Source organism: Panthera tigris, chromosome X (genome assembly GCF_018350195.1).
Source record: "Panthera tigris isolate Pti1 chromosome X, P.tigris_Pti1_mat1.1, whole genome shotgun sequence".
Taxonomy (NCBI): Eukaryota; Metazoa; Chordata; class Mammalia; order Carnivora; family Felidae; genus Panthera; species Panthera tigris.
This window is the reverse complement of record NC_056677.1, coordinates 82,374,833-82,435,780: the sequence shown is the minus strand read 5'-3', so window position 1 is coordinate 82,435,780 and position 60,948 is coordinate 82,374,833. Positions and strand designations below refer to the sequence as shown.

Here is a 60,948-nt window from a genome sequence, read left to right as displayed (position 1 = left end):
TATGTGTAAAAATTATATATATATATATGTATATATATGTGTGTGTGTATATATATATATATATGTATATATAAGTGGGTTCGGGGCTGACAGCAGAGAGCCTGATGTGGGGCTTGAACCCACGAACCCAAGATAATGGCCTGAGCCGAAATCAGTTGCTTAACCTACTGAGCCACCCAGGGGCCCCCAGGTTCTTTCCTCTTAAGTGTGTTGCCTCTCACCTTCCCTAGAGCAGGCGGGATTGAGGTTAATTACGCTCTTACACCTCCAGTCAGTTGGAGCCTTGGTATAAAAGTCAATCTTGTTCCCCTCTCATCTCCAACCCCAACTCGCCCCCAGTATTGAGCTTAGCCATCCGGACCATTTGAAAGACAGCAAAGAAAGAGTGCCAACTAGGTGAGAGGATGGGTGTGGTAATGTAAATTATAGATCCCATTAGTCCCCATCCCTGACTTTTTAAAGAAAACGCCACGGGTGTTCAGGAATTGTCACTTCACCATTTCCTCTCTCTGGTCTCCCCTAAAGCCAACTCCCTCCGTGAGTCCACCTCCCTTTCCGGACACATAGTAATGGAGTCACACACAGCTGGGCTGGGCGGGGAGCCTGGGAGTGGGGGAGGGGTGTTCAGAAGGTGAGAGAAGCAGAGACCCAGGATGGTCCTAGGGACTTCCCGCACCGGACCTATTCTCAGCCACCATGTCCCATGGATGCCATTCCCAGCCTCGCACCCACCTCCTCCAACAGCAACCACTGCTTCTCTCCACATTTGCCTCCTGCAGGATGACTTCCTGCCTCTTGAGCTCCTGGGCAAAAGACTGATTCCGGCTCAGACGCTGGCTGAGGGATTGTGCCCTCTAAAAACAAATGCTGTAATTCCAGTCGCCTGAGACATCCGTTTTCAGGATGGAGAGACACTTACCCACCCAGCCCAACATTCTACCACTCCTCCCGTGGCCATCTGTCAGTTGTCAGGTGTATGTCCTTCCAGTCCCCTTTCAGTGCGACACACCTCTGTGCTTCTGCAAGTGAGAGTGTGGTCACGTGACCCACCACCAGCTTTACGTGACCATGTAGTCAACCTGTCTGCCGCAGCCCTGCAGCATGGATGGTAGAATATTCTGCCCCTGAGGTTGAGATGCTTGCTAGAAGAATTTGAAGCTCCTGACCCTGGTGAAGATAGCTGAAGGAAGGCTGGATTTAGAGCTGGAACTTCCAGTGCTAGTGCTAGGCCTGGGCCTTGCTCTTTAGGAGCACAGGGCTGGCAAGGAATACTTGATGAGGAAGGGGTTTGGGAAGGAAGTTATTTTTATTAATCTGTATGATACTCTGGAGACATATTAACACACACACACACACACAGTATGTCTTGAAAAATATTGATAAGCAAAACAAACACTGTGAGGGCAGGCAAAACTACCACTTTGCTCTATGCCCATAAACCTTGCATACCAGAATCAGGTAGGAAAAAATACCACTTTCCATCCTGACAAATAAAAAAATGACAGGGTCACCATGTTTGGTTGTTTTCCTGAAAATAATAAAACTTTGCAGATTTACTCTTAACCTGGACTGCCCAAAATCCCCTATCCCAAACCAAAACAACTGTATGCCTGACTTTTGCTTCTGTCTGAATATGTATTACATTTTTGAATGTGAAAAACATGTAGCGTGAATTCAGGAACTTTGAAAATTTTAAAGTTTATTCCCTTTAATTTATTATGTATTTTTACTTGGCAAGCCAGTCATTTTGAAGTTGTAGTCTCTCACATTTGTTTACTCCTTTGTTATGTTTTACAGTCAAAACTGCATACATTTGGTCTATTTACATTTATTTTTACGATGGAATTATACTTTCTATGTATAATACCAGTCTTTTCTATTCCACCAAATAAAGCATTTTGCTTTATTATTTTCTTATTCAATTGAAAAATCTATACCTCATCACTTTTAGAGGCTGTATGGTATTACCACCATAACATTTTCCATGGGCACCACTATGAAGAAATGGTTTTCCTGTCTCAGTTAATTTTCTGTACTTTCTTAATTATTTTAACTTTTAAGCAGTATCAATGAAACACCCATATTTTGAGATGCAAACTTCAACTTCTTATTTCTTCAAAACTTATCTCATCCTCTCTCTCCCTTAATACACCCCTCCCAGCCACTCCAGGCTGACTGGGTAACTCACTCACATAGAACAACTTTTCCCAACTCCATGTTTTTATTCACACCACCCAGTCTTTCATACATTCCAGAGCCCAGCTTAATTGAGTTCTTTTTCTCCTGAGGTATGCCCTGAGTAGCAGCCCATGGTAACCTTTGCATTTAATGTCATCAGAATATACTTTTTCAATGAACATATTATTTATAGATTAATTATCTGTGTGTGTTCCTGTGTTATCTTTGCATCTATATTTTAAGTTCAAGGAGAAGGGTGACTTCTGACAACTTTAAAACAGAACTTTATTGAAAACACAAGACTCAAATAGACATCAACACACTAGAACAACAATCAGAAGGGTAGCTGGCTTACTTATGATGGCTCAGTTCACTCTAGCTGAAATACTAAGTGTCACAATTTAGACAAAAACACAAATATCAACAAATGTTCTGTCAGTTCTAATATTCATTTGGCATCAGAAGAATGATTCAGCTCATACAGAGTTGGGCAAAGTCTGTGCTAGCAATAAAGATGTACACTACAACACAACCGACTATGTAAATCAAAACATTATTCAAGGAATTGGTAACTCAGGAACATTAGGACAAAGGCAAGTGATTAATCATACTAATTTTACTGGCCTGCTTCAGGGTCATATTGATCATTTGTTTTGCTTTGCAGTTCCCTAGCAAACTCCTCAATTTCATGGAATGCGGAAATAAGTGGCTCAAGACTGAAATCATCATCAGTGAACAACACCATCTCCTTTTTGATATTGTTACCAATATTCTCAAACATTGCTAGAACAACTTGAATATTGTCATTTGTCTCTTTCCTGTTAAAAAGGCCCATAAATTCTGACATTGCTTCATCACTGAGTAGTTCTTTTGTCATGGCAGGATTTTCAGACAAATTCAGTAGTATTTTCAGAACATGAAACCTTGTTCTGCTATTGCCCATGGCTAGTAAGGAGAGAAATTCTGACATATACTTGGCAACCAGTGTGTGATAGTCAGTAGTTGTGGTGAGGTGTCTAATCATCCTTATTCCAGAAATTTGCTCAGGGGAATCTAAGCTATAAGAAAGGGTTTCTTCACACATTTGACATACATATGTCTGAATCATGTTTAGATTTGGATATGGTGGAGCCAAGCGAATCATGTTTTCCAAAAAACTTGTCCTAACTCGGGAGGAGGAATAATTGAGCAAGGTTTCAATAAGTGAGACAACACCTGAATCCCGAATGAAATCTTGGGTAAATTGAGAAGCACTTCTCATACCCATTGCGATTTTAGATATTTCATGAATAAAAGGATCTCGGATTTTGTCCATTAATAAAAGGAGTTCTTCAAACTCTTCAGAACCAATATTAAGCTCACACTGTATGCAGCTGCAGGACCAACTCTCAGGTTCTGCACTCTCTCTGGCCCTAAGATGTTCCCGAATTTCCCTGACTGACCTGTGGGATGGATCATATTGAAATGGGAACTCAGGATCAGGCTGATCAGGCTGAAGCAAAGATTCCTGCTCTTCCCCTTCTGGGTTAAGTTCCATGTGCTTTGGCTTTCCTCCAAACATTTCAAAGAACATAGATGCTGCTTCTTTTGGAAATCTAAAGGGTATTGGAGATGGGAAGCCAACCCTACCCCATGGACCAGGCTTGAACTGAACAGTGACCTCTTCCCAGCTCTGGGGCCTGTGTGAAGCATCAGGCTCCTGCTCAAATGAACACCTAGACCTGCAAATGGCCCTGAACACAGGGCTAGGGTTTGGTTCAAAATGGGCCTCATCTCCTGCCCAGAACCAGGATCCCACTATGGGATCATCCTCCTCATCTACTGTCCTGGTCTCACAGTTGGTCCCATTGTCAGTCCTGTTATTGGCCTCATCTTTAGCTCCAAACCAGGACCCAAAAACTGCCTTTTCCTCATTGTCTGGCCTGGTCTCACAAGTTACAACAGTTCCAGTCTCATTAATAGCCTTCTCTTCAGACCAGAACCAGGACTCAACAATTATCTCATCATCCTCTGGATTGAATGCACAGAATGTTTCTGCTTCTACACTGACTTCTTTTGCAGCACAGGACCAGGACCCTAAAATGATTTCTTCTTCAGTCCTTGACCTGCTCTCTTCTATTGCCTGAGGCCCAACCTCTATACTGTTGTCTTTTTCAGCCCCAAACCAGGACCCAACAGTGATTTCCTCTTCCTCAGTCACTGGCATGGACTCGAAACTGGCTCCTGCCTCCATACTGGCCTCTTTTTCAGCCCAGAACGAGGACCCAACAATGGCTTCCTCCTCTTTAGCCTCTGGACTGGATTTGTTACAAAAGCCAGCCTCTTTCCTAATTATCTCTTTCCTGGCCCAGAACCAAGACCCAACAATAGCTTCCTCCTCAGCTGCCAGCCTGTCCTCTTCTCTAGCTTCAGCTGCTGTCTTGAGCCTGTCCTCCTCCCCAGCCCAGAACCAAGAACCAATAATGTCCTCCTCCTCAGCATCTGGCCTGGATTCTTCTTTGTCTGTAGCCACTCTAATGGTTTCATCTCCTTTCCAGAACCAGGATGTGATCATGGTCTCCTCCTCGATCAGTGGGTTGGTCTCTTCTCCAGTCCCATCATCTATACTGACCTCTTCTGTAGCCCATAACCAGGGCCCTATAATGGTCTCTGGCTTTGTGTGTTTCCTGGACCAGAACGATGAATTAACAGTGTCCTGTTCCTCCTCTGGCCTAGACTTCCACCTGCTTCCATTGGCAGTATATATGCAGGGGTCTTCTTCATCCCAGAAGTAAGACTCATTATTGATCTCTTCAGCCTCTGCCATAAATTTGCATCTGGCACCAGTTCCATACTTTATACTGACCTCTTCTGTGGTCCCAAACCAAGATGATATAATAACCTCCTCCTTGTCCTTCAGGGTAGACTTGTTGCTGACCTCAGTCCCCACACAAGCTTCTATTCCATTCCAGAACCATGACCCAATAATGGGTTCCTCCTCAGCCCCTGGCATGGTATCACAACTGACTTTAGCCCCAGAATCCATCTTGGCCTGGTTTCCAGCACAAAACCAGGACCCAAATATTGACTCTTCATCTCCTGGCCTGGCTTCTCCAAACTCAGCCTCTGTATCAACCTCTTTTCCATCCCAGAACCAGGGACCAATGACCCCTTCTTCCTCAGACCTTAGCCTGGATGCACAGCTGGCTCTAATATCAACTTCCATATTGGCCCCATCACTGACCCAAAACCAAGACCCAAATATGGTCTCTTCCTCAGCCTCTACGTTGGTCTCTTCACTAATCCAGAAGCAGGAACCAGCAATGACATTTTCTTTATCATCTTCTAGCATAGATTTGGAGGTGGCCTCAGCCCCAGTTTCCATACTGGCCTTTTCCCCAGACCCAAGGATGAAATTGCTAATAGATTCCTCCTCAGTACTTGGTCTGTATTTACTGCTAGCATCAGTCCCTATACTGGCTTCTTCTTCAGTCCAGAACCAACTGCCAAAAATGGAATCATCCTCCACTTGAGAGCTGTACTTGACACTGGCCCCACCTACCATGCTGGATTCTTCTGCAGCCCAGAACCAGGTCCCAGTGAGCAACTCCTCTTTGGACCTGGCTTCTGGCTTGGCCCTGGCTCTGGCCTTAGTTTTGACCTTTTCCTTTGCCATTATTCTGGCCTTGGCCTCTTTCTTGAACTTGGGCCTTGACAAGTTACTAGCCTTTTCTCCAGGCCAGAACCAGGACTCTTTTTGGACTACATCTAAAGATCCAGATACAAAATCAATGGAAGCTTCTTGCTTGGTCCTGTGCCTGGCCCTGACATTGGCCCCTTTCCTGACTCTGGGTTTAGACCTGCATTTGCCTTCCTCTCTAGCCCAGAACCAGGAATTCACATTGTCCTCACATTCAGATCCAGAAATGGACTCAAAGACTTCTTTCTTGGACCTAAACCTGGACCTGTTATTGTTCTCTTCCTTGGGTATGGACCAGATATTAGCCTTTTCTCTGGCCCAGAGCCAGGATGTCTTAATAGATTCATCCTCAGAGCCAGCACTGGACACATAAAACTCCCAGTTGGTATTGGGCCTAGACATGGCCTCTTCTTTGGCCTTGTGCCTGGATCTGGCATTGGCCTTTACCCTGTCTCTAGGATGAAACTTTGTACTGACCTCTTCTCCACTCCAGAACCAGGAATTCAAACAAGATCTGTCCACCCATCTGAAATCACAATTGTGAGAGATCTCTTGTTTGAATGTAGGCGTGGGGCACCACCAGGATCCCACATTGGACTTTTCCTCTGACCCAAACAAAGGCTGTATTCCTAATTGGGACTTGACCTTGGTGACAGGAAAGGAATCAGTGTCCACACTGATCAGTTCCCTATCCATAGATAAGGTCTTCGTTTTAGCAACTGACTCAAACTCAGTACTGACCAGTGGCCAGGCTATGGAATTGGTCTGGGACACTACCTCTCTCTTTAACATCTCCTCACCATCATATTCAGTCATGGTCCATGAAGGGGCTTTATCTGTAGGCCTCACCCCAGGGATTACCTTGGCCTCATTCTTAGTATGCACCACACCTACTGCCATGGTTTCTGCTTTGGGCTTTGCCCCACCTACTACCATGACATCAGATTTAGGCCTTACCCCAGGCATTACCTGTGCCTGGGTTCTAACCTTGGGTCTGACCACCAGTGGGACTTTATTCTTTCTTTCAGCCCCACCCCCAATCTCTTCTTCAGCCTTCTTTTCAGGCTTCTCCTGGGCAGCATGTTCAATCTCAGCCCCAGTCATGGTATAAGTTACAGAGGAGGCCCAGTTAAGTACCCCTACCCGTCTCAGCCTCTACCACAGATCTCTCACAGTTTTATATCTTCACACTATGATCTTCAGTTCAGGTGATATAGTTGAAAACAAGAGTTAGAGTCAATCACCAGTCCATCAATCGATCTCCTTCCAAAGCCTAGCCTCAGTCAATACCACAAAGTGCATAGGTACAAGCAAGCTGCGGGATGATGGATGTTCCCAAGTAGAAGCAGACCTGTTGACGGTGGTGGTCAGCAGCAATCCAACACCACCAGAGCTGCCACTAGAGGTGGATCTAAGGAAAAAGAATGATACGGGGCTTTGAATCTCTTCTAATTGCATCACTCCATGCAGAGATTCACATGGAGAGACTGGACCTTGAATACTTAGTGGAACAGTTGGACCCACATGTTTTACCCCAGATTTTGCCACATTACTTTGCCTGCTATAAAACAGGTGTGAAACTGGTGAGTGTTGGCAATGGGAGAGGCTTAGGAGGCCCCAGATTACCCTAATCACTCTTGGGCCAGTGTTGATTTCCACTTCCCCACCCAAAGTTGTACCTACTTCACACCAACCTGCAAGGATGTGGTGCAATTTTCCCCTCCTTTCCTTGATTCCAGTGTCGTCAAGCCCTAAAGCAGCCTTGGAATAAGTAAAAATAAAGGAAAGAGTGGAGCTTGACTGTGGATAAATAAGAGGGCACGCTGACCCTGATGGAAGTATCTCTTACCACAAGAGTTCAATTTGTTGTTTCCTATCTCAATGTCCATGTTCTCAGGTTTCCTCTTCCCTTTCACAACCAATCCACACATACCCCAATATTCCTAATATCTATTGAAGGAAATGGAAAAGGGATGCTGTGGCAGTTGCAAATATAGCAGCAAGCAGGAGAGATGGAGGAGTTCCCATACCCACTTGGATCAAAGACACTTGCCATGATCTTACTCTATAGTGTTCCCCTGATTTACCCACCTTCATGCCAACCTCCAGAGATTTGAACCAGTCTCCTCCTCTCCTTCCTTATAGAAGTGAGCAGCCTTAAAGGAAGTCTATGGACAGACACAAAGGCAAAACATTCAGGAAATAATGGTAGCAACTGAATGCTTGGTGGACAGACCAACACCAAAAAGTATCCATATTATCTTCTATCTTGTTGAAAACAAGAGTTAGAGGACCTGTTGAGAGAATATTCTCATTTAATTTAGGCCCTCTGTTTCAGGGTTCTGGGTAACAGCTGCTTTTCACATTACACTCTGACCATTACATTACTCCCTTCTCCAGTTATGAGGATTCACCAGTAGGTGTTCACAGTACCTTGTACTGGTACTACAGAAGTGGGGTAAAGTACCCAGCATGTTACAGAAAACAGATTGTGCAGTGGCACTTGTAATTATGACTTCTGTCTCACCCTCACCTCCTAGTCCATCTTTTACTGCTACCAATTTTGAGTGAAGGTGAGGAAGAAAGGCAAGGGAAGGGCTTAGAAAGCTAGTACAAAGGGGAATTTTAGAAGGTATTCCTGGATGCCTGACCTGTTCTGGTCACAGTTAACTCCATTCAGATTTGTGTTTCCATTCAATGGCTGCTGCTCATGCCCTTCCCCCATACACCACCAGAGTCAGGTATCTTGTCCTGCGCTTCAGGACCCTCTCCTCTACAAATGCAACCTGTGGGACGAAACCGCCAGACCTACCACGAAGACTGAAAACTGCGTATCAACCAGGCACCTGTGGGAAGAGGCAGCACCTGTGGGAAGAGGCAGCACCCAGAGCACGAGGTCCAACAGGCCTCTTTCCAGAATTAGGGCCCGGGAGTAGCAGACGCCACCACCCCCTTCCCCCCCCCCCACCCCGCCAGATGGACACACAACTCTGATGCTGCACCCCCTCCCAGCTCCAGCTCCGTCATTTCTGTTATAGCAGGTTCTCCCCCTCCCCCACCCCGACAACTCTTTCGGGCACAGCACTGTCCAGGGCGGGTCATGGGCGCCTGGAAAGCTCGCTGCGGAGTGGCTGGCACAGTTCGCTCCAGAGGATCTGAGGGAGCGTCTCCCGCTAGCCCCCATGCCCTGGGCCCGGCCCGCACCGGTCACTGCCTCTCCTCGCCAGGGATCCCGCGGCGCTGCGCACCTCTGTCACGGACAGGGTACTACCGGGTCGCCTCCCCCTTGCCAGGCTGCCAGAGGCTGGGGTCCGGGCAGGCTGTAAGCCGGGCGACCGTGGGGGTCTCCCCCACCCCTCCCCACGACAACCCACTTGCCTTCACAGGCTTAAGGTGCAGGTCGTTATCCTCCCCCTCTTCTCGGAGCTCCTCACTTGGACTCCCACCACCTAGAGTGCGGTCAGAATCGCAAAAAGGCGTCCCACCCCCCGCGCTGCCGCACCAAATTGAGCAGGGGCTGCGCAGGATGCGGCAAGAACCGCTCTCAGCAAGGGTGTCTGGAAGGGGGCGGAGGGATACAGCACAAATGGGCTAGACGCCCCCTCCATGGCCCACCCTAGTTCCGACGGGGGGGGGGGCGGGGCCAGGAGGTGCGCCAGCCTAAGGGGCGGACCTCTGCAGACCTCTGAGGCGACCACCCCCTCACTGCTGGCACAGCAATAAAAGGGACCTGGGGACAATTGGTGTGTGTGTGGGGGGGCTAGGATCGCGAGGTCAGGGGTGGTGGTGGTGGTGATGGTGGCAGTACTCTGCAGGCAGCAGCAGATGTATATCAACAGCCCCTATGTGTATGAGAACCCCCAGGCTGCTTGGTCTGCCCATGCACTTCCCCATTTGGCCTGCCCTCTTTCCTGGAGGCTGATGAGCTAAGGTGGGAGGGGGTTCCCATGGAGGCCTCACCACTGTGCCTTTTCTAAAGGAAGCAGACCCACACCTCTAGCCCGAGAAAACCAACCATTGCTTTGTGCCCATTATTTCTACCACACAGTTATTTCCCCCCTCTTATTCAGACTGGTCACGTTTTGCCATTTTGCAGTCCCCAGAGTTGCCCAAGGAGGGCCTTCCCTTGTAAGGACCCGCACTAGGTCATAGGATCTTTCAGGTCTGTTGCCCCATGGCCAGGTGTCAGGATAGTCCTGGCTACTTCTTCCACTGTCCTATCAAGTCTTCTCTTGCAGTCACATCCAAGCTCTCATTATCTTTGGCAATGTGGAAATGTGGCAGGGATTAGAACCAGCTTGGATCTCAGCCACTTGCCATGCACACCTATCTAGTTCCCCCAGACACTCTTTGGAGAGGGCCCCATCATGTACCTACTTCTCCAAGACAGAAGCCTGGTGGTTCTTAAATCCTCTGAGTCCCTTACCCCTGCATCCTTCCTCTAGTCTTGAGCTCTTCCTTTCTGTGCTCCATGGGGCAAACAGAGCAACTGAGCTTAAGCACAAATGTGGTTGAGCACAGACCTGTTGGCGCCCATTTTAAACCCTTTAAATTCAATTAAATGGCACTTTCACTGTGGTAGGCTGAATAAAGTTCCCTCAGTGATACCCACATCCTATTCTCCAGAACCTGTAAATATGTGATGTTACAGGGGAAAAAGAATTAAGGTTGCTGATGCAATTAAGATTGCTAATCAGCCGACTTCAAAAATAAGAATATGCTGGGGCTTCCTGGCCATTGTAATTGCAAGGGTACTTCAGATGTGCAAGATGTAGGCAGAAGAGTCTGTGTCATAGTGAAGTAGCCTGATAAAGGTTTGGACAGGGCATTGCTGGCTTTGAAGATGAAACAAAGCCAAGGCCCAAGGAATGCAGGCAGCTCCCAGAAGCCAGAAAAGGGTAAAGAAACAGATTTTCCCAAGGGTTCCTCAGAAAAATGAAGTCCTGCTATCACCTTTAGTTTAGACCAGTGGGATCCTTTTTGTATTCCCAACATCCAGGACTGTAAGATAATGCATTTGTGTTATTTTAAGCTGCCAAGATGGTGGTAATGTGTTACAGCGGCAGTAGGAACCGAATTTATTCACCATCATGATAGTCCATTCTACTCGACTATGTTTATTTGGACCTCAACCCTTGGGAGGATCACTTTGGGGGCTCTTTTCTTACCACTATAACCACCCTCTCCAGCATTCCCCATCTCTATTTACTAAAGAAATATGTTTGCATCGGCTTTGAGGTTCATCTTGGAGAAAGTCCCTATATATTGAAAATCACTGAGGTTCTTGAGAATGAAAAGAGAGCCATATTCTTACCACGAATTTTCATATATTTTCACTTCAGCTTTTACTTGTTTTTAACTATTTATTAAAATTCTGCAATATTTTGGTGATAAAAAAACATCTGTAGATGATTTTATACAGTATCTGGACGACAATGGATGTCAATTATCAGAGTAGCGCTGCTTTTACTGTGCTGTTTAATGGCTTTAGCTGAATTGTGGATCACTTTTTTCTTTGCTCCATAGCATACTGTCTTGGCGGAATGCCAGGTTTGAAGAAGGGAATGAACTCTGCTGGGATCTGTGGGTGTGTGAATCTCTTTGCCTTCCTGAAGAAGTCTTCTTTCACTTTCTTAAAGTCTCTGGTGTCTTCCATTCATTCAGTAAATATATATATATAACTACTTACTTTTCCTAGGCACTAGAGATACAGTAGAAACAAACATGAAAGATATCTCTGTTCTTGTGGAAGCTATATTTACTTGTAGTTTCTTTCTTATTCAATTTTTATCCTAAAATTTTATGGTCATACCAGCATAAAGTTGTCTGGTAATTCTCAAGGTGATTCAATATTGATTCTGAGTGGATATTTATTGACAATAGAGTGGATCTACCACAAGTCGACTGATTATACTGTGAGACTTTGAAAATTTGTTGGACAATTTGTTCTCAATTCATTTACAGAACAGACCCTATTGCTGTTTAATACTTATCAAACTGAGAAAAGTCCTACTTTAAACTCTTTACGTGTTAGCACTTTATGTATATGTATCAGATAAGTTAAGTGTCATCTTTAATATCAGAGAGCCTATAAAAGATTGAAACAGGATGCTGAGCTATGTCCTTCTGGTTGCTAAAGTAATATTCTATTTACTTCCTTTTAAAGTAGATTACAACAGCCAGAGTTTCACTTCCCAGTATCTCCAACTAGCACCTGTGCAACACTGACTAGCCTTGAAATCTAAATGTCTGTAGTGTAAGTGGTTGACATTGAGCTTTAATTGCCAAGGCATCTGGTTCAAAAGACATCCATTATACTATATATAGAAAACTTGAAATATTCCACCAAAACCTGGTTGAACTGATAAACAAATTCAGTAAAGGCTCAGGATACAAGATCAATGTACAGAAATCTTGCATTTCTATACAGCAATAATGAAGCAGCAGACACATTAAGAAAACAGCCCCATTTAAAACTGCACCAAGAATAACAAAATACCTAGGAATAAACCTAACCAACAAAGTAAAGGATGTGTACTCTGAGAACTATAAAACACTGGTGAAAGAAATTGAAGATGACACAAAGAAATTCAAAGACATTTCATGCTCGTGGATTGGAAGAACAAATATTGTTAAAATGTCTGTACCACCCAAAGCAATCTACACATTTAATGCAATCCTTATCAAAATCAACAGCATTTTTCACAGAATTGGAACAAACAATCCCAAGGTTTATATGGGACCACAAAAAACTCCAAATAGCCAAAGCAGCCTTGAACAAGAAAAGCAAAGCTGAAGGAATCACAATTCCAGACTTCAACTTATATTACAAAACTGTAGTGATCAAAACAATAAGGCACTGGGACAAAAACAGACATGTAGAGCAATAGAACAGAAAAGAAAACCCAGAAATGAACCTACAAGTATATGGTCAATTAATCTCTGACAAAGGAGGCAAGAATATCCAGTGGGAAAAAATCTCTTCAACAAATGGTGTTGGGAAAACTGGACAGCAACATGCAAAAGACAGAAACTGGACCACTTTTTTGCATCATATATAAAAATAAATTCAAAATGGATTAAGGAGCTAAATTGGAGCCCTGAAACCATTAAAATTCTAGAGGAAACACATAGTAACTTTTCTGACATTGGGTATAACCACTTTTTTCTAGATACCTCTCCTGAGGCAAGGGAAACAAAAGTAAAAACAAACTATTGGGACTACAGCAACATAAAAGCTTCTGCACAGCAAAGGAAACAATCAACAAAACTAAAAGACAACCTATGGAGTGGGAGAAGACATTTGCAAATGGCATATCCAATAATGGGTTAGTATGCCATATAATATAGAGAACAGATACAACTCAAAATCCAAAACATAAATAATCCAATTAAAAATGGGCAGAATACATGAAGAGACATTTTCCAAAGAAGACATCCAGACGGCCAACACACACATGAAAAATGCTCACCATCACTCATCATCAGGGAAATGCAAATCAAAACTATAATGACATGTCACCTCACACCTGTCAGAATGGCTAAAATCAATAACACAGGAAACAACAAGTGTTGGCGAGAATGTGGAGAAAAAGGAACCCTCTTGTACTATTGGTGGGAATGCAAACTGGTGCAGCCACTGTGAAAAACAGTATGGAGGTTCCTCAAAAAGTTAAAAATAGAACTATGCGGGGCGTCCGACTTCAGCTCAGGTCATGATCTCAAAGTTGATCTGCATCGGGCTCTGTGCTGTCAGCTCAGAGTCTGGAACCTGCTTCAGATTCTGTGTCTCCCTCTCTATCTGCCCTCTTCCCCTCACGCTCTGTCTGTTTCTCTCTCAAAAATAAATAAATATTAAAAAAATTTTAAAAATAAAAATAAAAATAGAACTACCCTATAATTTGGCAATTGCATTACTAGGTATTTACCCAAGTAATACAAAAACACTCATTTGTAGAGATACACACTCCCCTATGTTTATAGAAGCATTATTTACAATAGCCAAATTACAGAAGCATCCCAGTGTCCATCAATTTATGAATGGATCAAGAAGATGTGGTATATATACAATGGAATGTTATTCAGCCATAAAAAGATTGGAATCTTGCCATTTGCAATGACATGGATGGGGCTAAAGAGCACAATACTAAGTGAAATAAGTCAATCAGAGAAAGATAAATACCATATGATTTACTAATATGGGGAATTTAAGAAACAAAACAAATGAGCAAAGGGGAAAAAAAGAGACAGAGAAAGAGAAACCAAGAAACAGATTCTTAATTATAGAAAACAAAGTGATGGCTACCAGGAAGGAGGTAGGTGGGGAGATAAGTTGAATAGGTGATAGGGATTAAGGAGTACACTTGTGATGAGCATTGTGTGATGTATGGAATTCCTGAATCACTAAATTTTACACCTGAAACTAATATTACACTGTATGTTAACTAATTGGAATTAAAAGTTAAAAAAAGACTACACACACACACACACACACACACATATAATTTATTGTCAAGTTGGCTGACATACAGTGTATACAGTGTGCTCTTAGTTTTGGGGGTAGATTCCCATTATTTATTGCTTACATACAACACCCAGTGCTTATCCCAACAAGTGCCCTCCTCAATGCCCATCACCCATTTTTCCCTCTCTCCCACTGCCCCATCAACCCTCAGTTTGTTCTCTGTATTTCACAGTCTCTTATGGTTTGCGTCCCTCTCTGTTTGAAACTATTTTTCCCCTTCCCTTCCCCCCATGGTCTTCTGTTAAGTTTCTCAAGTTCCACATATGAGTGAAAACATATGATATCTGTCTTTCTCTGATTGACTTATTTCACTTAGCTTAATACCCTCCAGTTCTATCCACATTGTTGCAAATGGCAGGATTTCATACTTTCTCATTGCTAAGTAGTATTCCATTGTGTATATAAACCACAATTTCTTTATCCATTCATCAGTTGATGGACATTTGGGCTCTTTCCATAATTTGGCTATTGTTGAAAGCACTGCTATAAACATTGGGGTTTATGTGCCCTTATGAATCAGCACTTCCGTATCCTTTGGATAAATTGCTAGTAGCACTATTGCTGGGTTGTAGGGTAGTTCTATTTTTAATTTTTTGAGGAACCTCCACACTGTTTTCCAGAGCTGTTGCACCAGTTTGCATTCCCACCAACAGTGCACAAGGGTTCCCGTTTCTCTGCATCCTCGCCAACATCTGTTGTTTCCTGAGTTATTAATTTTAGCCACTCTAACTGGTGTGAGGTGGCATCTCAATGTGGTTTTGATTTGTATTTCCCTGATGATAAGTGATGTTGAGCATCTTTTCATGTGCCTGTTGGCTATCTGGATGTCTTCAATGGAAAATTGTCTATTCATGAAAAGACATCCATCTTGAATAAACATATGGCTAGGTGTATGACCTACCTACGAGCAAAACAACCATAAAATGAACTGGGACACCCCATCCATGAAATTACTTTTCAGAACATCCTGGTTAACCTAAGTAACTGAGCTCTTAACTGATCCTCCTTTTTTCTTCCCCTGCCCTAAGTCCCACTTTTTTGCTTTAAGTTAGCCAATAAGTAGTGAACTTGTGGAACCTAGGCTCCCCACCTTCAGAGCCTAATAAAGGAAGAGTCCTAGTTCTGTTCTGTCTCCTATACCCACCATATGCTTGGGACCTATGCCACAACTTAGAACAAAATAATCTCCCAAGCATAAAGCCAGGGATACAGAGGAAGCTGTGCCCCCAGCCCCACCCCTATTTCCCACATACACATGCATGTAAACTTTCAAACTAGCATATCCCTTGATCTTCTCTCTGTCAATCATTAGAGTCATAGAACTGTTTGTTTGTTTGTTTGTTTGTTTTTTGCCTATTAAAGAAAGATCCCAACCAAATAAATGGAGAGATATTCCATGTTCAAAGATAGGAAGACTCATTATCAAGATGTCAGTCCTTCCCAACCTGGTCTATAGATTCAATGCAATCCCAATCAAAACCCCAACAAGTTATTTTGTGGATATTCACAAACTGATACTGAAGTTTATATGAAGAGGCAAAAGACCCAGAATAGACAATTCAATATTGAAGGAGAAGAGAGTCAGAGGACTGATATTATCTGACTTCTAGAGTTACTATGAAGTTACAGTAACCAAAATGGTATGATACTGACAAAATAGTAGACAGGGGCACCTGGGTGGCTCAGTCAGTTATGCATCTGACTCTTGATCTCGGCTCAGGTCATGATCTCACAGTTCATGAGTTCGAGCCCCACGTTGGGCTCTGCACGGACAGTGGCGAGCCTGCTTGGGATTCTCTTTCTCCCTCTCTCTCTCTGCCCCTCCCATGTTCATGCTCTCTCTCTCTCTCTCAAAATAAATAAACATTAAAAAAATTAATAGAATTAAAAAAAAAAGAATAGACAAATACATCAATGGAATAGAGAGTCCAGAAATATACTGACATAAATACAGTCAATTAATCTTTGACAAAGGAGCAAAGGCAATATAATGGAGTAAAGATGGTGTATTCAACAAATGGTGCTGGAAGAAATGAGCATCCAACTGCAAGAAACCTAATTTAAACACAGACCTTACACCTTTCAACAATTAACTCAAAACATCACAGAGCTAAATATTAAAAGCAAAACTATAAAACTCCTAGAAGATAACATAGGAGAAAACTTGATGACCTTAAGTGTAATGATGACTTTTTAAAATAGCTTTATTGAGATATAACTGACCCATTAAAAACTGCATATATTTAACATATACAATTTGGTAAGTTTGAACATACACATACTCTCATGAAACCATCATCACAACATATTTACCACTTCCAAAAGTTTACTTGTGCCCCATTGTTGTTGTTGTTGTTGTTGCTGCTGCTGTAGTTGTAAGAACACATAACACAAGATCTACCTTCTTAACTAAATTTTAAGTGCATAATACTGTATTGTTAAGTATGGGCATTATGATGTACAGATCTCTAGGATGTATTCATTGTGCATAACTGAAGCTTTATACCTGTCCAACAATTCCTCATTTCTTCCTCCCCCCAACCCTTGGCAACCACCACTCAAATAGAGTGGGCAATTTTAGATACCACACATATATGGACTATATCACAATCATGATGTGGAATCATGTAGTATTTGTCCTTCTGTTACTGCCTTATTTAACTTAGCATAATGTCCTACAGGTTCATCCATGCTGTCTCAAATAACAGGATTTCCTTCTTTTTTAAGGCTAAATAATATATTCAATTCTATATATACCACAATTTCTTTGTCCATTTGTCAATGGACACTTGGGTTGTTTCCTTATCTTGGATATTGTGAATAATGCTGAAATAAATATGAGAGAGCAAAAATCCCTTTGAGATCCTGATTTCAATTTTCTTGGATATATGTATACCCAGACATGGAATTGCTGGTGTATTCTATAGTGGCTGCACCATGTTATATACACCATTTTACATTCCCACCAACAATGCATAAGTATTCCAATTCCTTCAAATCCTTGCTAACACTTGTGATTTTCTTTTTTGATAATAGCCATCCTAATAGGTATGAGGTAATATCTCATTTTGGTTTTGATTTGCATTTCTGTACTGGTTAGTGATGTTGGGCACCTATTCATATACCTGCTGGCCATTTGTATGTATTCTTTAGAGAAATGTCTATTCAAGCACTTTGCCTATTTTTCATACTTCATTTATTTGCTAATGAGTTGTGGGAATTCTTTATATATTTTGGGTATTGGCCGCCCATTTTCTCTCATTCTGTAGTTTGCATTTTCATTCTGTTGATTATTTCCTTTAAGGTACATAAGTTTCTTTTAGATGTATGAGTTTTTTTTTTTTTAGTTTGTGTAATCTCATTTGTCTATTCTTGCTTTTGTTGCCTGTGGCTTCAGTGCTATATCCAAGAGAGCACTTCCAAGACCAATATCAAGAAAACTTCCCCCCATGCTTTTGTATAGGACTTTTACAGTTTCAGGTCACATGTTTAAGTCTTTAATCCAACTTGAGTTGATGTTTGTGTATGTTAGGACTCTAACACATCTTTTTTGAGGACACAATTCGACCCATAACAAATGATAAAAACTTTTGAAATAGTGGTAATGGATGTATAACTGTGCATGTAATTAATGCCACTTCATTGTTCACTTAAAAATGTAAAATTTTATGCCACATATATTTTACCTTAATAAAAAAAAAAGATATCACACCTTGTCTTCTCTCCTCAGACCCCAGTTACTTTCCTATCTCAGCTGGTGACCTTGTTTATCCCATTGAACAAATGAAAGCATATTGAAGAGAACTTCCACAAACTCCTACCACCATGCCTACTCACCACTTGCATCTGTGCCCATAAATTCTGCCTCTTCTAATGTTTTGTGAATGAACTGGCCATGCTCCTATCTAAAGCCAGGCTCTAAATGTATCCACTGGATGATGCCCCATCTCTTCTATTCAAGGTCATTGTTCCAAAATTTTCTTCTCTCTCTCCTTTATCATAAACATTTCCCTTTCTAGAAAGTGAAATGTCCCCATCAACAAACATACTGTACTATCTCCTACCTTAAAAGCAAAATTCTTCCTTTACCTCACATCATTCTATAGCCACTACCCCTTTTTTTTTGCTGCAAAATTCTTCAGAATAGTGGTTTGTAGTTAGCATATTGACACTGTCTCCTCATTTTTTTTGATATGACTCCATTCTTTCATTTCCAACATCCAATGAACTTTCATTGCTCCATTGAAACTGCTCATCAAGAATGCTAATGATCTCTATGTTGGTAAATCCAATAATCAATCCTCAATCCTCATCTTGATCTATCATCCAAGTGACCATATAATTTATCATTCAAATAAACACTTCTGAGAGTAAAAAGGGTGTTGTTAACAAATACAAAAGCCATAAACTGGGATTGTCTTGGGAAAATAGGGATATTTGGTCACCTTACCTATCAGCTATGTTGGGCAAGGTTAAAAACTCCCTTTTTGAAATATCTTTACTTAGCTTCCAGGATATTATATTCTCCTGGTTTTTCTCCTACTTTAGTGGCTACTCCTGACTGCATATTTTTAGCTTTCTTTTTTTTGTTGTTGCTTTTGCTAGTTTATTGCCATCCTCTGTATCTCAATATTGTAATGTCCTAGAGCTCAATCCTTGGACCTATTCCCTTACTACATACACTATCTATATTCCTTAGTGATCTCATTAAGTCTCATGGCTTTAAATACCATCTGGGGGCGCCTGGGTGGCTTAGTCGGTTAAGTGTCTGACTCTTGATTTCTGCTCAGCTCATGATTTCATGATTCATGAGATGAAGCCCTACATCGGGCTCTGTGCTGTCAGCGTGGAGCCTGTTTGGGATTTTCTCTCTCTCTCTGATTCTTTCTGCCCCTCCCCTGGTCTTTGACTCTTATCTCTCTCAAAATAAACAAAGTTAAAGAAAAAGAAATAAAGACCATCTGTACCTTGATGACTCTCAAATTTCTCTCTCTAATCTGATCTCTCTCAAAAACTTTTCATCTCCATGTGTATATATAAAAGGCATCTCAAATTCAATGTGTCGTAACCTGAGCTCCTGACCTTCCCCCAAAACCTTCTCCTCTCAGTCTTCACCCATCTCAATAAATGATATCTTTATTCACTCAGTTGTTCAGCTTCAGAATCACCAATTCCTCTTTTTCTCTTACTTTATATTAAATCCATCCACAACATCCATTGGCTCTACCTCCAAAATATATGCCAAAGATGGATATTTATCACCATATCCACAGCTAACAACTTAGTCCAAACCACTTCCATATATTACCTAGACCACTGCAATTGCTTCCTAACTCCAAAATTTTCACCGTTTTCATTCTTATTTCCGTAGGGTCCATTCTCTTCACACTAGCCAGGCTTATCCTTAAAAAACATGTCATATTGGGGCACCTGGGTGGCTCAGTCGGTTGTGCGTCCAACTTTGGCTCAGGTCATTATCTCACGGTTTGAGCCCTGTGTCAGGCTCTGTACTGACAGCTCAGAGCCTGCAGCCTGTTTCAGATTCTGTGTCTCCCTCTCTGTCCCTCCCCGAATCACTCTCTTTTTCTCTTTCAAAAATAAACATTAAAACTTAAAAAAAAAAACAACATAAGTCATATCATGCTGAGCCCCTTGTCAAAATCCTCTAATGGGTCTCCATAACCCTTAGAATAATATCCAACCTTCTTTCCATGGCTTACAATATCTCACAAGATCTGGTCCCTGGCTACCACTCTAAACTCATGTTCAACCATTCTTCCATTGCTTGCTCCATTTGAGCTACACTAGCCTCCTTGCTGTTTCCTGAACAAACCAAGCATATCCCTACCCAAGGGGCTCTGCATTTGTTTCCCAGTGCTTATAATACTTTCCCCTAAGATAAGTTTCATGGTCCATTCTCTCATTTCATTCAGGTAGTTGCTTGGAGAGAATTTCTCTGATTATCTGATCTAAAATAGTATTGCCCCTTCAAATATCCTTTATCCTCATACTTTGTTTTATTTTTATGCATAGCATTTATCACTATTTAATATTATAATGTATATTTTATATATTGACTTTCTTATTATCTGTTTCCTTCCATTCTTATATGTAAGCTCCATGAGTATGGTACTTTATCTTATTCTATGCTATATTCCCTAGAAACAGGGCCTGGCACACAATAGATTGCTCAATAAATATTTGCTGAGTATATAAATGTCTCTGGATCTCTGAGGTGCTTTTTTGTTGGTGATTATGTAAATCAGATCAGTTTACACCATAATTTAAAATCCTGAGGAGAGTTATTATGCTTTATGCTTCTATTATTGACCAAATAGACTAAGAAGCACCCCACTAAAAATCTTTAGACTATTTTGTTGGGAGATAATATTTTGTGTAAGTTAAGGTGAAAGTGTCACACCCAGTGTTTTTTTCCACTATTCTGCCAACTAAAACAGGTGGAAAGCTCATGTGTATACTTCCAAACTGGAAAATAATACTAAAAAAAAGTTGTAGGTTTGCTAAGATTTATACAGTTTAGAATTTTAATAAAGCTTTCACAAAATTCAATACATTTACCATAAGGATGAAGCTTCTTTTTTCTTAAGCTGATGTAAGATATTGAGCCAATAAATAGAAGTTTGAGTATGTATTAGTTTGGTGGGGCTACCATAATAAAATACTACATACTGGGCAGCTTAAATAACAGAAATTTATTTTCTCACAGTTCTGGATGCTAGAAGTCCAAGATCGAGGTGTCAGCACGTTTTAGTTCTCCTGAGGGCTCTTTCTTGGCTTTCAATAAATACCTTATTGCTATGTCCTCACATGGTCTTTCCTCTGTGTGCATGCATGTCTGGTGTCTCTCTGTGTGTTCACATCTACTTTTTATAAGGACACCAGTCAGAATGGGTTAGGCCCCAGTCCAATAGCCTCATTTTAATTTAATCACCTATTTGAATGCCCTGTATCCAAATATAATCACATTCTAAGATACCAGAGTTTAAGGCTTCAACATATGAATTTGGGGACAGCTCATGGGAAAAAGAGTGTTAAAATGAACCCCTATCATATTTTAGGAACTCTATCACAGGACATGTTTCCAAGTTGTCCTATCATTCATGGCGAGGTGAAACTTACAGTGGCCAAATTTCACTTTGTTATGGAAATCTGGGGAGTCTGACACTCATCTATGTTTTACTTATTATAAAATACCCTTTACGAATTCATGGATGGTTACATGGTGATGATTGGTTGGAAGTCTATAAAAGATGTCCATAAAATGCCCCAAACTCAAAGTTTATGAGTAGCCTGCTTTACCACAGCATTTATTTCCCATCTGGAACTTGCTTTACTGTTTCTGTGACTACTGCCTTTACTGTAAGTGGTGTGGCAGGCTGAATAATGCCCCCCCAAATATGTCAATGTCCTGATGCCTGAAACCTATCAGTATGTTATCTTACAGGGCAAAAAGCTACTTTGCTAATGTAATTAAGTTAAGGCTCTTGAGATGGGAAGATTATCCTGGATTATGCAGATAGACCCAATGTAAGTGCAGGATCCTTAAAACAGAGACAAGAAGGTGAAAGACAGAAGACAGAGATAGGGCAATGGCATCAAAGGTTAAAGTGGTGCAAGGAAAGAGCCATGAGTCAAGGAATGCAGGCAGACTATAATGTTCAAAAAAGGCAAGGAAGGGGTGCCTGGGTGGTTCAGCCAGTTAAGCATCTGACTCTTGATTTTGGCTCAGGTCATGATCTCACAGTTCATGGAATCAAGCCCTGTGCCAAGCTCTGCACTGAGAGCACAGAGAATACTTGGGATTCTCTCTCTCTCACTCTCTATGTGTTTCTCTCACCTCACGCTCTCTCTCTCTCTCTCTCTCTCTCTCAAAATAAACATTTTTAAAAAGGCAAGGAAACAGATTCTCCTCTCACAACCTCAGCCCTGTTGATACCTTCACTTTAGCCTAGTAAGACTAATTTTGGAATTTTGACTTACAGAACACTGACATAATAAATTCATGTTGTTTTCAGCAACAATATTTGTAGTAACTTGTTACAGGAGCAATATAAAACTAAGAAACTCAGTCAAAGACTTAGAAGGGACAAAGTACATTTTATATTGAAAATGAAGGGCCAATTCACTAAGAAGATGTGACAATTATGAACATATGCACAAAACATCAGATTTCCAAATATATTAACAAATTACAAAATTGACAGGAGAAATGGACAGTTTAAAAGTAAAGGTTAAAGACATCAGTAACCCCACATTCAGTAATGGATAGAAAACCAGACAGAGGATCAATAAAGAAATAGAGGACTTAAGTAATACTATTGACCAATTGGATCTCATAGAAATATACAAAACATGCCATCCAATAACAGCAGAATACACATTTTTCACAAGTACACATGGAATATTCTCCAGAATAGACCATATGTTATATCACAAAAGAGTCTTAATATTTTTAAAAAGGATGAAATCATACAAAGTACCACTTTTTTTAATTACAAAGCAATTTTTAATGTTTATTCATTTTTGAGAGACCAAGAGAGACAGAGCATGGGCGTGGAGGGGCAGAGGGAGACAGTTGGGGGGAGACACAGAATCCAAAGCAGGCTCCAGACTCTCAGCTGTCAGCACAGAGCCTGATGCAGCGCTTGAACCCACGAACCATGAGATCATGACCTGAGCTGAAGTTGGATGCTTAACTGACTGAGCCACCCAGACACTCCTATAAAGTACCATTTCTGATCACACTGGAATGAAACTAAAGACCAATAATGGAAGGAAAATTGTAAACTTCATAAATATGTGAAAATTAAATAATACACTCTTCAACAACCAACAGGCCAAAGAAGAAATCACAAAGGAAATTAGAAAATAACAGAAAGTGAAAGTTAAAACATACCTATACCTATGGGATGCAGCAAAAGCAGTAATATACTACATTAAAAAAAGATCTCAAACCAACAACTAAACCATATACCTTAAAGGAATTAGAAAAAGAATAGCAAATGAAACCCAGAGTCAAAAGATGGAAGAAAGTAATAAACATAGAGGATAGGAGAATAATAAAGAAAATCAATGAAACCAAAACTTAGTTCTTCAAAAGATCAAAAAACTTGACAAACTTGTGGCTAGATTAACTAAGAAAAAAAGAGAGAAGACTCAAATTACTAAAATCAAAAATGAAAATGGAAACCTTGCCAATTTCACAGAAATAAAAAGCATTATAAAGGGATACAATGAACAATTGTAAACTAAACAAATAGAATAACCTAGGGGAAATTAAAATACTCATACAAACACACAACTTACGAAGACTGAATCATGAAAAAATATAAAATGTTCATAGACCTATTATTGAATTGGGGCACCTAGGTGGTTCAGTTCGTTGAGCGTCTGACTCCTGATTTCAGCTCAGGTTATGATCCCAGGGTCATGGGATCAAGCCCCAAATAGGGTTCCATGCTGAGTATGGAACCTGCTTAAGATTCTCTCTCTCTCTCTCTCTCTCTCTCTCTCTCTTTCTCTCTCTCTCTCTCTCTCCCCCTCCCTCCCTCTGCCCCTCTCCCTGACTCAGGCTTGCTCTCTCTCTTTCTCTATAAATAAATAAATAAATAAATAAATAAATATTGAATAAGTAATCAAATACCTCCTCCCTCCAAAAAAAAAATCACCCTGAACCAGATGGCTTCACTACTACTAATTAACAGTAAAAGAATTACAGCAAATCTTCTCAAATTTTTCCCAAAAAATGGAGAAGGGAACACTTCCTAAAATTCCAATAAGCCAGCATTACCCTGGTACCAAAGTCAGAGAAAGACAATGCAAGAAAAGAAAATTATTGTCAAGTATGTTTTATAATATTGATGCAAATTGATGTTGATTCTCCAACAAAATGCTAAAAAAACAAATTCAGCAGCATAATTTAATGAATTCTATATCATGGCCAATTGGTGTTTACTTCTGGAATTTAAGGGTGATTCAACATAGAAAAATCATTTACTGCAACACACCACATTAACAAAATGAAGGCAAAAAACATATCTCAATTCATGTAGAAATAGCACTTGACAAAATTCAACACCCTTTCATCAAAACACTTGAGAATCCAGGAATAGAAGGAAATATCCTCAAGAGAATAAAGGCCATATATGAAAAGCCCACATCTAAACATCATATTCAATAGTCAAAGACTAAAACCTTTCTCTTTATGAAAGACAAGTCAAGGATGTCCACATTCCACAATTATATTTATTGTAGTATTAGAGGTTTCAGCTGTAACAAGTAAAGACAAAGAAATAAAACGAACCTAAATTGTAATGGAAGACATAAAATGATCTGTGCTCACATAGATGGCATATATGTAGAAAACTCCAGAGATTCTGCAAAAATATCTTAAAGCTAATATACAAATTCAGCAAAGTTGCAAGATTCAATATCAACACACAAAAATTGGTTGCTTTTCTATACAATAACAATGAACAATCTAAAAAATTAAGAGGGGCGCCTGGATGGCTCACTCGTTAAGAGTCTGACTTCTCAGAGAGAGGGAAGATGGCGGCCTAGGAGGACGCTGGGCTCACCGCGCGTCCTGCTGATCACTTAGATTCCACCTACACCTGCCTAAATAACCCAGAAAACCGCCAGAGGATTAGCAGAACGGAGTCTCCGGAGCCAAGCGCAGACAAGAGGCCCACGGAAGAGGGTAGGAAGGCGGCGAGGCGGTGCGCGCTCCACTCACTGGCGGGAGGGAGCCAGGGCGGAGGGGCGGCTCGCCGGCCAAGCAGAGCCCCCGAGTCTGGCTGGCAAAAGCGGAGGGGCCGGACGGACTGTGTTCCGACAGCAAGCGCGACTTAGCGCCTGGGAGCTCATAAGAGCTCTGCTCAGAAAGCGGGAAGGCTGGAGGACAAAGGGAGGGACAGCTGCTGAGCCCCCGGAGGACAGAGCTCAGTTTGGTGGGGAACAAAGGCGCTCGCCAGCGCCATCTCCCTCGCCCATCCCCCAGCCGAAATCCCAAAGGGAAGCAGTTCCTGCCAGGGAACTTGCTCGCTCCACACAAACACCCAACTCTGTGCTCCTGCCGAGCCAAACTTCCGGCAGTGGATCTGACTCCCTCGCTGCCACAGGGCCCCTCCTGAAGTGGATCACCTAAGAAGAAGTGAGCTAAGCCTGCCCCTCCTGCCCCCATGCACCTTGCCTACCCACCCCAGCTAATACGCCAGATCCCCAGCAACACAAGCCTGGCAGTGTGCAAGTAGGCCAGACGGGCCACGCCACCCCACAGTGAATCCCGCCCCTAGGAGAGGGGAAGAGAAGGCACACACCAGTCTGACTGTGGCCCCAGCTGTGGGCTGGGGGCAGACATCAGGTCGGACTGCGGCCCCGCCCACCAACTCCAGTGATACACCACAGCACAAGGGAAGTGCCCTGCAAGTCCTCACCACTCCAGGGACTATCCAAAATGAACAAACGGAAGAATTCCCCTCAGAAGAATCTCCAGGAAATAACAACAACTAATGAACTGATCAAAAAGGATTTAAATAATATAACAGAAAGTGAATTTAGAATAATAGTCATAAAATTAATCGCTGGGCTTGAAAACAGTATAGAGGACAGCAGAGAATCTCTTGCTACGGAGATCAAGGGACTAAGGAACAGTCACGAGGAGCTGAAAAACGCTTTAAACGAAATGCAAAACAAAATGGAAATGACGACAGCTCGGATTGAAGAGGCAGAGGAGAGAATAGGTGAACTAGAAGATAAAGTTATGGAAAAAGAGGAAGCTGAGAGAAAGAGAGATAAAAAAATCCAGGAGTATGAGGGGAAAATTAGAGAACTAAGTGATACACTAAAAAGAAATAATATACGCATAATTGGTATCCAGAGGAGGAAGAGAGAGGGAAAGGTGCTGAAGGGGTACTTGAAGAAATAATAGCTGAGAACTTCCCTGAACTGGGGAAGGAAAAAGGCATTGAAATCCAAGAGGCACAGAGAACTCCCTTCAGACGTAACTTGAATCGATCTTCTGCATGACATATCATAGTGAAACTGGCAAAATACAAGGATAAAGAGAAAATTCTGCAAGCAGCAAGGGATAAACGTGCCCTCCCATATAAAGGGAGACCTATAAGACTCGTGACTGATCTCTCTTTTGAAACTTGGCAGGCCAGAAAGGCTTGGAACGATATCTTCAGTGTGCTAAACAGAAAAAATATGCAGCCGAGAATCCTTTATCCAGCAAGTCTGTCATTTAGAATAGAAGGAGAGATAAAGGTCTTCCCAAACAAACAAAAACTGAAGGAATTTCTCACCACTAAACCAGCCCTACAAGAGATCCTAAGGGGGATCCTGTGAGACAAAGTACCAGAGACATCGCTACAAGCATAAAACATACAGACATCACAATGACTCTAAACCCGTATCTTTCTATAATAACACTGAATGTAAATGGATTAAATGCACCAACCAAAAGACATAGGGTATCAGAATGGATAAAAAAACAAGACCCATCTATTTGCTGTCTACAAGAGACTCATTTTAGATCTGAGGACACCTTTAGATTGAGAGTGAGGGGATGGAGAACTATTTATCATGCTCCTGGAAGCCAAAAGAAAGCTGGAGTAGCCATACTTATATCAGACAAACTAGACTTTAAATTAAAGGCTGTAACAAGAGATGAAGAAGGGCATTATCTAATAATTACAGGGTCTATCCATCAGGAAGAGCTAACAATTATAAATGTCTGTGCACCAAATACCGGAGCCCCCAAATATATAAGACAATTACTCATAAACATAAGCAACCTTATTGATAAGAATGTGGTAATTGCAGGGGACTTTAACAGCCCACTTACAGAAATGGATAGATCATCTAGACACACAGTCAATAAAGAAACAAGGGCCCTGAATGACACATTGGATCAGATGGACTTGACAGATATATTTAGAACTCTGCATCCCAAAGCAACAGAATATACTTTATTCTCGAGTGCACATGGAACATTCTCCAAGATAGATCATATACTGGGTCACAAAACAGCCCTTCATAAGTTTACAAGAATTGAAATTATACCATGCATACTTTCAGACCACAATGCTATGAAGCTTGAAATCAACCACAGGAAAAAGTCTGGAAAACCTCCAAAAGCATGGAGCTTAAAGAACACCCTACTAACGAATGAGTGGGTCAACCAGGCAATTAGAGAAGAAATTAAAAAATATATGGAAACAAACGAAAATGAAAAGACAACAATCCAAACGCTTTGGGACGCAGCGAAGGCAGTCCTGAGAGGAAAATACATTGCAATCCAGGCCTATCTCAAGAAACAAGAAAAATCCCAAATACAAAATCTAACAGCACACCTAAAGGAAATAGAAGCAGAACAGCAAAGGCAGCCTAAACCCAGCAGAAGAAGAGAAATAATAAAGATCAGAGCAGAAATAAACAATATAGAATCTAAAAAAACGGTAGAGCAGATCAACGAAACCAAGAGTTGGTTTTTTGAAAAAATAAACAAAACTGACAAACCTCTAGCCAGGCTTCTCAAAAAGAAAAGGGAGATGACCCAAATAGATAAAATCATGAATGAAAATGGAATTATTACAACCAATCCCTCAGAGATACAATTATCAGGCAATACTATGAAAAATTATATGCCAACAAATTGGACAACCTGGAAGAAATGGACAAATTCCTAAACACCCACACGCTTCCAAAACTCAATCAGGAGGAAATAGAAAGCTTGAACAGACCCATAACCAGCGAAGAAATTGAATCGGTTATCAAAAATCTCCCAACAAATAAGAGTCCAGGACCAGATGGCTTCCCAGGGGAGTTCTACCAGACGTTTAAAGCAGAGATAGTACCTATCCTTCTCAAGCTATTCCAAGAAATAGAAAGGGAAGGAAAACTTCCAGACTCATTCTATGAAGCCAGTATTACTTTGATTCCTAAACCAGACAGAGACCCAGTAAAAAAAGAGAACTACAGGCCAATATCCCTGATGAATATGGATGCAAAAATTCTCAATAAGATACTAGCAAATCGAATTCAATGGCATATAACAAGAATTATTCACCATGATCAAGTGGGATTCATTCCTGGGCTGCAGGGCTGGTTCAACATTCGCAAATCGATCGTGATACATCACATTAACAAAAAAAAAGAGAAGAACCATAAGATCCTGTCAATCGATGCAGAAAAGGCCTTTGACAAAATCCAGCACCCTTTCTTAATAAAAACCCTTGAGAAAGTCGGGATAGAAGGAACATACTTAAAGATCATAAAAGCCATTTATGAAAAGCCCACAGCTAACATCATCCTCAACGGGGAAAAACTGAGAGCTTTTTCCCTGAGATCAGGAACACGACAGGGATGCCCACTCTCACCGCTGTTGTTTAATATAGTGCTGGAAGTTCTAGCATCAGCAATCAGACAACAAAAGGAAATCAAAGGCATCAAAATTGGCAAAATTGAAGTCAAGCTTTCGCTTTTTGCAGATGACATGATATTATACATGGAAAATCCGATAGACTCCACCAAAAGTCTGCTAGAACTGATATATGAATTCAGCAAAGTTGCAGGATACAAAATCAATGTACAGAAATCAGTTGCATTCTTACACACTAACAATGAAGCAACAGAAAGACAAATAAAGAAACTGATCCCATTCACAATTGCACCAAGAAGCATAAAATACCTAGGAATAAATCTAACCAAAGATGTAAAAGATCTGTATGCTGAAAACTAGAGAAAGCTTATGAAGGTAATTGAAGAAGATATAAAGAAATGGAAAGACATTCCCTGCTCATGGATTGGAAGAATAAATATTGTCAAAATGTCAATACTACCCAAAGCTATCTACACATTCAATGCAATCCCAATCAAAATTGCACCAGCATTCTTCTCAAAACTAGAACAAGCAATCCTAAAATTCATATGGAACCACAAAAGGCCCCGAATAGCCAAAGTAATTTTGAAGAAGAAGACCAAAGCAGGAGGCATCACAATCCCAGACTTTAGCCTCTACTACAAAGCTGTAATCATCAAGACAGCATGGTATTGGCATAAAAACAGACACATAGACCAATGGAATAGAATAGAAACCCCAGAACTAGACCCACAAACGTATGGCCAACTCATCTTTGACAAAGCAGGAAAGAACATCCAATGGAAAAAAGACAGTCTCTTTCACAAATGGTGCTGGGAGAACTGGACAGCAACATGCAGAAGGTTGAAACTAGACCACTTTCTCACACTATTCACAAAAATACACTCAAAATGGATAAAGGACCTGAATGTGAGACAGGAAACCATCAAAACCTTAGAGGAGAAAGCAGGAAAAGACCTCTCTGACCTCAGCTGTAGCAATCTCTTACTCGACACATCCCCAAAGGCAAGGGAATTAAAAGCAAAAGTGAATTACTGGGACCTTATGAAGATAAAAAGCTTCTGCACAGCAAAGGAAACAACCAACAAAACTAAAAGGCAACCAACGGAATGGGAAAAGATATTTGCAAATGACATATCGGACAAAGGGCTAGTATCCAAAATCTATAAAGAGCTCATCAAACTCCACACCCGAAAAACAAATAACCCAGTGAAGAAATGGGCAGAAAACATGAATAGACACTTCTCTAAAGAAGACATCCGGATGGCCAACAGGCACATGAAAAGATGTTCAACGTCGCTCCTTATCAGGGAAATACAAATCAAAACCACACTCAGAGATCACCTCACGCCAGTCAGAGTGGCCAAAATGAACAAATCAGGAGACTATAGATGCTGGAGAGGATGTGGAGAAACGGGAACCCTCTTGCACTGTTGGTGAGAATGCAAATTGGTGCAGCCGCTCTGGAAAGCAGTGTGGAGGTTCCTCAGAAAATTAAAAATAGACCTGCTCTATGACCCAGCAATAGCACTGCTAGGAATTTATCCAAGGGATACAGGAGTCCTGATGCATAGGGGCACTTGTACCCCAATGTTTATAGCAGCACTCTCAACAATAGCCAAATTATGGAAAGAGCCTAAATGTCCATCAACTGATGAATGGATAAAGAAATTGTGGTTTATATACACAATGGAATACTACGTGGCAATGAGAAAGAATGAAATATGGCCTTTTGTAGCAACGTGGATGGAACTGGAGAGTGTGATGCTAAGTGAAATAAGCCATACAGAGAAAGACAGATACCATATGGTTTCACTCTTATGTGGATCCTGAGAAACATAACAGAAACCCATGGGGGAGGGGAAGGAAAAAAAAAAAGGAGGTTAGAGTGGGAGAGAGCCAAAGCATAAGAGACTGTTAAAAACTGAGAACAAACTGAGGGCTGATGGGGGGTGGGAGGGAGGGCGGGTGGGTGATGGGTATTGAGGAGGGCACCTTTTGGGATGAGCACTGGGTGTTGTATGGAAACCAATTTGACAATAAATTTCATATATTAAAAAAAAAAAAAAAAGAGTCTGACTTCTGATTTTGAGTTCAAGCCTTGCATCTGGCTCTCTGCTGTCAGCAAGAGCCGCTTGGATCCTCTGCCCATCCCTCCCTCTGCCCCAGCCCCCCCATCCACCTCCATGTGCTCTCTCTCTCTCTCTCTCAAAAATAAACATTAAAAAATAAAATGAAATAAAATAAAAAATAAATTACAAAAGCCATTTCATTTACAATAGCATCAAAAGAACACAATACATAAGAATACAATGAATTAGACCAAAGACCGTACACTGAAAACTACAAAACATTGCTGAAAGAAATTTAAAGATATAAATATGGAAACACATCTCATGATCATCAACTGTAAGATTTAACATTGCTAAGATTTCAATTCTACCCAGAATGATCTATTAGATCCACAGCTATCTCTATCAAAGTCCCAATGACATATTCTGCAAAAATAGAAAAATCTATCCTAAAATTCATATGGAATCTCAAGGGATCCCAAATAAACAAAATAATCTTAAAAAGAAAAGTAAATTGGCACCCATTCCTCCTAATTTCAAAATAAAAGTATTCTGGCAGCAATTCCAATGTGTGTGTGGAGGGAGGGATTCCCACACCAGTAAGAGATGCTTGGACACCAGCAGAGTGCCCTACAATTCACCTCAATTCTGACACTATCTACGTGGAAATAGCATCAGACCCCACAGGTTATGGGCTCAGTCCTACAACTGTACGCCCCTCACCTTTGAATGCCAGTCTCAAGTCCAGATTACCATATCTGCTTCCAACTGACAGGCTATATAGATGGGAGGTTCCAACAACTCCCTCCTTAAATTTGATTAATTTGCTATAGCAACTCACAGAACTCATAGAAACATTTTATTTATTTGATTACCATTTTTTCATAAAAGGATATAACTCATTAACAACCAGATGGAAGTAATGCATAGGGCAAAGTACGGGGAATGGGTGCAGAGCTTCCATGTGCTCTCCCAGTGCTCCAGTATCCAGAATCTTCATGTGTTTGCCAGTGCATAAGCTCTCTGAGCCGTCTTTCTGGATGGTTTATTATGTAGGCATGATTGATTAAATTATTTGTCATTGGGTACTGATTCAACTTCCAGGCCCTCTCCTCTTCCAGGAGGTAGGGGTGGGATGTGAGGGTAGGGGGTTGGACTGAAAGTTCCAACCTTCTACCACAGGGCTGGTTCCCCTGAAACCAGCCACCATCCTTAGGTGCTTTCTAAAAGTCACTTCGTTAACATAAACCCAATTGTGATAAAAAAAAAAGTGCTTGTTATAAATAACATGACATCCATTTCATGTTAATGGCTCTTAAGTGGAGTTCAGGAACTGAGGACAAGAGACCAAGTACTATGACAAAAGATGCCCCCATTGCTCTTATCACTCAGGAAATTCCAAGAGTTTCTGGGAGCTGGGAGCCAGGAATCATGGATAAAGACCAAATATAGGAGCATCTGGGTGGGCTCAGTCGGTTGAGCATCCTGACTCTTGATTTGGGCTCAGGTCATGAAGTCACAGTTGTGAGATCAAGCCCTGCATCAGGCTCCACACTGAGCTGAGTGTGAAGCCTGCTTGGGACTCTGTATCTCCCTCACCCCTGCCCTCCTCATGCATTCATGCACACTCTCTCCCTTTCTGTCTTTCAAAATAAATAAATATTATGGGTACTAGACCCATATCATATATATAATTTGCAAATACTTTCTCCTATGCTGTGAGTCATCTTTTTACTTTATTGATGGTATCATTTCAAACATATCACTACTTTTAAAACCAAATTGAGTAAGCCTAATAGCTTTGCTCTAAAAAGTTCTAAAGGAAAATACATGGTATTCATTATATTAATTGCCAAACCTTGTTATTGATGTAATGGGGCCAATATTTGAATTACTCAAGATATCCATGCCATTGATTTATTGAATCCTTGCAACTCAAGGGTATACTTGTACATTTAGTTTTTGGGACAAAGATGCCAGAACAAAAGTATATATTTCAGAGAAATTTGATCAACCAAAATTGACATTTTGCTTCAATCACAATGGAAGCCTATGTGTATATGCTTCTAGTTATGACTGGTAAACAAAACAGATATTTTATAGTCTGTGTAACAAAAAAGCTGGCTCCACTTTTTGATCTTTGACTACTGTCAGCTTTTAAGTTTCACCTCTCCTTCTATTCTGCCTCACATATAAATAAGTTGATAATTTCCCCTTGTGTCCTTTCTCTTTAGAAAAGTTTAGTAATCTTACTGCTAAATCATCACTTATTACACTACTTTTTGATGACTTATATTAATGACATATAATTATCTGAACATAATCTCCACATAATTGAAACAATTAAAATACTAAAAGATCTTAGAACTCATAATAGTAAACTCTCACATTTATTAGCACTATAAGAATGCTTATTTTTCTTTGCATGTCTTAAGAATCTTAAGTTTGTGAAAAAAAATGTTTTTTTCAGACTTTTCCACAGCCCCCAAAAGCTGCTAAGAAGCATTTAGCTTCTTAAAAAATTAAGTTGCATTTTGTTAAAGAGAAAATTCATTTTCCTCATCTGATTCTTTTCTGTGAGTTAATGGAGTTTTTATATTTTCTTCAATATTAGCAAAATTTAAATTAAAACAAAGTGATACCATTTTTCATCTATCAGATTGGCAGATATGTTTAAATATGTAAACAGTCAGAATTGTTGGTGGATGTGTGGGAACCAAGGACTCTCAAATGATATAATCCCTTTCTAAGGAGATTTCAAATGTCTATTAAAATGAAAAGTACCTATGACCCAGAAGACTACTCAGAATCACCCAGAGAAGCAAAAATGATACTGCAATACTATGAAATATGATACAGCACTAAGAGGAAAGAGATATATACTTACATGGAAAAATCTCTAAGACATACTACTGAAAAAAATGTTTCAGAATAACACATAAACTATGATAAAATTTAATACTTTAAAAATCCTCGGGATACTTGCATATCTTTGTTTGCAGGCAATGCATTGAAAAGTTCTAGGAATTGGCAATTTGTGTTGCCTTTAGGAAGGGGAAAAGGATTGAAGTTGCATTCAAAGAAGTCTTTATGATGTTCATTTTTTTAAACTAGAATGTATTAAGATAATGCACATGTAAGGGTTTGTGGAATGAAACAAATACCTATCCTTTCCCCCTACCCATGCTCTAGATAACATGAGTAAAAATTAATAAAGCAGGGAGTGATGTCAGCAAAAAAGATGCATAGGGCTTCCTAGTGCTCAACCACCTCAGAAATACCAACTTGAATAACTATCCATGCACAAAAATACCTTCAAAGGAGCCAAGGATTCCACTTGAGAGATGACAGCACCTGGGTGAAGCAAAGAAATAAGAAAAGATGTGTTGAGAAGGGTAGGAAAGATAGATTCACATTAATTCCATCACCTCTCCCCCAAGAAGCAGTATCCCAGGATGGAGAGAGAATGTATTCCCACAGGAAATGGAGAATGAAGTGAGTTTCCAACTTCACCACAGACTCCCAAGTCAGACTGTCCCAGCACAAGGTCAACTCTTAAGGCCCCAGGTGTCTCTCTACAGGCTCCCTCAAATCCAGGACCTTAGTTCACTGCAGTGCCTACCAGCTCCACAGCTTTAGGCATCTCCCATGATACCAGGCTTCCCATTAGCTACTGCAAACACAGGCTCCTGGCTCATCCCAGTACCTATTGGCTCCAGCATGCCCAAGTGGCTCCCATGGCCCCAGACAGATCCTAGAGCATCAGGCTCCTGGGGGCTTCCCTAAGCCCAAGCCTCTGACTCATGCTGGTGTTTGCCAACTCCTGTGGCTTCGGGTGGCTTCTGTGGAACCTGGATCCCAGAGGGTTCTCATGAACTCAGACTTCTGGCTCACCCTGGCAATAATCAGCCCCAATGGTCTAGCATGGCATCTGTGGGCCCATACTCATGGAAGGCTACTGCAAACCCAGGTTCTTGGCTTACCACAATGCTGGCTGACTCCTGAGGCCTGGAATGACTTTGTGGCCCAGGCACCCAGCACATCCTTGTGCTTGCCAGCTCCCACAGCCCAGGTAGTTCCTGTCACCTAAGGAAACCAATTAGCTACTATGAATTCAGGCTCTCAGCTGGGCCCAACACCAGGCTGGATACTCCAGACCCAGTCTTTGACCCACCCCAGTTCCAGACCAGCCCCTGCAGACTTAACTCTACGCAAGCTCCTATGGACCCAGGCTCTCAGCCTGCCCTAGCACCAGGCCAGCCTCTGTGGTGCAGCCTTAAGGACAGCTCCCACATACCCAGGTGCCAGGGGCCTAGCCTGCCCCAGCACCAGATAAGCCACAATGGTGCCAGCCTTCAGGCTGGCTCCTATGAAACCAGGCTCACAGCTTTTCCCAGTATAGGACTGGTCCCTGTGTACTGAGACATCAGGCCCACTCCAGTGGTCCCTGGTGCCTATTAGGCCCCAGTGAACCTAGGCTCCAGGCCTGCCTCCTGGGATCCAGGTAACAGGCCAATCCCCATGTACACAAACATGATGCCTGCCCACTTCCTGACCAAGGCACCAGACCTGCCCACATAGAGTCCAGCAGAAAGCCCACCATGAACACCACGAGATGGCCTATCCAGAATCTCTGGATGGGTTGATTGGTGATGGGCTTTGTCTGTAGAAGCAGTCTATAAAGACTAGAAGAGATTCTAATTCCTCAAATGTGCAGGCACTAAATCAAGGCCACAAGGATCATGAATAATCAAGGAAACATGACTTCATCAAAGGAAACTAATAAAACTTCAATGATCCTACAGAAACAGATCTATGAACTGTCTGACAAAGAATTCAGAATAATCCTCTTAAATTCAGTGAGTTATATGAAAACACAGACAAGTAAATGAAATTAGAGAAAAATGCATAAACAAAATGAGAAGTTCAATAAAGATACAGAAACCATTAAAAACCAAATAGAAATTCTAGAGTTGAAGAAAACATTGAATGAACTGAAGAATTCAAAACAGGGCTTCAACAGCAGACTCAACCAAGCAGAATTAGTGAACAAGAAGACATTTGAAGGTCATTTGAAATCTTTCAGTAAAAAGAGCAAAACAAAAGTATAATGAAATAGAGTGAAGAAATACTACATGAATTAGGGGATAGCATTAAAAGAAAAAAAATGTCTGCATTATTGGAATCCCATAAAAAGAGAGGGAGAAAGGAGAAGAAATCTAATTGAAAGAAACAATGGCTTTGGGGTGCCTGGGTGGCTCACTTGGTTAAGCATCTGACTTTGGCTTAGGTCATTACTTCCTGGTTTGTGAGTTCTAGCCTCACTCTGTGTTGTGCTGACAGCTCAGAGCCTGGAGCCTGGTTCGGATTCTGTGTCTCCCTCTCTCTCTGCCCCTCCCCTGCTTGTGCTCTGTCTCTGTCTCTGTCTCTCTCTCTCAAAAGTAAATAAATAAATAAATAAAAATTTGTAAATAAATTTAAAAAATAAAGAAACAATGGCTAAGAAGCTGCCAAATTTGGGAAGAGATTTGGACATACAATTTCATGAAGGTCATAGGTAACCCAATTTTCAACCTAAAACAAGCTTTTCTAAGATACGTTATAATAAAATTGTCTCAAATTCAAGGGCACTTTGTCATTGTCAAAGACAAAAAGAAAATCTTTTTTTTTTTCTTTTAGAAATAGAGCAGGGGAGAGGGGCAGAAGGAGAGAAAATCCCAAACAGGCTCCATGCTCAGCATGCAGCAAAACATGGGGCTCAATCCCATGACTCTGGGATCATGACCTGAGGCAAAATCAAGAGTCAGACACTCAACCAATTGAGCCACCTAGCTGCCCTGACAAAGACAGAATCTTAAAAGCAGCAAAGATAAGATTGTAACTTACAAGGGAACCTCCATAATGCTACCAGTGGATTTCTCAGTGGAAATCTTACAAACCAAGAGAGAGTGGGGTGATATATTCAAAGTGCTGAAAGAAAAAAAAACTGCCAACCAAGAATACATTACCCAGCAAAGTTGTCTTTCATAAATGAGAGATAAATAATTTTCCAAAAAAACAAAAGCTGAGGCAATTCATCACCACTAGACCTTCCTTACAAGAAATGATGAAAGGAGTTCTTTAAGCTGAAGACAACAAGAGGAAACCCTGAAAATTCACAAATAAATGGAAATTAAGCAACATACTCTTGAACAACCAATGGATCAAAGGTAAAATCAAAAGGGAAATTTAAAAATATCTTGAAACAAATGAAAGTGGACACACAATATACCAAAATTTGTAGGATGCAACAAAAGCCTGTCTAAGAGGGAGACTTGTAACAGTAAACCACTGTGCATACGGTGGTAGGGTAAACGTTCAGCCACTATGGAAAACAGTATGGAAGTTCCTCAAAAAATTAAAAATATAGCTACCATATGACCTAGTAATCCCACTTCCAGATATATATCTGAAGGAAATGAAATCACTATGCCAAAAGAGATATCGTTACCTCCATATTCATTGGAGAATTAACAATAGCTAAGACATGGAGACAACCTAAGTGTCCATTGACAGATGAATGGATAATTAAAATGTGGTGTATATACAACAGAATATAATTCATCCATAAAAAATGGAAATCCTGCCTCGGGGTACAATAACAATGGGCCTTGAAAGCTTTATATCATGTGAAATGAGCCAGACAAAGACAAATACTCTATGTTCTCACTTATATGTGGAATATAAGAAAACAACTAATAGAAATAGAAAGTAATATGGTGGTTGCCAGGGGCTGGGAGTGGATGAGATGAGGAGATGTTGGTCAAAGTGTACAAACGTCCAGCTATAAGATGAATAAGTCCTGGTAATCTTGGTAATCTAATGTACAGCATTGTGACTATATTTAATAATACTGTATTGTATACATGAAAGGTATTAAGACAGTAAATCTTAAATGTTATCACCACAGGAAAAAAAAAACTGGTTATGACGTAAGGGACTGGTGGTGTTAACTAACCTTACTGTGATAATCATCTTACAATATATACGTGTATCAAATCATGATGTTGCACAACTTAAATTTACATGTGATATGTCAATAATATCTCTGTAAAGCTGGGGAATAAAAGAATCTTTGCTACTGACAAATCTGATACAGACAAATATGACAATAGTGTTACTAAAAATAAATCCTAGAATTTGTTACAATATCCTACCCAGTTAGAAACTGCAGTCCTATTTCCATCTACACATAAACCCTTTATTATGTAAAACCAAAGTAGGACACAGCACAGGCCTCTGTGAGAAGGTAAAATTTCAAGAGAAAGGGAAGATGCAAAGAAAAGAATGAGTAAGGGCGAGGGCAGAGAAATGTCAGAGTTGTCATTCTAATGAAGTTTCCACCACTTGAAAGATACATAAAAAGTGGAAAAATAGCATTAATCTCTAACAGTATGTTTAAATAAAATATTTTCAAAATTAAATTGTCTGTTTTCTTTTGGGAAGATGAGGGATTTGGTGATTTTGACTGCAGTTTCAATACAGACTAGAGAAAGAAACTAGATTGCAATTGTGTGAGGACTGAGTAGAAGATAAGAAAGTAGAAAAATCATGTAAAAATGTAGAAAAAACTGTTGTGAAAGGGTAGACAAAGATAGGGTGGTAGGTGGAAAAGTGTGTGGAGTTAAGAGTTGAAGAAAAGATAATTTTTCCCAGTGGGGAAAAAAATATTTTCCCATGCAGATACAGAGGAACCTATAGATAGAATGGGATTAAAAATAGAGCAGATGTGTGGATGGTTCATTCAGTTGAGCATCCAACTTCAGTTCAGGTCATGATCTCATGGCTTGTGAGTTTGAGCCCCACATTGGGTTTGCTGCTATCAGTGCAGAGCCCACTTCAGGTCCTCTGTCTTCCTCTCTCTTTGCCCCTCCCCCGCTCAAACACACACACACACACACACACACACACACACACACTCTCTCTCTCTCTCTCTCTCTCTCTCTTTCTCTCAAAAATAAATAAACATTTAAAAAAATGAGCAGAGATCATCAGGAAGGCAAAATCTCTAGGAAGCAAACATTAACAGAATTGAGAGGAGAAATAGACAGTTCTATAGTAATAGTTGGAGAGTTCAAACATCACACTCAATGGATAGAACATTTGGTCAGAACATCAAAAAGAAAACAGGGGATTTCAGCAGTGTCATAAATCAACTATACCTGGGGCACCCGGGTGGCCCAGTCGGTTGGGTGACTTTGGTTCAGGTCATGATCTCATGGTTCATGAGTTCGAGTCCCATGTCAGGGTCTGTGCTGACAACTCAGAGCCTGGAGCCTGCTTCAGATTCTGTGTCTCCCTCTCTCTCTGCTACTCCCCTGCTCACACTCTGTCTCTCTCACTCTCAAAAATAAACTTTTTTTTTAAATAAAAATAAATAAATAAATAAATCAACTAGACCTATGTAGAATAATCCACCAATCAACAGCAGGATACACATTTTTCTCAAATGCACAGGGAGCATTCTCCAGACATGTTAGGACACAAAACACGTCTTAATAAACATACGATGATTGAAATCATATGAAGTATCTTCACTGCCCACAACAGATGAAGCTAAGAACCAATTCCAGTGGAAAATTAGAAAATTAACCAATGTGGAAATTAAACAACAGACTCTTAAACAGCCAATTAGGTCAAAGAAGAAGTCACAAGGGAAATCATAAAATACTTAGAGATGAATGAAAATGAAAAAAGTATTATAGGAAATATTAAGGGATGCAGCAAGACAGTGTTCACAGGGGAATTTATAACTATAAATGTCTGCATTAAAAAAAAAAGACTCTTAAATCAATTACCTAGCTTTACATCTTGAGAAACTAGGAAAAGAAGACAAAACTCAAACCTAGCAGAAGGAAGGAAATAATAAAGATTAGAGTGGAGATAAATGAAATAGAGAATAGAAAAATAGTAGAGACAATCAATAAAAACAAATGTTGGTTCTTTGAAAAGATCAACAAGAATGACAAACCTTTAACTAGACTGACAAAGAAAATAAGAGACAAGACACAAATAACTAAAATCAGAAATGAAAGTGGAGACACTACTACCAACCACACAGAAATTTAACGAAAAATATGAGAACACTATAAATAATTGTACAAAACAAATTATATAACGTAGGTAAAATTGACAAATTCCTAAAAGCACAATTACCTGAACTGACTTAAAAAGAAATAGAAAATTTCAACAGATCCATAAATATTAAAGAGATAGAATCAGTACTTAGAAACCTCCCAAAAAAGAAGTCTAGGACCAGATGATGTCACTGGAACCAAATATTTAAAATGGAATTAACACCAATATTCTACTTTCCAAAACACAGAGTGAATATTTCCTAACTAATTTTATGAAGCCACCATTACCCTGATACCAAAACCAGATAAAGATGTTACAAGGAAAGAACATTAGAGACCTTATGAATATAGATTTGAGATATAGATGCAAAAATTCTCAACAAAATACTAGCACACAGAATCCCATAGCATGTCAAAAGGATTATATACCATGACCAAGTGGGATTTACTCCAAGAATACAAGTATGGTAGGGCACCCAGATGGCTCAGTCAGTTAAGTGACCAACTCTTGATTTCAGCTCAGGTCATGATCTCATGATTCGTGGGTTTGACCCTACGTTGGGCTCTGTGAGGACAGTGCAGAGACTGCTTGGGATTCTCTCTCTCTCCTTCTCTCAGCCCCTCTTCCACTTGTGCACACACCCTCATGTGTGCTTACTCTCTCTCTCAAAATAAATAAATAAAACATAAAGAAAAGAATACAAGAGTGGTAAACATTTGAAAGTCAATGAATGTAATACATCAATGTACTAGAATAGTGTAATACATTACCTTAATAGAACAACAACAATAAAAGCCACATGATAACCTCATTTGATGCAAAAAAAAAAAAGACCTTTGTGTAAATCTGATACTCTTTCATGGTAAAAAACATTCAGAAAATAAAGCAGAGAAGGGAACTTCCTTAACGTGATAAAGAGCATTTATGAAAAACCCACAGTTAACATTATGCTCAACAATAAAAGACTAAAAACTTTCCCCCTAAGTTCAGGAAAAAGACAAGCGTGTCCATTGTCACCAATGTTATTTAACATTGTTCTAGAAGTTCTAGCCAGAATAATTAGACAGAAAAAAGAAATAAAATGTATCCAAATAGGAAGAAAGAAAAGTATTGTTATTTGTAGATGACATAATCCTTTATACAGAAATTCCCAAAGAATGCACAAAAAAGCTACTAAAGTTAACAAATTCAGCAAAGCTACATGTTACAACACACAAAAATCACAAAAGATCAACACACAAAAATCAGTTATGAGTCTATATACCAGCAATGAATAATCTGCAAACGGAATTAAGAAAGCAATTTCACTTACGATAGTATCTAAAAGAATAAACTGGGGGCGCCTGGGTGGCTCAGATGGTTAATCGTCCGACTTCAGTTCCGGTCATGATCTCACAATTTGTGAGTTCTAGCCCTGCGTCGGGCTTTGTGCTGACAGCATGGAGCCTGGAACCTGCTTCAGATTCTGTGTCTCCCTCTCTCTCTGCCCCTCCCCCACTTGCACTCTCTCTCTCTCAAACATAATAAATAAACATTTAAAAAAATAAAAGAATAAATCCTCTAGGAATAATTGTAACCAAGGAGATGAAATCCTTGTACACAAACTACAAAATATTGCTAAAAGGAATTAAAGATTTACATGAATAAAAAGGTATCCCATTATTATATATTGGAAGATAATATTTTTTTAAGTTTATTTATTTTGAAAAACAGAGACAGCACGAGTGGGGGAGGGGCAGAGAGAGGGGGAGAGATAGAATCCCAAGCAGGCACTGTGCTGCCAGCACAGAGCCTGACACAGGGCTTGAAATCATGAAACCACAAGATCATGACCTGAGCCAAAACCGAGAGTGGTACATATAAGCAACTGAGACACACGGGCACCCCAGAAGACTTAACATTGTTGACATGACAATACCCCCAAAGGAATCTACAGATTCAATACAATCTCTGTCAAAATTCCAATGGCTTATTTGATGTAAATGGAAAAGCTGATCCTAAATTTCATATGGAATGGAAAGGGATTCAGATTAAAAAAAAATTTTTTTTTGAAAAAGAAGAAAAGTTGGAGCACTTACACTTACACTTTTTGATTTCTTAACTTACTACAAAGCTACAGTAATCAAAATCTTGCAGTACATGCATAAAGATAGACCTAGAGATGAATGGAACAGAATTAAGAGTCCAGAAATAAACCAATAATGTCTACAGCAAATTAATTTTGAGAAGAGTGCCAAGTACCTTCAATGGAGAAAGACTGGTCTATTCAACAAATGATGCTAAAACAAGTGGATTCCCACATGTAGAAAATGAAGTTGGACCCCTTCCTAATTCCATATGCAAAAATCAACTCAAAACGGATCAATGACTTAAACATAAGTTAAAACTATAAAACTCTTAGAAGAAAACAAGAATAAATCTTCCTAGCTTTTGGATTTGGCAATGGATTCTTAGATATGACATCAAAAGCACAAAAAATAGATAAAATGGATATCATAAAAATTAAAAACTTTTATGCATCAAGGGACATCATTAACATTAAAAAATCTTACAGAATAAAAGAAAATATTTGCAAGTCATATAGCCAATAAGGGACTTGTACCTTGAATATAAAGAAATACTACAATATAACAACAATAAAACTTGGGTAGACATTACTCCAAAGAAGATATGCAAACAACCGATAGGTACATGAAAAAATGCCCAACACCATTAGTCATTAGGGAAATGCAAATGAAAACCACCATGAAATACCACTTCACACCTACTAGGATAACTATTAAAAAATGGAAAATAACAAGTGTTGGTAAGGATGTGGACAAACTGGAACCCCTGTATGTTGCTGTTGGAAAATGTAAAATGATGTAGCTGCTATGGAAAACAGTTTGGCAGTTCGTCAAAAAGCTAAACATAGAATTACCATATGGCTCAGCAATTCTAGTTCTAGGTATATATTTAAAAAATTTCAAAGCAGAGATTCTAATAGATACTTGTTCGCCAATGTTCAATGCAGTATTATTTATAATAGCCAATAGGTGGAAACAACTTAAATGCCCATCAACAAGTGAATGGGTAAGCAAAATGTGGTGCACACACACACACACACACACACACACACACAGTTGAACAATATTTGGCTATTAAAAAGGGATAAAGTTCTGATACATGCTACAACATGGATAAACTTTGAAAACATGTTAAGTGAAATAAACCAGACACAAAAGAACACATATTGTATGAAAAATGTACCCATTTATAAGAAATATTTAGAATAGGCATATTTATGGAGACAGAAAGTAGATTGGGAATTACCAGGGGCTGAAAGGAGTGGGGAATTGAGAGTTATTGCTTAATGGTTACTCAGTTTCTCTTTTGGGAGATGAAAAAGTTTGGAAATAGTATTGATGGCACACTGTGAATGCAATTAATGTCACTAAATTGTGCACTTTCATGTGCACTAAATGGCAACTTTCATGTTACATATATATTTTACCACAAGAAAAAATGTGAAACATGTTGAAAGTGATGGACCTGAAGGCTTAGTTGGGTAAGGAATGAAGGTAAGGCAGGAGGAGGCCTACACAAATGGAAAAAGCAGAATAGATAAGGGACAGGTGTGTCTGACAACAGTCAAATTTAAGTTTAGGATGGGCCATGTACTTTACTAAGGGCTGTGTGGGGTTACAGAGTTACAAAGTAGGTATACATGCTGGCTCCAGATTCAGACTGCAAAGGTTTGAATATCAGCTCTGCTACTAACCAACTCAATGAAGTTGGCCAAATTATTTAACCAATCAGTATCTCCACTTTCTCACAAGTTTTAGGAACTAAATGAGTTAATACAAATAAAGCACATAGTATGGTATCTGGCGCATAGTAAGCACTTAATAAATGTATAAATGTTAATCATTATTATTAGTATACACAACAAAAAGTTCACACTTTGGAGTTGAGACATTCTCAAAGTCCAAGCTTCCCCCCTCTAAGCTGTCTCTAAACACAAGATCCAACTTACTAAGACTCCAGGGTATAGTATAAAGACATAAATGCTAAAATACAGTAGTAAATAAAAAATTTTGGAAATGCAAAAGTAGCTATTAATTCCAACATGGAGAGGGGGGATAAATGTGTCATGAAGACTTCAAAATGACCTGGCATTTGAGACATAAAAGCAGGAAACTGCATAAAATAGTCAGGAAACAATAGCCCAGTGAGGCTTGAATGTAGGTCACATGGTGGGATATAAGGGGAAAAACGGAAAATGCCAAAGGATACAGAGCTTTGAAAGCCTTGCTAGGGAATTTGATGATATTGTATAGATGAATTCCCATTGAAAATTCCTCTTTTAAATTTGACGGTATGCTGTGCTGTAGGAAGATTAGTTAATTACTTTACTTCATGGCAGGAAAGATGAGAAATCCATCCTGATTTTTACCTACAGAGGCAACATTTTAAGAAAAGTAACATCCAGATCAGCCCTGATACAACATGGTGTTGCCTGAATTATTTTTCTAGAAAAGATGAGATGAGCAACAGGGTTTTGACTTCAAGTACATCCCAGGAAAAATTTGGGAAATGACTGTCTCCCATAACTCCCACCTAAGGAGAGGCCATCAGCTTGTTGCCTTGACACAAATACCTGCATACCTCACATTCATTTTTCTCTTTAGCTGATTGGAAATTCCATAGCTATCAATTGATCTTGTGCTCCATAGGCCATTTAAGACCCGGAATATTTCCAAAGGGTCTGGTCCAATTGTATTGTGAAGACCCCAATTCTCAAATTAGTACACATAGCTAGAATTACAAAGGATTAAAAAACAAATTATAAAGAACTTCAAAAATCATCTAAGTTACAGCTGCACATTGCAAAAACCCTACTTTTTTTCACCCTTAATGAACATATGTGGCCAGTTGCCCTTCATTTTAATTCCTAGAGGTATAACAGATAAGTTCAGAACTGACCTTAATAGAAATTAAACTAGGGATAGCTTCTAAAAACAGGAGTACATGACAGACATTCTGTTGAGATTCTTTCAGTTTAGGCCTTCCCCAAAATACATAAATTAGAAGAGAGGAAGTCCAAAAGAAAGACTAGTATTTGTACACTGAACCTAATATCTGTATTTCCCAATTCTGGGCAGTAAAGGAAACAGAACAAGAACAGCAAAAGGAGGCAGAGGTGATCCCTAATCCCAATCTATACTCAGGCATTCTATGCCGGCCAGAACCTAGTTTTCATTAAGTATACTCAGGAGGAGCTGAAGCAGTATAGAGAACATTGCTTCAGCTCTATAAACTGTACAAACAAGATAGGATAATGGAATTAGGGAATTAATTCCTTCCTAACTACACACCCCTAAAGGACTTTGGAATCTTGTAGCTATCTCACTGAGCTCAACATTCTGAGCTCTGACCAAAAGGGATCAGCACAAACACAGTGCTGCCACCAAGGATAGGTGCAAATTACCAAGTTCAAACCATTGGCCAGCAAACAAAAGTAAGGATGAGAGTAAACCATCACCAAGGCAGGGCAAATGAGACTATCCATGAAGCAGTTTCAGTAGTTGGTCTCCAGGAAGAGCCTCCTCTGAGGCCCAGGACTACAGGGGAAGGAACTCTCAGATGAAACAGTAAACCTGGTACCCCTGGATGGGCGTACCTGGAGGTTGAGGGCACAGTGGGACTGGGTCCTTTCAGAAACATACTTCCATGGCTTTTCTAAATGGGGATGAGAACCAGGAATCCTCTTGGGAGCTTAAAAGCTTCAAGATATCCTAATGAGACGTCCTATGTTAAAAGGTGAACAGAAGTTCTGGGATTCAGATTGGAATGAAAGTATCTGTGTTCCCTTTCTCCTAGGTCAGTGTCCTTACCCCTTTCCCCAGATCTGCCCAGATGTCATCTAGTAGTAACACATCTAGTAACACTAGTTACATCTAGTAACAGTCTTGTCTTCTTGTGTAGTGCGATTCTATTCCTTGAACATGTTGAAAGTAAAGGATCTATCAATGTGAGCTTGTTTGGTCTGTACCCTCCTACAAACACTGACAGTGCTCTTTATCATCTTTGTGTTATTTGTGCTTTATCTTTCTGACCAGACTTCAACTAAAGAACTACAACAATGTTTTCACCAGTTTTAGCATGCAACTTTATTAACATGTAAATGAAGCCTCAAACGAATACACTATGTCAATATAAAGCACAGAAATATAGCTTTCTCAGCATGAATAGGTTCATTATCAGGTCATATTGCAGAAAGATTAAAAATATCTCAATTTATATAGCACAGTAAAAATCAACAAACATTCAAGCTCTCAAGATCATTTGGTATGCATAAAATTGCCTCCATCAACCAACACAAATAACAAATATTGAACTTACAATTATTATATGCATAGCTTCATATTATAACACAAAAAAATGTTCATGGCTCTGTGAGAACATACAGCTATTTAGAGTTTAAGTATTAATCGTATAACTTTATCTCTCACCTCAGGATCACTGTGCTCTACTAAGTCTTGGAGTTTCTGACCAAACTCTTTTGCTTCCTGGAATATGGAAATAAGCTCAGATTTAGTGAACTCTTCTTTGGTAAATAGCTTCACCTTCTTTTTGAATTGGAAATTTATATTCTCAAATATTTCAATGATATTAAGAATATTAGCCTTCGACTCATTCTTGTTAAAGGGTGCAACCAATGATGACAGTACTTTGGCACTAATCAGTTCTCTTGTATTGGCTTGATTTTTAGACAAGCGCAAAAACACTTTTAAAACATAAAACTTGGTTTTGACACTTCCTGTGCTTAACAAGGTGAGGAAATCTGGAATGTAATTAATAATTATATGGTGATCCTCAAATTTCACACTCAGGTGCACTAATAATTTTAGTCCAGCCAGTTGCACAGGGGAGTTCAAGGGATAAGAGAATATGTCCTTACAAACTTGATATACGTATGACTCTCCTGGTTTTGGTTCTTCAGAAGACTCAGAGTTGTCATCTACTATATTTAAAGCTCTAGGGTGTTCTATAACATTGGGATTATTGACCAAGTTTTCAATCATAACAGTAATACCTACATCATGAATTATATCTTGGGTAAATGGATAAGCAGGACTAATGCCCATTATCATTGTTGCTATTTCATGAATAAAAGGATCCTTAGTTAACTTAAGTAGGGCAACGAGTTTATCGAACTCTTTAGGCTCTAAACTAAAGTCACGTGATTTACAGCGGCAGGTTCTTGGATTGGGCCCATACTTTTCTCTATACCTAACCTGGCTTTTGATCTCAGCTAAGGTTTGGAAGTAAGGTCCATTATAGGGTGGGATCTTGGTCAGAGGCCGAATCCCCAGAGGAGTTTCAATCAAGGTCTCAACGAGAGTCCAATTCCCTTCTGGAGGCAAGAATGGCTTCCCTCTCTCTATTGGGACTAGGACACTATACCTGGCCCTTGACCATGATGCTGCTTTTTGTTTTATAGTGAGTTCAGGTTTGGGTATGGGCTTGGGCTTTTCCTGGATCTTAGGTGGAGGCTTATAAACTTGAGAAGGAATCTCCTCTTCAGGCCAGAACCAGGATCCTACACTAGGCTCTTCTCCTGCCCAGAACCAGGAGCAGACATTTTCTTCATCCTCATCACTGGACTCGATTACAATACCAGCTCTGTCCCCAGCCCCAGCCCTGAATTTGATGTTGTCCTCTCTCTTTCTCTGGGACCTGGACTCAATATTGACCTTATCATCAGCCTTGGCAAAGGACCTGATATTGGTTTCACTTCCAGCACCAGCCTTGACTTCGTACTTGGTCACAGCACTGACCCTGGCCATAGGCGTCAGCTTTGACTTGACTTGGGGCACTATACCAGGTTCTGCCAGGGATTTTGCCTTAGTCTCAGTCATGACTCTAGTCTTAGCCATAGCTTCCATCTTGCTCACATCCCTGTCATAGCCACGGCCTCAGTGTAGGTCACAGTCTGTGTCCTGGCCACTGCTCCATCCCCAGCCTTGGCCTGGATCTTAGCCTTGGCTCTAGGGTTGGCAGGGCCACTGATTCCAGCTTTTAGGCAAACCTCAGCCCCTCCTCTGCCCCTGCCTTACCCTCAGAGCCAGTCATGATCCAAGTTAAAGACAAGGCCAAGTTATATACCTCCAACCCTGTCTCAGCATTGACTGAAGGTCTGTCCCAGGTTGGTGTTTTCATACAAAGTCCAGTTGTCACTCGGCCCTCTTTCCAACTACAGGCTCTGTCAATGATATAAACAACGTGCAGAGGAAGCTCACTCTGGGAAAGGAAGAATGGCTGTGTGCCTGAGCGCAGCCCTGTGGAGGGTGGGTGTCTTCAGCCACTCCAAGGCCACCAGATCTGCCACTGAAGTTGGACCTAGGGGTGGAGGAAGGAAACGGGGCCTTGAGTCTTTTCCAATTTATTTCTTATGTTGATTAGCACAGAGAGACAGGAGAGTTATGGACATTCAGTGCTAAGTGGGAGAGGTAGATACTTAGCACACTCTGTCCTCATTTCACACTCTCTACAAAACTGAAGGTGCTACTAATCTCGTTTGCAGACACAAAACAGAAGTATGGAGAATGGGTGGGAAAGCTGAATGGGAGTGAGAGAGGCTAAGGAATCCCTAGACTGGCTCTTTATCCCTGCTGGACCCAAGCAGATCTCTACTACTTCATCCTACAGGTCTACTGGGGAAGTCTCCATACTCATACCAAACTTCACTGATCTGGAGTAATTTTCTCCTCCTTTCCTTGCTTCCAATGTTGACAAGACTTACAGCAGACCTACAGGCAGATCGATGGACAAATAAACAAACAAGAGGATATGGAAACTGATCTCTTGCTTAAAAGATCTTGGTCCCTGGTCTCTGTATTTGTAGTTTGTCTAGTATTTGCCTCCTTCTGGTCCCATAATCCCATTGCCCTAATTCAGGATTGATCCTCCTCCTCCCTGTTGCCCACCATTTTCTTGATCAGTGACTGCCCTTGCATTTCTCTCATTCAAAATTGGCCTGGGTGAATCATAAGAATAGGAAAAGAAAGTGGGAAATAAGAAAAACAAGCAACTTCCTATACCCCCAAAGCTTTCAAAGACTCCCAACTACATCAGCAGAGGACCAAACAGTGATTACTAAACTGGAGAACAAAAGAGAATAGAATTATCTAGTCTCAGTCGTCTTCTGTCCCTCTACCCTCACACCAATCGTAACAGACACAGGGCATGTTTCTCTTCATTATTTTCTAGGTTCAAGTTGGGTTGTGACTTGCAAATCTTTACAACTGAGAGTTCCACAGACCTGGTGATGGTTCTGTACACAGAGATTCACAAATGCAGAGATAAATAAAAGGAAACACAGGAGACAATGAAGACTGGGTCCTTGGTAGAGATCAGCACCTGAAATCTGTATCCCTTCTGGATACAGGTACCTATTTGCCAAAATTTTCTGCACCTCTCCTTCTTCTCCCTCCCTCCAAGTTCCTCTGCTCCATTCCAAAAGTCTGACAATTCCCATGCACAGACAACTCAAATATCCCTGCAAGATAGTGGTGGTGATAGTAGAGATGGAAGGCTCAGACAAGCCATGGAAGTTGTTTGGAAGTCAATGAAAAGTATGATTTCCAAATTTCAGGTAAGCTCTTATGTTTCCTTCCTTTTCCTAAAGCCTATCATTTTCTGCAACACAACAGGAGCAAGGGAGGACTGTCTAGAAAGCATGCAGAAAGGAGATCTGGAGTGTCCCCTAGACTCCTACCTATTCTAGTCTTAGCCATCTACCAACTCCAAGCACTGCCCACCCAGGAGAAATCAGGCCAAGTTTCCTTTTCTTATCCCCTTCCTTTGTGGTCCGCGGGCCTCTACAGATCTTTACACAAACATGCTGTACCAAAAACTTAAGAACAGGCCTACACATATAAACACAGGTTACACCCAAAGACCAAATGAAAAGACAGTCGGAGAGACTTGATTATTAATAATCAGACTAGTAACCAGTACATGAAACGATATTCTAATCTAATCCAGGGTCATGATTATCAAACAGTTACAACTTCTTTTCACACTCTCTCCCTCCCAGGGTTCCCCGAACAACCGTTCTCACCGGCAGCAGCCGCCCCTCCTGCTATCATATAAATCGCCATTTCTCTCCTAGAAGCTGCTACTATACTCCTTTACCTTCCCAAACACGGGATTAGTGTTTGAAAATCAAGCTAGCAAGAAGCAGATCATTTTAAATTTATAGTTGTGTGCCACTCAAATTACCCCTGACCCCTCCCCCTCACCGCTGGCGCCCTAGACCAGGTCACGTATCCCACATTCCTCTGATACCCATCTCCACACTCCCAAGTGATTCCCGCCTTCTCACTGACCTGCTTTGCTCGGATCAGAGGGAGTTTTCTTATTTCCTTGCCTCAAGGGGGTGCCGTGATCTACAGAAAGAGGGACGGACAGTCAGATGGACAAGAGGACACGAGACAATGGCGGCGACTATGTTTGGGGACTGGCCCGGCACCTGGGATTTAGGACGCGCGATACCTGCTTCGTCAGAGTAAAAGCTGTAATTGGCAAACGATTGTTACTTTTCGGCATATCCCTTCCTCCCGTCCCCAACCCTCCTCTGGGACGCACGCGTAGAGACTTATTAACAGCTACCTTTTCCTCTGCAGACTTTGGCCACGTCCCCAGTACCAAAAGCGGCAGCGGGAGGAGCTAGAGCGTAGTGTAAGGGGATCCGGCTTTATGTAGGCGGAATGATACCAAGCTTTGCATACCTCCACTTCGCCCTCTGTCGGTGAGCTCCACCCTGGCTATTTCTCCTGGGAAGTGCAGTGGCAGCATCTGGTTATAGAGGAAGCAGCGCTGGACGGAGAGAAGGAAGCCAATATCAAAGGGTCTCGGCATTAGTTCCCTTCTTTCAAGATCTCCCCCACCAGGCCTACATTTTTTTTTTCTTGAACTGAAACGCATGCGACTTTTGGGGGTCACTTTGCTCTGGCCCGATCTTGCGGAAGGATACCAGAGTGTTGTGTTTACACATTTCACCTTTCCAAAGTCCTAGGCCCACCTAAATAGGTGGGTTGGGGGAGGGGACCAAGATAAAAGAGTCTGGAAAGAAGTTCAAGACTGAGAGAAGGGAGTGCATTCTAATCTGCTCTAAAGCTGTTTCCCCTCTATTAGAGAAGTCCCTCCAAACTGCCGTTCCAAGCATTTAATTCTGTGCACGAATTGGGCTACTGTGGGATTGGCTTCTAGAAAACTACTGTGGTCTAACCTGTGATCAATATCAAACACCTTAGGCTTTCATTGCTTCTCTCCCCTAAGTCTCTCATCTTTATTACTTACCATGTTTCTTGCACTGAAATAGTCGAATGTAAGGTGGGGTAAAGATATAGGGAAAACAGTGATGGAGGGAGAGAAGCATATTAATACCAAACTACCCCTGTGTGTATCTGTCCCATTCTCAAGCTCTGCCTCCCCTCCTCATGTTCACGATATTTCCTCCATCTAAATATGCATGGGCCTGAACATGGGCAAGAGGAAAACAACTCTGTTCTCATGAAAGAGGATTAATATTCAAGTAACTTTGTACCCATAAATTACCCGTGCTGGAGGTTCTAGGGTGGCCTTCCTAAGTTTTTTCATTGTTCATGGGGCCATGGAAAGGAAGAAAGTGGGAGGGGGCTCCCACGGAGGCCTCATCACTGTCTTCTAAAGGAAAACAGATCTTGACCTCTAACTCAAAGAAATGAACCACTAGTCTGTGCCCAGAGTCATTCTTTCTACCACACTGTTGTTTTTTTGTTCTCATTCGAAATGGTAGCACACTGTGCCATTTCCAGGTCCCCACAATTGTGCAAGAAAAAAGACTTGTCCCTGTAAGGATCCAGACCGAGTCATGCGCTCCTCCCTATCTGTCATCTCACATTCAGGTGTCAGGCACTAGGTAGAGCCAGTTCTGGATTCTCTTACATGCTCCTCTCTGAGGAAAAGGGACACTACTCATGCACTTCCCAAGGTAGATCCTAGCTGCTTTCATGACTCCTTTTCTTTTACCACTACGTTCTGCCTGATGAATGCATATGCTCTTTCTCCCTGACTATATATATTTCTTTGAATTTCCACTCTGAGCAGTATCAGGAGGGAATTTGAATTAGACTGTAATTCAAATTACATGAATTCAAACCCATGAAGGAAGGGCCACTTTCTCAGTCTTTTTTTCCCCTGTTCTCAGGCTTGTTCACCACTGTATCCTCAGTGCCATACATGGAAGACAAAGTAGTCAGTTAATAGTTGAAGGGGGTGAAGGCCATTGAATCATGAGAATTCCATGGTATCTTCTGTTGGTTGTAGATCAATGGCTGTCTATAAGTGTCTTTGTCTTTGATGTCTGTAACCCCAGGGCTTAGCCCAGAGTTTGCCACACAGGAGATGCTTTATATGTAATTTTTCTATGGAGGAAGAAAGCAAGGGTTTACCAAAATATATTTTAGAAAGAAACCTGGGCATCTTCATATCTTATATTGTAATTACATTTGGAAGATACATATAATTCGGATTTGGTATTAGTGGTTTGTTATTATTTTTTTGTCTTCTATTCATGTTTAGAATTATGCCTTACTAAGCTCCCTAGTATATAGCAAACCCCAATGAATTTATAAAGAAAATATAATGACCAACATCCCGATAGAAAAATAGGCAAATAAATGAACAGACTGTTCATTAAAAAGACAAGTCTATGTTTATTAAGTATATGAGAAAATATTTCATCTCACTGGTAATCTAAGTGCAAATTATAATTATAGTGATATATTGTTTTTCATCTATCATATTGGCAAAGAACAAAAAATTTGGAAACAAACTGTATTGGAGAAGAGGTGAGAAAACTGGCATTCCTATACATTATTAGTTGGAGTATAAATTGTTACACACTCTGTGAAGGTTATTTGGCAATGTTTATCAAAATACTAATGTACATAACAATTGACCAGCAATTATACTTTAATAAACTATCCTAAAGTATTATTTGTACATTGAAAAATGCTATATGTATAAGGATATTCATTGCAGAATTGTCTTTAATAGTAAAAGATTGGAAATTTTTGAAATAATCATAAATAGGGGAAGGTTAAATAAATTTTAGTGTATCTCCATGCAACATGCAGCTGTTAAAAAGAACGAGCAGCTCTATCTACGTATACTGATACAGGAATGATGTCCAAAACACATTTTTAAGTGAAGAAAGCAAGATGCATAACAATGTTTAGTGTGCCATCATTTGTTTAATATTTTATTTTACTATATATATGCATATAATGAATATCTCTGTTAATATCAACAAGTAACTGGTAATAGGGCTTGTTTTTTGTTTTGGTTTTTTTTTTGGTTGGTTTTTTTTTTTTTTTGGTTTTTTGGAGGATAACCTATTGGCAGACAAAGATGTGAAGTACACTTGATGACTTATGTGTATGAACTTCTGTGCTTTTTGAATTTTGAACCTCATGTTTGTATTAACTATTAAAAATTGTAATTTAAATAAAATATTCCTTAGCATCTGAGGATATTTAAAAACTTAAACCACACGTTCTTAGAAATGCTAAACTCCTCAGGCCTACATACCTGGGCTCTAAGCTGGGCCACCATGTCGGTAAAAGACAATAAGAGAGTCCTTTTTGTTTGTTTAGGAATGTTTCCAATTCTGTAATAGCATTAATGAGGGTAGATGGCTTACCCTCTGGATTTGAAGGACAAGCTTGTTCCAAGAATCCTTTATCTACACACTTCTCTGGTGCAATTCACAATCTAGTTTACTAAGTCCATAATAAATGATGTTCTAGTACTAATACTACTACTAAAGATAATGCTTTCCATTTAGAAGATTGTGTTTGAATCCTTACAGAAATGTGATGTGAAACAGCACTCTTGATACTCATAAAACACCCAAGGAGTAGAAAGGGTAGCTATTGAAAATAATGATTATGGGAGCTATGCTTTATATTTCATAGGCATCTTTATTGTTTTGGAGAGGTTCCAGATTTGGGCCCTTTCATTGGAGGAAACAGAGAACAGTGAGATAATAGTTCTCATGATCATACTTTTAATTGAATTCATACGTTGCTTTAGAAATGTCCCATATTCTGAAAATGATTTAGTTTCTTTTCTATTGCATCATTTTCTATTGAAATTGCCAGGAATGTCTGTTTTACACATGCTTTAACTTATTTTTTATTACCTAAGTTATATATGTTCACAGTTGAAAACCTAGTAATTATATGAAAATTAAAAGAAAAAGACATTGCATTTCCTAACACTGATAAATACTCCTAACATTTTGGTATATATCCTTCCGGACTTTTAGAAATGCAAATATGTGTATATATATTTACACACCACCCCCCAACACACACACATCTTAAAAAAAAAAAGATTTCATTATACTTATTTCATTGTAATAAATTATCTTTCCAGCAACATAAAACATTCTGTTATTTCTCCCATTTTAAAAACATACTATCTTGAGACCTCTCTTTCCCCAACGCTTGTGCCTCCACCATTTCTTGCTTCAAAGATTTTTCTACTTGTTTATTTATAGTATTATTTCAATTTTCTTTCTTGAAATTATGTTTAGGAAAATTTTAATGACATAAGGAAAATTCTTCTGAAATGATGCCAAGTGAAAAAAATATATATATTCTCTAAAACAATTTCATCCAGAATATAAATTATAAAAAGAAATAATGTGTGCAAAGAAAAGCAAAAATCAGCAGCAGTGATTGTATTTATGGTTTGGATTATGTGAGATTTCTCACCATAATTTTATATCCTTCTGTATTTCCCACATTTCTACAATAAGTATGTTATATTCATGAAAAAGTCAGTATTATTTTTTAAAGGACCCCACTGTGGATTTTTTTAAATTGTGGAAAAATACAGACAACATAACATTTAACATTTTAAGCATTTTAAAGTATACAATTCAGTGGCATTAAGTACATCCAAAATGTTGTACAACCATCATCATTATCTAGTTTCAGAAATTATTCAGAAACCTCATGCCACTAATCACTCACTACCATTCCTCCCCCACCCAGCTTCTGGCAACCACTAATCTGCTTTCTGTTGCTGTGGCTCACTTATTCTGGATATTTCATTTAAAAAAAAAAAACTGAGAACAAACTGAGGGTTGATGGGGGGTGGGAGGGAGGGGAGGGTGGGTGATGGGTATTGAGGAGGGCACCTTTTGGGATGAGCACTGGGTGTTGTATGGAAACCAATTTGACAATAAATTTCATATATTGAAAAATAAATAAATAAATGACTTTTTTCATTTTCCAAAATGTTTTCAAGGTTAATCCATGTTTTAGCTATTTTTTATTGTGGAAAATGTCCTATAACATAAAATTCACCTTTTTAACAATTTTAAAGTGTACAATTAGTTGCATATAGTACAATAAAGTTTTGTACAATCATCACCACTATCTAGTTCCAGAACGTTTTCATCACTCGAAAAGCAGACCCCATATCTATTAAGCAGTCATGCCCCATTTCCCCCTTTTCCTAGCCCCTGGCAAACACTAAAATATACTTTCTATATCTATGGATTATTCTGGATATTTCATATAAATGGAATCATACAATATGTGGTCCTTTGTGACTTACTTCAGTTAGAGTAACTTTTTCACAGTTCATTCATGTTGTAGCATGTACCAATGCTTCATTTTGCATGACTAAATAATATTCCACTGCAGGTATATACCATGTTTTGTTTATCCATTTATCTGTGAATGTGCATTTGGGTTGTTTCCTCCTTTTCACTATTGTGAATAAAGCTGCAGTGAACATTGTTGCATAAATATCTGTTTGAGTCTGTGCTTTCAATTCTTTGGGACATATACAGAGAAACAGAATTGCTGGATCATATGGTAACTCTATATTTAATTTTTTTAAATATACTTTATTGTCAAATTGGCTAACATACAGTGTGTAGTGTGCTCTTAGTTTTTGGGGTAGATTCCCATGGTTCATAGCTTACATACAACACCCAGTGCTCATCCCAACAAGTGTCCTCCTCAATGCCCATCACCAATTTCCCCTTCTCCCCCAACTCCCCATCCACCCTCAGTTTTCTCTCTGTATTTAAGAGTCTATTATGGTTTGCCTCCCTCCCTTTCTGTTTGAAACTATTTTTTCCCCTTCCCTTTCCCCATGGTCTTCTGTTAAGTTTCTCAAGATCCACACAAAATTGAAAACATATGGTATCTTTCCTTCTCTGACTGACTTATTTCACTCAGCATAATACCTTCCAGTTCAATCCACATTGCTGCAAGTGGGATGATTTCATTCTTTCACATTGCCAAGTAGTATTCCATTGTATATATAATCCACATCTTATTTATCCATTCATCAGTTGATAGACACTCAGGCTCTTTCCATAATTGGGCTATTGTTGAAAGCACTGCTATAAACATTGGGGTACATGTGCCCCTATGAATCAGCACTCCTGTATCCCTTGGGTAAATTCCTAGTAGTGCTACTGCTGGGTCATAGGGTATTTCTATTTTTGATTTTTTGAGGAACCTCCACACTGTTTTCCAGAGCTGCTGCACCATTTACATTTCCACCAACAGTGCAAGAGGGTTCCCATTTCTCCACATCCTGGTCAGCATCTGTAATTTACTGAGTTGTCCATTTTAGTCCCTAACCAGTGTGAGGTGGTATCTCAGTGTGTTTTTGATTTGTATTTCCCTGATGAGGAGTGACGCTGAGCATCTTTTCACGTGTCTATTTGCCACCTGGATGTCTTCTTTGGAAAGGTGGCTATTCATGTCTTCTGCCCATTTCTTCACTGGATTATTTGTTTTTTTGGGTGCTGAGTCTGGTAAGTTCTTTATAGATTTTGGATACTAACCCTTTATTCAATATGTCATTTGCAAATATCTTTTCCCATTCCTGTCAGTTGCCTTTTAGTTTTGTTGATTGTTTCTTTTGGCGTGCAGAAGCTTTTTATCTTGATGAGGTCCCAATAGTTCATTTTTGCTTTTAATTCCCTTGCCTTTGGAGATGTGTCAAGCAAGAAATTGCTGCAGCTGAGGTCAAAGATGTTGCCTGCTTTCTCCTCTATATATGATAAGAATTTTTGAGAATTAAATCAGGCAATGCAACAGCGCTAGTCTGGAGGAAGGGCTGTCTTGTTCCTCAGTGTCAACTCCGCTCAAGTAGATATTCAGTTACCAGGCATGGAGGGACCTGCTTTGGTGTAGGGGAGGTCCTGCCTCCCCTGTGGGCCCTCTGTATGTTCCCTGAAGCCCCATCTTGTTGGTGATGGGGAGAAAAATGGTGACACCTCAGTCTCTCCTCCATGGACCAGGTGTCCCAAACCACTCTGTTCAGGCCATCCTCACTGTGCTGTGGGCATGAATGAGGTGGTTTGTCCTGCTCTGCCAACTCCCATGCCTCCCTGGCGCTTGGCTGGGATTTAATCCCTAATGTCCTAAAATGTCCCGCTCCATGCATCCTGGCTCCAGTCAAGAGCCACTCCACACCGCCTCACAGTGCTGCAAACACAGTTTGTCCCACTCAGCTGACTCCCATGCCTCCGTGGTGCTTGGCTGGGACTTAAACCCTGATATCTTAAAACTTCCCACTCCATAGGCCCTGGTTTCGGAGAAGTACTGCTCCGCCTCTCCCAATATATGCCTCTCCCAATATATGGTCTCTGGTTGGCGGGTGCAGGCAGTCTTTGTCCTTTGAATGGTTATATACCTTCTTCCCACAGCATTCTAGGGAGGGGATTGCTTTCTCCCCCTACGGACTGTGCTTCTGATCCAGTCTGAACTAGTTACTGAGCCCGGAACTGGCTCCCCTCCTCCCCTGGGGTACATGAACAGGGCAGCCATCCCCAGTCAGGAGAAAGCCTGGTAGTTAGAGATTGGATCTTTCTCTGTCTTGGTCCGTGGTTTTTCTCTTGTCCTAATACAGTCCTACACTTCCCCAGCCTCTCTTTCTCTTCCCTTTGTCTTTCTGCAGAAGGGGATCCTGCCACTCCCTTCCTCCACTGCCCATTTTATCTCTCCCAGTTTGCAATCGTTCACCTGTGGCCTGCCAGGTTGTCCCAGTGAGTCCCAGGAAGCAACTCTGTCTCTTTGCTGCCCAGATTCTTGGAGTCCAAAGTCCTTTGGCCTCAACACTGCTGTGTTTGGGAAATGAGAGAACTTCGGATCCCCCTACTTCTCTGCCATGTTGGATCCCTCTCCCCTCTAGTGTATTTTTAATTCCAGTTATTGAGTTCTTCATCTCTGAGTGGTGCTTTTTAAATATTTTCTGTATCTTTGTTGAAGATCTTACTGAGATCCTTCACTATTTTCTCAAGTCTAGTAAGTATCTTTGTGACCATTACTTTGAATTCTCTATCAGGCATATTGATTATCTCCATTTCATTTAGCTCTCTTGCTGTGATTTTGTCCTGTTCTTTGAGACATACTCTTCTGACTTCTCATTTTGTGGAGTCATAAACTCCACATACTCTCTGTGCTTGTTTCTAGGTGTCAGGAAAAAGGTATCAGATCCTTTTTTATGCTTGACCACTGACAACTTTAAACCTCACCTCTGCTCCACATCTGGTAAGCTTATTAGAAAACCTAAATGCCCCCTTCTTTGACACCCAATGGAGAACCAAACCACATGAGTCTGTGTGCAGAAACCCTCACTATGTCCCCACCCCTTATATACCATAAAAATCCCAAATCCCCTTTCCTTATTTTCTCAATACATTTTTAAATGATCTTGCGAGTTCCACTGTTCTCTCCCTAGCAGACACATTATGTGCACATTACATGCCTCTTTCTGTGTGCTTGGCACCATCAGTCTTGATATCTGCATCAAATTCTAGGTGGAAATTTATCCTATTTCTTCAGGTGGCTACAAAAAAGGGACATACTGGAAAGAATGTGATATACTCATATACTGAGTATTAAGTTGAGGATGAGAAGGAAATGTCTATTGCCAGATCTAACTGGTATTTCAACTTTGCTCACTGTACACTCAGATACATGAAAATATGTAGGGAATTTATATATATATATATATATATATATATATATATATATATATATATATATACTAATATATATATAAATATACATGTATATATATGTATATATGTATATATATTTGTATATATATACATATAAATATATATGTATATATATTTGGTCTGGCCATCCTCATTGGATCCATCTACACCTGGCATTGCCTAGTTCACTACCCTCTGACTGTCTTGTTGAGAAAGCACAGCTTTTCACAATGGCCTTGCCATGCACCCAATCATTCTCTTATTATGAGAACAGAGTTCTCATAGAGTTTTAAACAACTCTATTTTTGAATTTTAGTGGGCATGGAACTTAGTGATAGACATTTTCACTAGATCTTTCTTCATTATAACACATAGTGCTCATACTGGTACATATGTCCCAGCAAAAAAAAAAAAAAAAAAGTGACATAGATTTAGTACTGCATGGTCAGCATCTCTCTACTATGTTACTAATGGAGATCACCTGTTCTCCCACTCCAGGTGTCTTCAGGACAATGAGTGGAACTACACCACAGCTGGTCGGGTCTTCACTATGCTCAAGGTGAGGTATGGGAATCACTAAGTGGGTTACAGATGGGTGTTTCTGGGTTTTCAGGAAGGCTAAGAAGGTGGAGGCTGGGTGGCCTGGGAATGAAACTCTGGGATCTGGCTCTTCTGATGTCTCAACTCCTTCCCTTCAGAACAAAGGAAAGATCCCAGAGGAAACCTTCAAACTAAGGTTTGGATGTCCACAATATCTTTGTTCTCTTTTCTCCAGCCAAAGGCCATTATTCATTTGTATTTATTGTGCATTTTGTATTTTGTTATTATTTTATGAATATATATGTTACACATATATATGTTTGTGTAAATATATGAGTACCTAATATAGCAATGCTCAGACAAAAGAGGTAATAATCAACAGGGACCACAAGAACATGGGTAAAATAAAATGGATCACAGGTCCAAGCAGTTGATGTCAGGCATTCACCCTCTGAAAACAACCAGGACCAGTCAAACCTAGGATATCACTAATCCAGGGCACAGCCTAGAGCATTTACCTTCCAGTAGCATCAAATAAATGTCCAGAAGAAGCCATTTGAGTTCTATTCTAGGAGCCTTTTCTCCAGTGCCACAGGGCCAAATATGCCACCACTGCCACATGCCTCCCCATCCCACCCTCCAACCATTCATGTGCCCAAAACTTCTCCCATTTAGCCAATTCCATGCCCACCTCCCATCCAGCAACCCTCAGTTTGTTCTCTATCTTTAAGAGTCTCATATGGTTTGTTTCCGTCTATCATCCCCCCATCCCATTTGTTCATCTGTTTTGTTTCTTAAATTCAATATAAGAGTGAAATAATATAGTATTTGTCTTTCTCTAATTTCACTTAGCATACTACTCTCTAGCTCCATCAACATCATTGCAAATGGTGAGCTATCATTCCTTTTGATGGCTGAGTAATAGTCCATGATACATGTGTATATATACCGTATCTTCTTTATTAATTCATCATTCTGTGGACATCTGGGCTCTTAATAATTTCGCTTTTGTTGATAATGCTACTATAAACATCAGGGTGCATGTGTCCCCTTAGAATTGATATTTTTGTATCCTTTGGGTAAATACCTAAGAGTGCAATTGCTGGGTTGTAGGGTACCTCTATTTTTAAGTTTTTGAGGAACCTCCATACTGTTTTCCAGAGTGGTTACACCAATTTGCATTCCCACCACCAGTATAAGTCCCCCTTTCTCCACATCTTCACCAACATCTGTTGTTTCCTATATTGTTAGTTTTAGCCATTCTGACAGTGTGAGGAAGCACCTCATTGTGATTTTCATTTGTAGTTCCCCGATGATGACTAATGTTGAGCATCTTTTCATGTGTCTGCTAGCCATCTG

At 40.2% G+C, this 60,948-nt stretch overlaps 2 protein-coding genes across 4 annotated transcripts; both read right to left on the bottom strand.

Moving 5' to 3' along the window:
* Positions 1-2,486: 2,486 nt before the first annotated feature.
* Positions 2,487-50,757, bottom strand: GPRASP1 (G protein-coupled receptor associated sorting protein 1). 3 transcript variants are annotated; one of them, XM_042974943.1, is made up of 6 exons: positions 50,634-50,757; positions 50,351-50,410; positions 48,126-48,359; positions 34,171-34,211; positions 7,949-8,025; positions 2,487-7,268 (listed from the first exon to the last, which is right to left on the bottom strand). In XM_042974943.1, the coding sequence occupies exon 6, from the start codon at positions 6,959-6,961 to the stop codon at positions 2,795-2,797; it is 4,167 nt and encodes a 1,388-aa protein (XP_042830877.1). In that variant the 5' UTR covers positions 6,962-7,268; positions 7,949-8,025; positions 34,171-34,211; positions 48,126-48,359; positions 50,351-50,410; positions 50,634-50,757; the 3' UTR covers positions 2,487-2,794. The 3 variants fall into 3 exon arrangements, with proteins under 3 accessions (XP_042830877.1, XP_042830878.1, XP_007089054.1); XM_042974944.1 differs by lacking the exon at positions 50,634-50,757 and adding an exon at positions 50,517-50,597; XM_007088992.3 differs by lacking the exons at positions 48,126-48,359; positions 50,351-50,410; positions 50,634-50,757 and adding exons at positions 34,841-34,943; positions 41,287-41,322.
* On the bottom strand, positions 46,114-48,072 carry ARMCX5 (armadillo repeat containing X-linked 5; the record flags this gene model as incomplete). The annotated part of the gene is given in 2 exon segments (XM_015540594.2): positions 46,114-47,922; positions 47,925-48,072. Coding segments are annotated over 2 exon segments (1,641 nt in total), but the record flags the coding sequence as incomplete, so codon positions are not given.
* Positions 50,758-60,948: the final 10,191 nt, after the last annotated feature.

Excerpts from the sequence above, each read along its gene's own strand:
- GPRASP1 (XM_042974943.1), bottom strand. The coding sequence starts at position 6,961 with ATGACTGGGGCTGAGATTGAACATGCTGCCCAGGAGAAGCCTGAAAAG.